Source organism: Fistularia commersonii, chromosome 1 (genome assembly GCF_037954325.1).
Source record: "Fistularia commersonii isolate RoL2024-O1a breed Wild chromosome 1, RoL_Fcom_v1.0, whole genome shotgun sequence".
Lineage (NCBI taxonomy): Eukaryota > Metazoa > Chordata > Actinopteri > Syngnathiformes > Fistulariidae > Fistularia > Fistularia commersonii.
In genome coordinates, this window is record NC_141284.1 from 19,368,896 (window position 1) to 19,437,082 (window position 68,187).

Genomic DNA, 68,187 nt, shown 5'->3' on the forward strand with positions numbered 1-68,187 from the left:
TGGTTGTGCGCGGAGAACTGGTGGCTCTCCAGGATCTTGTAGAGCTCCCGGAAGTTGCCGCGGTGGAAGGCCACTACCGCCTTGGCCTTGAGGACGCTCTCGTTCTTGTGGAGATGGTCGCAGGCGGGGAGCGACCACAGGAAGCGGCCGAGGCGCTCCAGGTTCCCGCCCTGCTGCAGCACCTCGCACACGCACGCCACTTGCTCCTGCGTGAAGCCGAAGGACGGGAGGATCGACATGGCGTCCGCCCTGGGGGTGGGGGGTAGGGGGGGGCGGGGGGGGGCGGGGGTGGAGCGGGGGGGTGGGAGGGGGAGGGGGGCGGCTCGTCCCGGGACGACGGCGCCCGCTGCCCGGCGGAAGACTCTGCGGCCGCGGGGCGCTCCGGCGCGGGGCTTCCCGGCGCTCTGCGGGGACCTTCCGGGGCTCGGCGGGGCTCCTCCGCGGGGCTTCCCGGCGCTCCTCCACGGGGCTCCTCTATGGGACTCCTCTGCGGGTCTCTCTGCGGGGCTCTCTGCGGGGCTCCGGTGCGCGCAGCCGAGCGGGACGGCGAGGCGCGGGACGTTCGGGACAATTTGTTCCTGGTGCCGGTCTGTCAGGCTTAAAGGCAGCTCGTCCGCCTCGGTGATTGGCTCCGCTCTGCGCCGCTCCTCGCGTACGGCCGTGCGGCTCCGTTTCCTCCCCAGAGGCAACGCGTCAGGGCTGAAATAGGAGCCTCCTCCTCCTCCTGCTCTTCCTCCTCCTCCTCCTCCTCCTCCTCCTCTCCTCTCCTCCCCCTCCCCGGAGCCGCACCGGCGCGCAGATCAATGATTCCGGACCTGCTCCATGGTCGCGTCCACCAACCACAACCGGGCGCTAAAAGAGGAGGGCAAGCCGGAAAGACGCGCTTCACCGGCGGCCCGAGTCTCCACGGAGGTCCCGCTCCTCTCCCTCTCCCGAGTCACAGGCCCCCGTGGGTGCGCTGATTGGACTCCGTGTCTTCCGGTCCCGCCGCCGTCCTCCTGCACTAAGAGATGAATATTTGGCTGCAGCGCAGCCTGGATGGGGCCCTGAAGGTGATCGGTGACGTCATTTCCGCCCCGAACCTTCGGCTAATACCACCTGTTTCGCCTCCTCCTCCCCTCTCTTCTCCTCCTCTGCTCGTTCTCCTCCCCCTCCTCTCCTCTCCCCGCCCTCCCGTGTCCTCAGTATTCTCTCCATCCTCCGTGGTGTCCTGTTCCCCCCCGGGGGTCCGGTGCGTCCAGCGGGTGAAACTGTAAACCGGGCCATTAGAGGATGGCTTCTCTGGTTCCGCCCAGAAGATCCTCTTGCCTCAAGTGAGGAAGAGGAGCCCCCCCCCCCTCCACACACACACTAACACACACACTCACACACAGGGTGATGTTTAGATGAGGACTGTTTCAGTAGAGAAGGTTGGAGGCCGTCCTGGATCTGACGAAGGAGGTCAGATGCCGAGCCTCCTCATCCTCATCCCCGGGCCGGGGTCGATTGGAGCTGACCTACATCCCGTAATCTGCTCTGTCTCCACAGCGCAGACCTCCTCGGCCCGGAGGCCATCGGGGAACCTGCAGCCAAACACTGCAGTTGGAAAAGCCCACCTCACTTCCTCTTCATCCTGGAGGCTTCACACCTCCCTTCTTCTCCTCCTCCTGGAGGGAGGGAGGAAGGGAGGAGGAAAGGAGGAGATTTAGGTGTTTGGAAGAAGAAATACAAATGGGCTCTGGAGCACGCGCGCGCACACACACACACACACACACATTCACTTTTACATACACACATACACATTCACTTTTACACTTTAACATACACACACTCATTCTTACACACTAACACACATTCACTTTTATCCACACACATACACATATTCACGCTTACATTCACGCACACATTCACTCTTCCACAGACACAAGCACGCACACACACTCACATGCACTCCCCCCCAACACTCACACACACTCTCACACACACACACACACACACACACTCCGTTCTCCAAGTAAATGAGCTGTCTGATGAGCTCCTCTCCGGTTTCTCTAATTTCTCCACCACATTGCGCCGCGCCTCCTTCTTCAACCCGCGCGGCCCGGGGGGCAGATTATTTCAAGATGTGGACCCCCCCTCAACCCCTCACCCCTCCTTACCCCACTTCACCCCCTCACACCCTCCTCACACCCCCCTCACACCCCTCTCACCTCCTCCTTCTCCGGACCGGAGCGGTCGAATGAAGACATCGGCCTGAAGTACGGGCGTAGCTGGAACCCCCCAACACACAGACCTGGTTTACGCTCCATCCAAATAATAATAATAATAATAATAATAATAATAATAATAATAATAATGATAATAATATACCATGATTATTACCGATAATAATAACAATAATGGTGGTGGGGATGATTGTAATATAAAATGATATAATCACAAAATAATGATGATAATGATAATAAATGTCGCATTATAAAACGACATCAATGATATAAAAAATAATACAATAATAGAAAAAAACAGTATTCTTCTTCTACTACTTCTACTACTACTACTACTTATAATAATAATAATAATAATAATAATAATAACAATAATGAGAATACTACTACTAATAGTAATAACAATGTCATTTCGGATGTTATGTTTTGCACCCCCGTTAAACCATATTAATTCCGGTGAAAGGTCCTCCTCCCGGTGTGTTGACAAGTGTGAGTTAAATGAAATTGGAGCCGCAATTATCAGCTTAACAGAGTTTCCTGTCATGTCGGAAAAAGGGAGCCGGTCCGGGAGCGCCGGGTTCGACCTCCGCCCATTACGACCCCCGCCCATTACGCGCTTCCTCCGCAAACACGCAATTACAAGCCGGCCTCCTCTGGCGGCCCGGGCCGCTCACACCGGCCGGCGGGGCGGCGGAGGCCGGGAGAGGACATACACACACACACACATTGACGCTTGTGCCACGGCCATGCGTGGGTTCCGACAGGGAGGGGGCGCCATGACAATACACTCAATCCACTGCTGCTGCTGAAGCCCGTGTGTGTGTGTGTGTGTGTGTGTGTGTGTGTGTGTGTGTGTGTGTGTGGGTGTGTGTGTTGTGTTGTTTTCTTCTCTCTGGGAGCCCCTTGGAGCTCCAAGCCACAGGCCCGGCCTCTCCGTGACCAGACCAGGACGGGACCTCTTCTTCTGCAGAGCTTGATGCTGGAAAAAAACAAAACTCAGGAAAGTCGAGCCCTGTGTGTGTGAGGAGTGTGTCCCCGCAGGCCTGCAGGAGGCAGTCCTGGAGTCCTGCGTCTCCCCCATCATTCACAGATGTGTGAATGATGGAGCAGACGTGTGGATGATGGAGTAGAGGTGTGTAGATGGTGGAGCGGACATTTAGATGATGGAGCAGATGTGTGTAAGTGATGGAGCAGAGGTGCGTACATGATGGAGCAGATGTGTAGATGATTGAACAATGTAAAGATGACGGAGCAGATGGGTGGAGACGACGGAGCAGATGGATGTGCACGCTTTGAACCGGGCGAGAGCACGGCTCGCCGAAGCCACTGCAGATATTTGTGGGTGCGCGTGTGTGTATATGTGTGTAACCGGGCCTCCTGAGAAGGTGTGTGTTTGCAGGAGGGCGGCCGGTAGCTGAGGGTGTGTGTGAGCGACCCCTGCCCCCTCATTAGTGGGCCGCAGAGCAGCAGAGCACCGCGCTGCCCGTCTCGGGTTACATATGGCCCGCAGTCTGCTTCGCCGCATTAAATGTCAGCTTTGAAAGCATCCCAAAGGTCGGAGGTGGCTGTTTTTAATAAGGACGCAGTTCTGGGGGAGTTCTCCGCCTTTTCCGTGTGTTTCCGTGTCGTCGGTTACGTTCCCAATATTTGCAATATTTCCACGGCAGAGGCTGGAGGGTTTGCTCCTCGGTGGCCGCCGTAGAACCTCCTACCTGTTGGATCCGCCGGCACAAAACTAAGGTGGAGCTCGTGTGTGTGTGCGTGTGTGTGTGTGTGTGTGTTTGTGTGTGTGTGTGTGTATTTGTGTGTGTGTGGACCCTCCCTGTGAGAGCCAGATGGGCCATTGCTCCAAATGGGATATTGTTCTCTTCAACAACCTCTTTCACCCTCTTCAATATTACAGGAGGCGTCACCCGATACCCAACAATCAGCTAATCCGCTGCCCATGGCGACGAGGTCACCTGCCCACAGGTAACCTTATCCCAGGTGCCTGTCTCTCTCTCACCAGTCTCGCCTTTTTTTCCTCTCCCCTTCCTCGCCCCCGACGGTGAGCACAGACAAACGGCCTCTGTTTATTTAGGCCGTGGGTTAGCTGATACATGGAGGAGCCCCCTCCTCCCATCCAGTACCGACATGGCGCGAATCAAATCCAAACCCCGCCGGTGCTCCATTTGTAAAAGCACGTCTTTGTCTCATCTCCGCCTCGGCTTTGGGCAGGTGCCCACCGGGTGGACCGGCACGGCTGGGAACTGGTGAAGTTCCAGAAAAACACCCTGGAACCCTATCTGTGAGTGAGCGAGAGAGTGTGTGTGTATATGTGTGTGTGTGTGTGTGTGTGTGAGTGAGAGAGTGACAACCTCTGAGATCCATTCTTCCACATGTTAGGAGCAGGAGGGGGTTGTTTGGCCTTAGTTCGGGGAAAAGGCCATGAGATTGAGCTGGCGGCGGGCAGCTGAAGACCCCCCACCCAAAGGAGCTCTACCTCTGGAAATCTCATTGCTGTTTATTTGAATTACAGGCTGTGAGAGGAGAATAGGCGGCTAATGAAGACCAGCTTGCGGGGCATGTGCGAACCATCACGGCAGGGCCGCCGAGCGAGGCGGCCGGCGCCCCGGGCTCCGAGCGGCACCGCTCCTCCTGCCGGGGGAGCCGGAGGTTTGACCCGGAGGGGCGGTGCAGCCGGTTTCTCAAGGAGATCACCGGGTTTGATGTTTTTATAAATATAAACATTTATTGCAATATGGAGGTTTAGAAAAATACATTCACATAATTTCCAGGTAACAAAGATTTCATTCAAACAAACAAAACAGGAACGGGAATAGTAACCATCGGCCCCGTACGTGGCGTGAAGCGCAGAGGCCTTCCCTGGCCCGAGCTGTCAGGGCGGAGGGGCCGTCTTTGGATCCTAGCTAAAACAACAGATTCCTGCAGGGTGAGGCTGCGTGGGGCTCCGGTGGAGGCGGGGTGGAGGCAGGGCCTGTGGGGCGGGGGTCCAACGCTCTGGTCGCGTTCGGCGGCGCCTGTCGTTAAAAAGCGCTGGACACTTGACAAATGGGCTCCACATTCTCTTGTCTTATCCTGATCTGACGCCCACAAATGTCCCGGGGTCACTGGTGGCAAATCTCCTGGGCTGAGCGGCGGTCGCCCGCACGCCTGCACGCCTGCAAGCCTGCAAGCCTGCACGCCATTTCGCGGCCCTCCTCCACGGCGGCGTCCAGAATAGTATGAAGCCATGCAAAGAGAAGGAGCTGTGACCCCCTCTCTATTTTAAAAGCGGGGCCAGAAGAAGTCAGGTGGCCTCTTCCGTCCCTTTTCCCTGACACCTTTGAGAAGAAAACACGCAGTTTCCGTCCCCCGGAGAAATACCCGAGGTGTCGCCCACATTCAGACAGACAAGACAAAACCAAAGGCGACCGCGCTGTCATACCTAGTTTGCATAGCAGGAGCCACGGTGTAATAAACAACATGTGAACCCACGGCATGACCTTCGGATCGGTATCCGGGACTCGCAGGTGACGACGGCGCTTGAAATCTGAGGCGCCGCTGAAATGTGTGCATTTGTGGAGGTATGTCCCGCTTCCCCCCCCCTCCCCCCGCATTGTCCCACAGCGTGCTGGAGCAGAGACCACAGCTGACCACTGCCGGCACGGTGAATGTGTGAGGAGCTCAAAGGCACGTGTGTTTTCTCGCTCTTGTCCAGTGTGACCCCCCCCCCCCCCCAAAACACACACATACACACACACACACACACACACACACACACACACACCGGTTTAAGGTGCGTAATGAAGGGCACTTTTTCAGAAATCAGCAGCGTTGCATGCGGTGGGGACCCATTCCTTGCACATGTGCGCAGTCCCTCAGTAAAGCCCGCCGTGTCCACAGAGACGCCCTCCCTCACCCCCCCCGCCGGTGACCTTTTTGGTTCGACCCAGATGACGCATTTAGTTTGGAGGAACATCCTGGTCACATGACCGGAGGCATTCCAGCACCTGCTTCTACAAATCAAGTCCACTCAACAGGAAGTAGCAGGTGTTGTCTATAAAACTGCAGATTTAAACGCGGTTCAAATGGACGGCCAGCGCTTTAATTAGCATCTAACAGCCAGGGACTTTTCAAAACATGTCAAAGATTATTTCCTATTTTTTTTGCCCAAATGTTCACGCCCACACACACAGAGTGCACTGTAGAAGTCAAATTAATGCGATATCTTCAAATAACTTAACAATAACAGGAAGTTAATTGTAAAAAAAGCACACACACACACACACACACACACACACACGCACGCGCACACACACACACACACACACACACATATACGCTGTCACGCAAGGGTAGAAAGTTTCACAACACCGATGCCTGGGTGGACAAATGTACCTCTGCAGGGTTAGAGGTCGGCCATGTCCTCGTCCATCTGCACTGTCTGTAGTTTGGCGAGTTCTTTCCCCTCCACGGCCTCCATCTCCCCGCACATGGCCCGCACCATCTCGCCTACTCCCCCCGGGCCAGAGCCATCCACCTTGTCGTCCGTCAGGCCCATGTAGTTGCTGTTCATGCCGGGGCCCATCAGGTGCGAGGACCCCCCTCGGACCTCGTGGGCCCCGAGGTACTCGGCGGGCTGGAGGTGGTGGGCGCTCGGGTCGGGCCGGGTCATCAGCGGCGTGCTGACGGTCAGGGTGGTGTAAACCTCTGGCTCAGGGTCGGAGGTGACCACGGGTACCTCCGCGGTGGACACCGGACCTTGGCTGGAGGTTATCTCCTCAGAGGCGGAGGTGCTGTAGCTGATGTGACCGCTGGGGTCCAGGTGGAGCCCGTGGTGGTATGAAGCGTAAACACCTCCCTCCAGAGGCTCCTTCTTGATGGACGTCTGGCCCACGTTGCTCATGCTGTAGAGGACGGTGCTGTGGTGAAGCGAGCTCAGGCTCAGCTTCTCCTGCGTCTGGAAGGAGTCGTTGCTGGAGGAGCTCACGGTGGCGTTGTTCAGAGGCATGGAACCTGCAGGCCAGAAGATAGGAGATGAGTCCTCCTGACGCAAACAGCATCATCCTTGGGTCACATCTCATCAACTTGAAGGCGGTATCACTCTCACACACACACACACACACACTGGCCTGCTGGAGCAAATAAAAACAACAAAACCTCCAAGAGCAACCAGAAGACATAATCTTCTTGGCACTCCTGAAGGTGGAGCAGGTCCTCTGTTCTCCATCAGAGTGAGGGCTATTTGCTGCTGGTGCTTTCAAGGCCTCTGACTGAGGGTGGACACGGACTCACACACACACACACACACACACGCACACGCACACGCACACGCACACGCACACACACACACACACATGCTCCAGAGATCAGCAGCACAATACTGGTGAGTGATGGTGACTTCAGAGCGTGTTTTTATTCATCTCTGGGGTTTTCAAAGGACCACCACCACCTCTGTGTGTGTGTGTGTGTGTGTTGGGAGGGGGCTCTTTCATCAGCTCTGTGTTATGTATAGCATCAGTTCGGGGGCTGCAGCAGCTCGGCTCCACTGGGCGGACGTGGCAGAGACGTGCCACACCTGCAGCCCGGCACTGCCAGGGTTAACTGGGGTAAAGGGCACTGTCAAATCTGCAGGTGTGGGATTTTCCATGTAATAGTCTGATCTCAGTCTGGAGTAAATAATGGCAGAAATCTACGTAGAGCCCGCTAACATGTTTGAATGCCACGTCCCGCTCGGGATGGAGGAGCTGTGGTTGATCTTTAGGAGGGACAGTGTCCTGATAGAAGGGACGCCGCCCGAACCCACCTGCCGTGATGGTCGTGGAGGAAGACGAAGAGGAGAGCTGTAGAGGTGAAAGGCCGACATCGCTGTTGAGCATGGCGCCGCCGTCGTCCTCTGAGCCGCCGCCGGGAACCTGAACGAGGCTGTAGCCCCCCAGCGGGAGCGCCCCTGAAGGGGAGCTGAAGGTCAGCACGGAGGAGCCCCCGTTCTGCGGCGCCATGGTGTGGACGCCCTCCAGCTTCACCTCCGCCCCGTTCACGCAGCCGGGGTAGGAGGCGTACTGCAGCGACGAGTCCTCGGCGGGGCCGCCCAGTGACTTCTCCTGTCCTGGCTGCATTTGCGGGTCCGCCCCGGAGCCGGCCAGCAGCACCCCCCCCGGGGGCCTCAGGGAGTTGAAGGACAAGGGCTGGATGCCAAGCCCCAGCCCGTTGAAAAGGATGTTCCCAGGCGAGTGCAGGTAGGACGAGCCGCCGTTTTGGAACACGGCGGAGGAGCCGTTGTTGGCAACCAGACTTCCGTTGTAGAGCCCGGCACCCCCGGATCCAGGAGGCATCTTGATGTCCCCGATCTGCTGGATGACCACCCCGCCGTCCAGGGGCCCCGTCTGGACGGGGAGGGCCCCGTGGGCGATCGCCCCGTCCGAGGAGTCGGAGAGCGGCCTGGGCGAGAGCTCCTCCTGGCCTTTGCTGGACTCGTCCTCCGTGCTGTGGTTTCCATCGGACTCGCTGTGACAGAGACAGAAGGAGAGCAGATTGGAGAAGATGAATTTGATTTCTGCGGGGGGATGGAGAGCTTGGAGCCCGACGCCTACTGAGGACTTCTGGATCCACTCCTCTGTTATGGGTGTCCTCCACTCCTGCCGAGCAAGTCGCATGTGTTGATGTGTTATTAGGTGACACAGTTCCGAGGCGCAGTATGACCTATGGACAGCTGCACTCTCAACAACCAGCAAGCTAATGGCCAAGCAGCTAACCAGCCATCCGACCAACAAGCTAACCAACCAAGCAGCTAACCAGCCAGCCAACCAACCAACCAACCAGCCAAGCGAGCAGCTCCCGTCACCATTTGGTGCAATAAATTCTGCAGTGACAAAATGCCAGAGCTGGAGGGCCGAGGAGACAAATGGTAGACCCCCCCCACACCCCTCACACAGGAACCCCCCCCAACACACACACACACACACACACACACACACACACACACGCAACAGACTCCCCCCCCAAACAGACCCCCCCACCTCTTGACAAAGTTTGAGACCGAGGAATGAATGGCATAGATATGGAGCCCCCCCACACACACACCAGGAACAGACCAAACTGGACAAACATCTTGGATTAGTCATTTTAACTTGTGTATGTTTGTGCGTGTGTACGCGTGTTCCCGGGTACGACCCAGTATTTGCTCGGGGCTTGAGGCCGAGTCGCGGCCCCGGACGGCCCAGGGTGAACCGGGACGGTCCCTTTGTTCGGACCCGATCGGTGACACGCCCACGCGTGGACGGACGCGCACGCGGACACCGTGCCGTGGGCGAACGGCCGCGTCGCGATTTGGGTTTCCGGCGGCCGGGACGCGCCGCTGGGGTGTGCGCGCGTCCGCGCGTAATCCGCTCGCTGCCGGTTTCCGTCCCCGAAGTCGGACCTCCGGGGAAACCGCCTCAGGTTTCAAAACACCGGAGCGTCCACCCGAGGCCGGACACGAGTGGGACGGGACCCGGGATCCGGGGAACGGCCGCGGGGGCGCGGGGCGGCCGGCCGGCTCACCTTTTGGACTGCGCCTCGGACGGGTTCCGGTCCCGCTGGCGCCGGTTCTTGAACCAGTTGCTGACCTGGGTCAGGGACAGCCCCGTGATCTTGGCCAGGTTCCGCTTCTCGGCCGGGGACGGGTACCGGTTCTGGTTGTACAGGTCCTTGAGCGCGTTGCGGGAGCGCTCCTTGAAGCAGTACACGGTCTCCTCGCCGTCCCAGATGGTCCTGGGCAGCGGGTACTTCCTGCGGATCCGGTACTTGTCCACGGCGCCCAGGGGCCTCCCCCGCGCCTTCTCCGCCTCGGTGTAGCGGGCCTTGTACCACAGGTCCTGCAGGAAGGTGTGGTTGGCGGCGCTGAAGCCGTGGTTCTCCAGGATGCTGTAGAGCTCCTGGTAGCGCGTCTGGTGGAAGGCCACCAGGGCCTGGGCCTTCAGGATGCTCTCGTTGCCCCGCAGCAGGTCGCTCTGGGGCAGGGACCACAGGAAGCGGGCGAGGCGCTCCACGTTGCCCCCCTGCTGCAGAGCCTCGCACACGCACGCCACTTGCTCCGGCGAGAACGCGAGCGACGAGGCGGCGCTCAGCAGCAGCTCCGCGCGCGGAGCGGCGCGCTCCATGGCCGACTCCGCCGCCTCCGGCGCCCGCAGCCGGACGCACTCCCGCCGCTCCTCCTTCACGCCGGCTCGCTTGCCGTCGGCCGCCGCCGCCGCGGGAGAGGACGCGGAAGAAGACATGTTCTCGTCGGTGCGGTCACTCCTCCCGGCTCGATCGGGTTACCTCCGGGCCATGGGAGCGCGATCGGGTGTCTGACGGCGGCTGTAAGCGGATCTCCCTGCCCCTCTCCTCCCACCGACGCTTTTCCTCTGCGCGCACTGGGGCCGCGCGGAGACGCGCCGGGGTCTATGCGCGCACGGCGCACGCCATTGGCCGCCGGGGGCCGCGGGGGGGGCGGGGCCAGCGCGCTCCGCGCTCCGGGCGCCGCGCCTCCGCGCCCCCGCGGCCGCCCGCGGCTCACCTGGCCAAGGTGAGCGCTTCACCCGGGAGACCCCCGATACTCACCCGGATCGAAATGGGTCAGACACACCTGAAATGCACGGCACACGCTACACACACGAGACACACTGGTCAGACACACCGTATACACATGGTACACACACACACACACACACACACACACACACACACACACACACACAGTATAAACAGGTTATACACACACACACACAGTATGCGCATGGTACACACACACTGTATAAACAGATTATACACATACAGTATGCGCATAGTACACACACAGTATAGACAGGCTACACACACAGTATGGACATGGTACTCTCATACTATACACTTGTTATACACAAGGTGCAAACATGGTATATGCACAATTATACGCAGGTTATACACACTGTATCCATGTTACACACATGGCATACACAGGTTATGTATGGCACACACACATACACAGGCACACACACACCCACGCACACACACACACACGCACACACACACACACACACACACACACACACACACACACACACACACACAGAGCAGAGACCTGGTATACACACAGCATACACAGGTTATACACATGGTACACACACTCAGCACAGGTGATGGACCTCTATGAGCTTGGTACAGACACAGTCTGTGGTTCCTGTCACCAGAAGTGCTGCTCGTTCATGAACAATCATCAAGTATCAGGTTTCATGTGACTGTTATAACTGAATTGTGATACACACACACATGAATGAATGGTTGCTTCTCCTCAGATTTGTGTGTGTGTGTTTGTCACAATTCAGTTATAACAGTCAAACGAAACCTGATACATGATGATCCTTCATCAGAATCAGAAACAGCAAAAATATCTATCTATCTATCTATCTATCTATCTATCTATCTATCTATCTATCTATCTATCTATCTATCTATCTATCTATCTATCTATCTACCTACCTACCTACCTACCTACCTACCTACCTACCTACCTACCGACCCTCTGACCTATATACATATGTACCCACCTGAAATGAAATAAAAGCAAATAACTACACATACACATATATTTGTGTGTGTGTCTGTGTATATTAGATTACAGTAGATTAGATTAGATTTAATTTACATATACGCGTCGAGCAGCGACTATCGCACTGTCCGGGGTCCCCGCCCTCGGCCCCCGCCCTCGGCCCCCGCCGGCGTAGCTGCGCCCCTGGCTCGGAGGCGGTCTCTGTCCGGAACCAGAAATCCGCCGGTGTTTCCCGTCGGACGGCTTTGAGAGCCAGGCCTCGCCGTAGCCGGGGAGGTGAGAGGGGAGCCTTCCGCCCGCTGCCAGAGATGGACGACCAGGGGTGTCCGCGGTGTAAGACCACCAAATACCGGAACCCGTCGCTGAAGCTGATGGTGAACGTCTGCGGACACACGCTGTGAGTGTTCCCTCTGCGCGCCGCCGGCTCCGGGCTCACACCGGCAACCCTGTCGGCTCCGGCACCGGCCGCGAGGTCTGAGACACCCCCGGCGTGCGGCGACTCTGACGGCTCGGAGTCGGAGCTGCGCTCCGGTGGGAGCCGGCAGCATGCTAGCATGCTAAGATGCTAGCTAGCTCCGCTGCCGGCGGCGGCTAAGGAGAGGCTCCAGCGGCCGGAACCCGGCTGCTTCGGCCGGGAGAGGCCGGAACCCGGCTGCTTCGGCCGTGAGAGGCTGGAGCAGATGCTTGGACTCCCTCACATTGTTGTTTCTGTAGCGGCGTTGACAATATCCAGCAACGAGACTTCACTGTTTTGGCACGTATTGATTTCAAAGGTTATGGAAGACACCGATGATCACTTTCATCAATGATGACCTATGATATGAGGAGAGAGATCTGGCCAGAAGGAGCTGCTCAGATGTTTGAGCCAGAAGTCTCCACGAGTAAATCATAATCATAACAGAAAATAAAGCACCTTCACAACCTGGAAAAGGGCTTCTCCTCTGCCTTCAGGTGACACCTCCTGAGGCGCACCCTGTGGGCCAGCAGCGGAACCCAGCAGGCCTCAGTATTTACCCTTGTCATCTTTTTTCGCAACCCAGCCTTTTTAGGGCCGGTTATCATCGGGCGGCAGCAGTCCGATGACAGACTCTCTTTGTCCCGTCTATTTATCGACGCCACCGTCAGGATGTGGCCTTGCTTTGTCATCAGGTCAGTGAACGCACAGCTCGCAGCCATGTGCGTGGATGCGGGGCTGCACAAAGAAATTGAAATAATTTTGCAAAGTAGCAGTTCGCAGAGCTGTCCCGGCCCCCGGGTCACCTTTACCGTTTCCCACACACACTCTGTATTTGCATCGGCAGCTGAGATGAGGGATAGGTAAGTGATGAGCAAGCATGAAGGGAGGGCCTAGCTTGTCTCAGCTTGTGAGAAAAGGGCCGCGTGGGTCCCAGCGGAGTCGATGCTCTGCCACCTTGCGAGGATGGTTTCCCCCTCACTGACTGCGAACCTGTTTTCACTGAATGAGGGAAGGAAATCCCACCGAGTGACACAAAGCCTTCATTTAGATTTTGTTGCAAATGTATTATGACAAATGCCAAGTAGATCCCAGGCCCCTTCACTGCTGTGAGCTGGGATCGGGTTATAAGGCCTTGCCAACTCCCGCTGTTTACGCTTGGACCAGAAGTCACCCAGGTTAAGATCCGGAAGAGGAACCTCGTGTCTGCATCAGATCAGATGGTAAGAAGCTCCGAGCTTCATTTACACCCGCTCCCTCTGAACCTCCAACATCTTCATGAGAAGGAGGTGCTGCACTGTCAGGCGCGGCGTGGCACTTGCTTATGTCCTAGTACAAAATAAAGCCACCGGCAGATTGCGTTTAACAAACAATCCCCAAATTATTCAAATATCACAAGTTTGAAAACAAGGCAGACCAACTAGTTGCTATGGTTACGACACACTGTCTGACCATTGCAAATCCCAACTTGTCCTATTACGTGTCTTTGGTGCACAATATCGCTAATATTCTTGGCATTTTACAGCAGTATGTGAGACCAGCTACAACTGCTCGGCCTGTTTTCTTAATTTGCAGGAGTCTTGACGATGCTGTACATCAACCCAAACAGCGTCCAGTCGGCTGATTGACAGAACATGTACGACACTTCAGTTATAATCTAGTTTTTTTGGTTATGCAGTTCTTCAGCCGTGAACGACAGGGAAACGAGAAACTCTACGATTTGAATCCCAGGAATAAGCGAGGGGTTCTCACTGTATTCACAATGGCTTCCCATAATAATTGATGTTCCCGATGGCCCCTTGCCAGCGTGGCTCATTTAAGCAGAATTCCCGGCCTAGCAGTGTGAAGCGGTGATCGTCCCTTCTATCGCTAGCTCGCATCTAAATTTAACCTGAAACATTTGGTGTCCCCATAGGCAAGGGAGTTGATATGTGTTATTTATTCCCGTCGTACAATGACACTGGGACTGTGGCCCTTGGGATTTGTCACCGGGCACAGAAGCAGCTTCACCTAATTAAATACAAGCTCCACACTCAATGCGATCGCCGCGTGTTTCAGGTGGATAAATACACAGCAAAGTGGCAGGAGGTGTTTTGGTTTCCCAGGTTGTTCTACCTGTGGAGTCAGTACCAATCTCTGCATGGCGTCATTTTGGCTCAGTTTGCCTGCAGTTACAATTGGCCACTAAAGAAGCTACAGTCCTCTGTTTAAGACGGGTTATTTGTTGTACTTGATAGATTGTGAATAAGGTTTTACGAGAATTCAGCATAAAGACTTGAAGCAAAGGCAAAGTATCAGCCTGGATTAATCCACCTGCTTATACCGGGGATGGCACTTGTTGCATGAACCGCAAAAACAACAGCTGAATTGCCGGAGGTGGCGTTCAAGTCCTTTTGAGTTGAGTTGGGGTCAGGCTAGCAGTATGCCAGATGAAAATAATTTCTGATACAGAGACAATCAAGTCAAGACGTTCCTCTCGGCGAGACGTCCCCTCGACGCCTGGAGGTGCTCTTCGGGTAAGAGAGCCAGTTGGACGGGTGGACGATGTCTCTGCCTTGCTGCTTGTAAAATGCGCAGCTTGCTGCGGACAGGAATGACACTGGATGAGGTTTAAAGGCGACGGGGGGGCGGTGTTCTTCTCCAGGAGTCACAACATTGCACTGCACTTTTTAACGGCAACGAAAATGTGAAACGGTTTGCTCGCAATGTACTTCTTTTGAAGTTGAGTGGTTTCTTCTGAAGTATTGATCTTTTCTCCCACTGACTGGGAGGTGAGGAGGGTCAGGTCCATCTCTTCTCCATCTCAAGCAGAGAAAGGCGCACACGTTTGTGTCGTCGTCAAAAAATACAGTCAGCGGGACGTTCAGAAGTCTATTGTGAAAATGGCTCGTCCGTGGAATCAATTTAGATTTGTTGATGTTTTACATTGTGTATTGCACGACATTTCACATTTCTTTTGTGCAACAAAGCAATTAAGCAATTAAGAATGAGACAGACAAACGATTGGTACGAATATCTCATGCTTGTCTCTGCGAGTAACCGAAGCCGGTCATTCATGAAACCCGTGACGCTGCAACAGGTTCTCGAAGCTGTCTCGTAATTCTTTCAAAACCGGCGGGTATTTGTGGAGGACAATCCCCCGGACGGTCTTCCAGTCAGTCTTGCGACGCAAGCTGCCGGCAAACCGTGCCGCAATAGTACGGGTGATGAAGAGCTCAGTCAGAGGCCCTGCGTTGGCTCAACAGTTGCCGCTTGGCCGACACACAGTGGCGGCTGGTTGCCGCGCTCTGAGTGTGTCGGATACGGTTTTGTGATTTTTAGTCGCACCGGTCACTGTAATTTCTCAGGATGACGTCGAGCCGGAGTCCTGTGTAAGCTCTCTTGCTCTCAGGCCTCAGCATTTTTCGACGGTGCCGCTGCGGGTATGGCAGGTCACAGGACAGGACGGGGCGTCATTGGCAGCTTTCCCATGACACCGATCACGGGCTGCGAGAGCCCACGGGTCTCCGGGCCTCGGGAGGGGTCTCCTTCCCCGTGGGTAAAGTGCAGTCGGTGTTTTCACTGAGGGGAAAATGAATCGGCGGTGGTGAACGGGCTTCTTTGCTGAGCCAGGAGCGGACCCTGTTTACCCTCCTCTTGCCAGCGCCTTCTCTGAGCCGCTGACAGCTGCAGATGGGAGAGATAGCAGCCCGGAGCGGTGAGCGGGGCAGGTGAGCCATGGGAAACTTGGAAGACGTGTCCGCCGAAACCAATGTCGGGCGATATGGCAATATGGCTTTAGTCGTCGGGGTCTGCCTTTTTGATTACAAATGGCAACAAGCACATCATTTTGAAGCTGTCACGGAGAACAGGCACAATTTCAAGGAAAGCTGGCAAATTGGTCTCCTCCCTCCCTTTTAGATGCTAACCTCTTTGCTCTAAAGTTACACAGGATTTCCCCTTCAGAGGATTCATTTGTGTGGTCCATTTATGGGGCAAGGGGCAAGCTGCTCCCCGCTCCTCACCCCACATTGATGAATAGGCTCTTTGTGGGCCTGTGGAAACAAGTTGAATCCCTCCATCTACCAACATATGGCCGGGCCTATACATCTCACGTAGCCTCGGGCCACAGTGAACATCTGCCTGTTGCGGGCTGCACTTGAGCGGGGGCTCCGAGTGCTCCGCAACTCCAACGGGGTGACGCAGATGGTTCTGTCCACAGCTTTCCTTTTACCTTTCACGCGCCAAGGTAAACTGACATACCTGTGAGTCACTTCCTGTAATGCTTCATGTATTTTATGTCCACAAGCACCAAGGCTGTGGAAGCTCTGTGTTGCACTTGGCAGGCCGTGCTTGTTTGACCCATATCTGAAGCACGATGCGTAAACAGCCAAACTTGATAGCTCTGCAGTTTCTGCTGTTAATGCTTTCGCGTTGTCGAATCCTGCTGATGAAGTCAAATGTCTTGCATGAAGACTCTTTCTAACAGACTCCGTCCACGGAGGGCTTTTGACAAGGGACCAATGTTTCAATACGAGTTCTTGACTTTGGAAAGAGACGACTCAACCGCGCCGCCGGTGACGTGTAGCGAAAAGTCGGTCTCGTGCTCTCGACTCGGATTCATGGTTGAAAAACATCCACGTTCCCCATCGCCAGCGACCGTTCGAGAAGAGCCGATGTCAGCGTTGAGAAGCTGGCCAAGCGGTCAAGAGCAGGAATGCGAATTCCTCTGGAAATAAAGTTCCACAGAGACACAATTACAGCAGATTGTGCAAACGTCTCCCTGGGCCCTCCTCCCTGTCAGGGGAGATTTAGAAATGTTCCCATTGTCTGCTGCGTCCACCCCTCGCTCCGGTGTGACTGATGGGTAAACGCCTACCTGCATAAAGGTGTGATTGATGGCTAAGCTCAGGGTTGTGCCCCGAGGTGGACCTGCCGGTTGCCATGGTGCCGTGTCCTAATGGTAGCGGTGGTAAACTGTCCTGTTTGAGCCTGGGCTTTATCTGACTCTCTCCAACATCTAAGGAGCTGTTTGTTCCACATCCGTCACCTTTCCTCTGAAGAGGTTTGTGGACGTCAGGAAGTGAAGGCCATCTGAAAAGGTTTTCACGACAAACCCGTGATTTCTACGTGTTTTGACAAATAATGCGATCGGCAGGGTCGTCCGCAAGGTGTTTGACCAGTGGACGGCTCGTCCGTCGGTTGTTCCTACGTTCTGATGTCCTTCATATAAAAGAAAGCTTGAAGTCGAAGTCGAGCGTAGATCCCATTTGGAATACACAGTGTCTCTGCGATGCGAGGAAGACGCAGAGCCTTCGTCTGTTTCTTCGCTTTCCCAATATTACATAAGTATTACACAGCCCTTTCTCATAATTGTAGAGTGCACCGTAAATGACTGTGCTGGATATTATCACATTATGCAACGTGGCAGAGTGACTGAGGTCTGTTGGAATAACAATAACGCAAATGTGATTCCAGTGCAGACAGACGGCTCGCTGACAGGGTGTCCCGCTCCTTTCCTCCCGTCTCGGTCGACATTCCGCTCATAATCCCGGCCCTCTCCATGCAGTCGGAGGCAATCGGCCATTGCCTGGAGCCGACCGGCGCTCGTAGAGGAGCGCAAATGAGCTTGACCGGGTGGCGGCGGGCGCCGGCACGGGGCTGCCCTTCCGCCGGCCCTCTCCGACTCATCCGCCCGGCTAAGACCCTTCACATTTGTCCGGTGCTGTGTGTTCCCTCCCCCCAGATGCGAGAACTGCGTGGAGATGCTGTTCGTCCGAGGCTCGGGCAATTGCGTCCAGTGCGACACCCCGCTCAGGAAGAGCAACTTCCGCGTTCAGCTCTTCGAAGACCCGGCGGTGGACATGGAGGTGGAGATCCGCAAGAAGGTGCTGAAGATGTGAGTGTCGGGGGGGACAGGGGGTGGGGGCCCTGGGTGTTTATGTGCCATCTCATCCCTCCTCCCACTTCTTAAGCCACCTTTGTCTTCCTCATTACACTGTTTGTTTTGTAGACAATGAGTCTCCCCTGGGGGGGCGGCTCAAACGGGAAGGCTCTTTCCCTGCCAGGTTTTTACTTCTCGGCCCCTCCCCGCTGTCTCTCTTTCCCTCTCATCGGCTCTTTAATAGCCCCTTAATTGAGATCTAATGTGTGTCTATTAGGCAGAATGCACACATGATATTATAAAACGATTGATTTGGAGGCTGTTAATGTCAGAGGGTATTTGCTTTCAGCGGCCTCCACTGTTTGTCTCTTTTTTTTTTTTTTTTTTTTGCTGCAGATACAACAAGAGAGACTTTGACTTCCCCAGCCTGAGAGAATACAACGACTACCTTGAGCAAGTGGAAGACATAGGTATGGCGGGGGCCTCGCGTCGCAGCGCAGAGCGAGAGGGTGTAATGATTTCCCCTGTTGTGACCGCGCAGAGTGATGTTTAATAGGCATTAGTGCGAGCCGGAGCCTTGGGCAGGGCTGCCAACACTAACATGCCTTAACTGATCATCTCCCGTCGGCTTTGAGCCCCGAGCTGCACTTGGGGTTAGTGGGAGAATGCAGAATATTTATATTATTGTGTACAAGAAAACCGGATTGCCCCCCGGTTTGAGTTCACCATAAGCATTTTTCTCATCGTCTTCCCGCTGCAGAATGTCCGGGAAAGTCTGCTTCTGAGATGTTGTCGGGGATCGTGGATTATCGGCTGCTCGGCTTCTGCTGCATAAAAATAAACACAACATTTTACGTGGCTTAAGCAGCACACAGGGAAGCAGATTTTTTATTTTTTTTTTTTTTGGCGGGGGGAGGGCTCTCCGCTCCGGTTTATTTGGATACAAGTGTGCCTGCACGACATGAACGATGGCTATGAAAAAGAAGGGCTGATGGTGGTTCCCATCTTCTCCGTCTCAGTGTTTAACCTGACAAACAGCATTGACGTGGAGAACACCAAGCAGAGGATGGAGCAGTACCAGAGGGAGAACCGAGATCTCATTTTGAGGAATAAAGTGAAGCTCGTAAGTTCCGTTGTGTCTCCCTTGTCCTCCCCGCTCAACTTTTCTCGCCCTTTATTTGAGATCGAAAGGCTAACGGGCGGCAAAAGCCACAGGTTCCCCCCTGATGTACACGTGGACTTGTGAGCAGATGGAAAACGGGCTTGTATCTCTTCAGACTCGAGAGCAAGAGGAGCTGGAGGAGTTGCTGCTTCTTGAGCAACAGGGAAATGAGAAGCGGAGACTGGAACTGCTGCAGGAGGAGAAGAGGCAGCTGCAGGCCAAGAAGAAGAACAAGCAGGCTCTGCTGGATGAACTGGTGAGATGCAAACATGTTGCATGTGTCAACAGAATGGCGAGTCTCTTTGAGCGCAACTACCGAGGAGCGGTCACATCCCATAATGGCAGATGTTCCATATCTGACACAAACATAAACACACAGACGTGCGCGGCCCGAGGGTCCATAGTTGTGATATCATTAAGAGCTTATTAGCAGTCATTGTGCTGCGGGCCGCATTGTTCTCATTCTGTGATGCCAAAGCCTCTCTGCCCCATTGTGTCGAGCCGCCGGCTTTGGAAGTGATTGTTCCTGCCGAGCGGCCTGCCGGAGGACCGGCGCAGATAGCAGGTTAAGCTGTGTATTTGTTTGTTTAAGGCACAGGCCCTGTCAATTGAAGGCAGATTAGATCAGCCCTCCTCCCCCCCGGGGGGACCTCCTGCAGGTCCCCGTGGTCCTGAAGGGAACACATCTTCACAAACAAACACAGCAAAACGCATCCGATGCATCTTGGCTTGTTCCTGGAGGACTGCACCATCGGAGGTCGGGTACTTCGGGACCGATCCACAATATTCGTTCCCTGCGGAAACCATTACGGACCCAAAGAAAACATTTTGGGATTGTGACCAGTGTAAGGAATTCCGATTCCCGCCAAGAGGCTGCTTAGTGAAGGTTGTGCAGGCAAACTGGTGTCCCTCCAAGACCGGCAGCGAACGGCTGAAACTGTCCAAACCTCCTCGGTGAGGAACATCTGAGGAGCAACCAATCTGTTCCCCCGCCTCAGCCCTCAGGGAGGGACCACAACAGGTTTTGAACCTGGCCTGCACCTTCCTCTCCCCGATCATCACTTGTCTTGTCAAAACAACAGTTGTGTTGTATTTTTTTTTTTTTTTTTTTTTTTTTGCATGAAGGCCTGCGATCGATGCCATTTCACGATCAGGCCGCTCTTAAACCCCGCTCTTTCTCCAGGAGCAGTCTCAGCTACCAGCCACCATCTTGCTGGCCCAGCACAAGGCCCGTGCCGCCGAACTGGAGACCCAGATCGAACAGCAGAAGCAGGCGGTCAAACCCACCAACATCTTTTCGACAGGGATCCAGATTGTGAGTATGACACTTAGTTCCCGTTCGGTCCCTCTTTCCGAGTTTGTCCGTCTTTTCACCTGGATGCACCGCTCTGACAGAACCGGCGTGTAATGAAAAGAATCAGCTCCATCCGGATGAAAACGCTGTTGTGTTCCAGTGATTGCAGATAATCAGGGTGTAAAGTCCCAGAGAGGCCCTGCTCCCCTCCAGCCTCAAGAGGATCTGTGTAAACATGCTGCTTCTTTAGGCCGCGTTCCAAACTCCCATCAGACACGGTTTTTCCTTCTCCGGCACGCCGTTTACCGACGAAGCTTAACCCTGGAACACTAACGTCGGGTGATTTTTCACCCACACAATTCCTGTCATGTGATTTTCATTGCGTTGCCATTGTCTTGAGTTTTATGGGTCCTTGGGTCCCTTCCGGCTGCTCCCTGATGTTATTAATTGCATGTTTCTTTCCCTCCTCCCATCAGCCCATCTATAAATTGATGAAAACTATATTTTATCCAGGATATTCTATTCTGGATAAAATATACTCAACGTTAGTGATGGTGTTACTTATTTTAACGTTAGTGTTCCAGGGTTAAACGTTGTCCTGGCCGTCACAGCTTACCGACGTCTTTGATGAATATTTAACTTACCAACTGTCCCTATCAGGCAACTCATCCCTCTCTTTGCCGCTGTGTTTTTCAAGAAGATGTCCCTAGTTACCGCCTTTGTTTCTCACTGACGTGAAGAAGTGTCCGGTCTCCCATGTATTATTCACAAGGTCAGCACACTGTTAGCGTAGGCTCACACCGCATGTCCAGGAAATGGTCCGCAATGAAAGGGACCATATTCGGAAGGCGGTGGAGATCCTGGGCTTTGGGCTGCGGGTCAAAACCCACCCGATTTGGCTGAGTTTTGAAAGTGCCGGCGCATCAAGTAGCACCTACCATTGCGTTGGGGTGGTCGGCGTCGGCGTGCTTCTCTGATATCGTGTGTAATATCATCTCCAATTCCACGTGGAGCTCTGACGATTACACAGATATCCCCCGCCTCCCTGCCTTTTCGCTGTATAATCAGGGTCTGACCCTCTCAGTCATTCTGTCACATTCTTCTGGACAAGAGATGAGAGCTAAAGTGAGACCATGTGGGCTCCTCTGACCTCTGCTCTGAGCTCATCGTGTCTGGAGCAACCTTCAGGTTCTATTTTATTTTTTTATTTCTTTTTTTTTTTTTTTTTTTTTGTTGCATTTCCGGTCATTTGTTTTCATTTCGCTGCGATGAGATAGGATGTGTCATCGCCGCCGCCCTCCCCTGCAACCCTCAGGGGGCGGCTTTGTCTTCCCACAGTTCAGCCGTGCGTGGGAGAGATATCTCCTGCATGCTCACCTAGCGCCCTGCTGGAGCCTGGTGTGCTAGAGGTTTTCTGAGGAATAAGTGAGAACACCATGAAAGGAGGACGCGCTATTCCAGAGATATATAATTTGTTTGCTCACAAAACCCCAAGTGACAAGTTACTCATCCCCGATGAGCACTTCTAAATGATAGTAGGCCGCGCGGGACCACGTTGCGGTGGAGTTCTCGCCCTCTTCATTTGCAGAGCTGTGCTAAACTTGCTGATGGAAAGTGAAAACGTGTGATGATCTTTCTTTTGGCGTCTGCGTGGATGTTTTCCCCCTTGCCCAGTTCTTCCCGTTTGTTTTCATCCTCCCATCCTAAGTTCCTGTCGGTGAGACGGGGGCTCTCTCTTCGCTGCGCTGGATGGGGAGCCGGGGGAATGTGTGGGTTTGAATTTTCCTTCACCTCAGAGTCTATAAGAATGACTTTTGTTTGACTTGGTGAAGTTTCAGCACAGTGCGGTGAATTCCTGCAGTTTGCTGGATTTCATTTATCGGCCAGATAATGATCCCAAGTAGAGCTGGTGAAAACACATCTGTGGAGCCGGGCCTCTGTGACATTTCTGTTTAGTGAAGCTGTTTAATGCCGGTCTCCTCGGGGACAGCGGGAGGAGCAGGAGTTATCCGGATCATTGATGGGTTATTTCTCGGGGACAATCACATTCTGATCATCACCATTTCTTATTACGCGGCTTCCGGTTTCCGACGGTCCGAACGTGACATAAAACGAACCTCTTCAGACTGTGTCCTCACACGGAGCGCTGAGGGGAGGTTCGGGCATCAAAACACACCGATGTGAAATCGGTAGATTAACAAACGGCCAGGGGCAGATTTATGGGCGCTTATTTTTCCATCTGTGGTGTTGTGCAAGCTCACCGGTCACAGAATTAGAAAGTAGAAGTTAATGCCCCCCCCCCACACACACACACACCTCCAGCAGTAACACCCCCCCATAACTTCAGCCAGCTGCTTCTCCCCAGGCCAAGGTGAGCTGTCACTGTTGGAATGACATATCTGCCTATCTTTGAGCCCACCAATCCGTGGAACGTGAGGATGCCAGGCCAGTTCTCCCCCGGTCTCCCGGTGCCTCCGTCCTTTATTTAAAGCGTGATCTAATGTCGCATCTAGCTGTGTCATGTTGTTGACTGAGAACACGCAAGGAGAGATCTCAGCGATGACTGCACCACGGCCCCGACCCCATCCGGTTTATTCCGGTCGAGCGTTAACGCTGACATACGGACGCTCGTACGGTTCCACCAAAGCTGGTACAGTTACCTTGGCGCAGGTGTGATGTGAGGAGGGATGGGCCTGGTCTTGCCTCAGGAATGGCCTGAAATCACTCACTAATCCCCTCACTTTGTCGGCGCTCATTTGAACACAGACGTGCAATGCTCCAATTGAAGGAAACGCGCACACGCACGCACACGTTCACTAACGTTACCATGTCTGGGTAAACATCCTTTGACGAATGAAGTGTCCGATCATATCGAGACTGCGTGCGTGTGTTTGTGTGTGCAAGGTTCAGTGTTCAGGACGGTTTGGCTGTTGCAGTCTGACATATAGCAGCAGCCCCTCTGCCAGGCACAATGACTCCTGTCCCCATTCTTGGCACCTTCTCGTAGAGGAGCATGTGGTATTATTCATGTATGAATTTCCCTCGGTTTAACCCTAGCGCGGGTATTAAAGTCTAATTAGTTTTCCAGATTTTATCCGTATGCACCGTCGAGCTGAAGCCTCTCGGCATTGTTTTTGCCAGGAAAGTTATGATGGTTCCCCAGTTTAAAGGGGGCGTCAGCTGCTGCCACGTCCCATTCCTGGGAGGCTTTGACCCGCAGGGAATCTCTCCACCTTGGAGCAGCTTTCAGCACCGTCTTAAATGATAGGTCCAAGGTTGCAGCTTTGCTGGGGCGCAGTCCACCGCTCGCAGGCAGCAAAGCAGCTGACGGAGCCGCCGTGGGCATGAAAGCGGGAGGGGGGAGGGCGAGGGGGGGGGGGGGGGGGGGGTCCACACACATGTAACTCACGTACACAATCGGCCAAATGTGGGTGGAAAGTTTATCCCTAAACATAGATGAGCGGCTGACTTGAATAACTCCAGGTTCTCTGGGGCTCGGTTCCACTCTACGGTGGGCAGTGGAACACAACCGCTACAGGAAACACAAACAGGAGTCCACGCTCCCACAGTCCTTCGCCGTGCTCGGCCCAGACGTCCTCTGCCGTGACCTCCACGCTCACCGGCGCAGGCCGAGCTGAGCTTGACTCGTCCCTGGCAAACTGGCCCAACCTGTTTTGCGAAGAGGGCTGTCTTTGCAGACTTCGCAACCCCCCGGTTTTTATTCTCCCGGTTGACATTGTGTGAGTAAATTGTCGTGGGACATTTTTCTCCCATTTTCTGCTCTCGTAAGTTTAGCTCACATAGCAACAAGAGGATGGGGTTTGCTCCTTTTGAACGAACATGTAAACCTTGCACAACTTTGCTCGGCGGCCGGTAGCTGCTGCCGCCGCTGCTTTGGGGGGGGGAAGAGGTCAGCTTCTGGGTAAAGACAACCGTCAGCTATGATTGGCACCGGCATATGTGGGCATTCACACCTCTTCCCCTCTCCCTGGCTTGGCCCTGTTTAGGTTGGCCCTGGCAACCCGGTGGCCACAGGCAGGCTGGCCTAGCCCAGCGCAGCGGAAAGAGGAGTTGTCAGCTTTAGGGGCTTTGCGCGAGGGCAGCTGCCACTGGTCAGGAAGTTATATTTAAACTTGTAAGGTGAGGGAAGGCCCTGTGTGGGCTGCAGCTTTTACACTTGCTACCTGCTGCTCAGCAGGCCAGTAGGGAGCTCAAAGCTCTTTATCCGTACACAAGCATCGGTGGTGCCAGGGCAGAGGGTTGAGGCGAGGCTGAGGATGCGATGGCACCAGGGAGGCCCTAAGTGGGCTTATTTGTTTTATCCCCCAGTCCACTGCTTCCCTTTCCATTGTTCTCATTAGCGCTTTGGACATGAATGAACGGGCTCTCGGAGCCTCTTGCGAGGCGTTTGAGCTCGCAGCTCCTCCAAACGTCACGACTGAGCAAGTGCACGTGGTCGTGTGTGTGTGTGTGTGTGTGTGTGTGTGTGTGTGTGTGGGTGAGTGAGTGCGTGCGTGCGGATATGTTTGGTAGTTGCTGATGGAGAGGCGACCTTGACGCGTCATGCTGAGCTGCAAAGTCAGGGGAGAGATGGGTGGTCTGTAGAGTGCTCTCTGTGTGTGTGTGTGTGTGTGTGTGTGTGTGTGTGTGTGTGTGTGTGTGTGTGTGTGTGTGTGTGTGTCATTACTAGATCTGTGCACTCATTAATTACTCAGTGCCAAGTATGTCTGTGAAAACAAACAAGTTATTCTTTCTTTTTCTGGAAGGAAATGGTCAACGTGAAGTGCTTCAAGCAAAACAAGAGTTTGCAAAAGTCTCTTAAATTGCATGGAAAAGTCAATTGATTCATACAGTGTTCTGAAATGTAGGAGGTGATTTGGAGGTATTCCTTGTTTCTGTGTGACCTCTGGGTGCAGCCGCTGCTCCGCCTCCCAACCAGAGCCCCCATACCTCTGAGTAATGGGACTTTTATGGGGCTCCTGTCCCATTAAACTCACATGAACGTCTGCCATATCACTCTGTCAGATGAATGAACCCCGTTTCCTTCCCAGATGGTACTGTCTAGATGGACAGCGGATTTGAGAACCGGTAATTTGATGGAACATCATGAGCCAAACTCAACACCCTCAGATGTATGAAGCGGTGCGTTTTTCTGGTGGTGCATAATCCGGCACCCAGCAGGAATGGCATCCGGTCTGGCTTTACCCGCGCTTTCTGAAGCGCTTCCTCTCCTAGTAAACAACTGACGCATGTGAAAGTATAATTCTTTTTTTAATTGATATAAATGTTGAAAGAGCTGAAGAATGATGACTACTCCATTTGGCTCTTTGGTAATTTCCAAATCATCCTCCCTTGCAGTTCCTTGAAGATTGATGGTTCCGGGAGTTTCATTAAAACATCACAAGGGTGTTATAACTGTCTTAAATTCCAATAATACACAAACTTAAAAGCAACACGAGGGCATAAAGTACATTATGTCCTATGGGTTGCTAGACGGGCCCCAGTAATGCAGAAAGCAGATGTTTTTGTTGGGTCTGCTCGTAGTGTTGTTGCGATGGCCCTGAGTTAACAGCCAGACAGCATTGGTGGGAATGTGTATCCACAATACTGTGAAATATGACACACACTCCGGTTTGAGTCAAAAATAACTTGTTTCTCGAATTGTGCCGTCTCTTATCTTCTCTCTGGGTGATTGCGTGGCGAGCTCGTCTGGTTCCTACAGAGTAATCCGAATGAAGGAGCACCCTCGTGTCCGTTTGCTATCCGGCCCAATCGTCGTCAACTACCAGAGCCCATCACAGGTTATGTCCGGGTGACAAACCCAAGAGTGCAGGATTCAGTCCACCGTCCCTCCGCTCGCAGGTCTTTGCAGAAACACAGCTTTCCTTCCTAATGAATGGGATGGTTGTGTTTTTTCAAGGGGTGGAGGATGGGGACAGTCTTAGTGGGTGTGTGAGACAAGGAGATCAAGTATGCAAAGAATAAATAAATTACAGGTTTTCGGTGTATGTTAGGGGACCAAAGCTCTGGAGGTGTCTGCCATGGTCACCTTGTTTGGGAACGCTAGGGTTATGTCTCCTTCCTGAAGGTTGGGTATTTACCTGTCACTTGAGAGTTAGCTGTTTTTCAGCCATCTGCATCTTACACGCCACTCATCAGACGACCGCCTCTCACACAGCTCTGAGCGAAAGACACAAACTCAGTGGAAGAAGCATTTGATTTCCCCGAGCTAACCCTTCGATTCACCCTTTCCCGCTGGAAAGACCAGCGGGTTCCATGGGAGCTATCAGTCCGCCGGAGGCAGATCTCTGATGGGATGGTCCTTTGTTAGCTATTCACTGAAGGTATGGAGATAGATAGTTTTCTCGAGTCAGAGGAGCATGTTGTTTACTTTTCTTGTGAAGCTGGAGCAGTGTGGAGAAGACCTCACGGGGCCTGCCAAAGGTAGTTACACACTTGTCAAAGAGGTATCAAGTAGATTGGGTTTAAACTGTTTTTCAGTGGCAATATCCCAAACATATGGACTCCCCCGGACAATCTCTGAGTCCAAGGGGCTTGAAATGAGATGGTTTTCGATGTATTCCAGTCCAAAGTATGTATTCACAAGCGACGTGCCGCCTCAGTGATGGCATCTATCGCCAACTACAGCTTGTATTTCTCTAAACCACAAGCTGATGTTTATCCATTTTTGGTCACATATTTAATCCAAAATAGAGAAAAAAGGACACACCCAATTAAACTATAGACAGGGGAGAACCTAGTCCATTTTTGGATATCCACATATTTATCATTTAAGGGATTTAGGACAAATTCAATCTTGGAAAACACTTTTCTTGCCTCAAACTTTAACCTCGAGGTGCCAGAGATCCCCCACCCTGGCCCATCTCCTGGTCCAACACAGAGGTGTCCCCGCCGCTGGCTAATGAAACCCAGACCACCTACGCCATCCAGGGAACTCTGCCCTTCCCTCGCACTCAGTCTTGCCATCCGCCTCTTTCGGACTTCGACATGTCTTAACGTTGCTAGTAGGCCAACCACAGACTCACCGGGGTGCGATGGGGGGAGAAAAGTCAACGGTGGTGAAGTGACAGAGAAAGTCTGGCCGACTGGTGTCATAGGAACTTGAAGTAACAGGACACATTCACCGTGCATTTATTGTCAAGACACCGGGCTGTAGTATCACAGTAAAGACCCCCTGAGGTGAAACCAACCCACAACCGAAGGCAGAAGTCACGACCACGCACCGTATGACATGGAGCACTCGGGATTAATGCGGATCATATAACCCACAGGAGGTTTGCTTCTCATCCACTGCTTTCATGCCCCGTATGGTATGGTGTTCTGGGTGCACGGGTGTCCACTGAGAATTGTCCCGATGAAATCGAAGGCCGTGGGAATCTTCCTTTGCCTTGTTTGGCAGTTTGTAGTCGAGGTGCGGTCCGTATTGTTTTAATGTGGATGGATAGCAGAGGACCTGAAATGTAGCTGTGTAGGGACAATGTTCTTTGAGGACCAGTTAAACGAGGTTTATCTCTCAGCGGAGGGCGGCTGACGCGATCCTGGGCCCAGAACCGGGGTGGCCCCCTCTTCCCTCCGGCAGTTGGCAAACAGAACACAGAAACCCCTGTGTCCATGAGTTTTATTCTTTACCCATTCGCTAACTTGCTCATTTGATGTTTTGCGGACCACCGCGGAAAGCTCGGAGATGCTCGCCGCCATGCTTAACAGTTGCTGTCACATTAAACTTTTTTATCGCCACAAATCCTAAAACAGACCAGTTTCTGCCTCTGCACATCCCATATGGACCATCGGACCTCTCTGCAGGTTCCGCAGCACGAACAACGAGCGCCGTGTTTTTAGAACCCTGTCGGTGACTCCGCGAATGTCCAATGAAGGCGCCTGTTGGCGGCAGATCCCAGGCGCAAGTTTGGCATTTGGTCCCCCGCCCTTTTCTTTTCACCATCCTTGGCTGAGTGGTGAGACCATAACCTCGTGGAGGTTATGTTTCCTGACATGATAAGTTGTGTGAGGGCCCCTTTGTACCATCGCATTTCTTCAGGCATCGGAGTTGCCCCCTGCTGGTCGGTTGAAAGAACGCAGGCTGAAAGCGCCTCCACGGCGACCTGGCTTTGGAATCAGGAGTGTGTCCTCCTCTACCATCCATGGAGGAGTGTTTGTGCTGCTTTCGCTTCGGGGTCAGAGCTGTGGCCAGCTTTGCTGACATGACTACAGATTATTGATACAGAATGTAGTAAACAATGTCTGATAAATGCACAGCGATGAGTGGCAGCTTCGGCCAGTTCGTTCAAAGGAACATCTCAACACCACCGCAACCCAGCAAGATTCTCCGTTGGGAGCTCACAGCGCATTTGGAAGAATTCCCTTCAATAACCGCTCCCAGTATTGATTGTGCAGGAAGCTCTTACTCACCATATTTAGTTGAGTTTTAAGTCAGTTATTTAGCATTTGTTTGGTGTGTGTGTGTGTGTGTGTGTGTGTGTGTGTGTGTGTGTGTGTTTGTGTGTGCGTGGGTGTGTGTGTGTGTGTGCACTACCAGGGGCCTTAGCATGTGTGAGGCCAGGCGATATGAGGCCACGGGGCACATGTTACTCGTCTAGTTTGGTTTTCATTAGCTCCCCTCTGAGTTCTGTTGTTTATACTCCCCCACTCATCCTTTTCTTGCTTTTTCTCCTTTGTCTTGAGTTCCTCTGCTGCTCTCCAAAACCCTCACTGTTTGTTTTGACTTCATCTTTCCAATTCCAGGTTTGTTTCAAGACTCTGGCTGCTCTTGCGTCTAATTACTTTAATGCCGGGGAAAAGGCAGCGGTCTGACGCTGTGAGGAAATTCCCCTCCGATGGCAGAGCACCCCGTCGAACGGTTCAGCGGTGTCCTTGAGAACTATCGGGTTTCTCACTCCCTCGCCCCGGTCAAGGGCAGCAGGAACTTGAGGAATCTGAGTGAAATCTCCAATTTGAGTCATTTTGGACACAAGTCTTTTTTTGAAAGCTGTGTGTGGACGGGGGCTGAGAACTCAGCCGGGTAATATTTGCAGCCTTGATTCCAGCGGGGCCAACTGCGACGTGATTTTCTCCTCTCCTCGGCGCAGCTCCAAACCCGACCGGCGTTGAAGTTCTGCCTCTCTGAGCCGAGCTGAGGAGTTCAGGCCACGTGATCTAGCGAACCCGCTCATTCGTTCCCATCGCCTTGACATGTAATTTCAGTCCTCCTCGCATTTGTAAAGGTCGGATCTGCGTCCTCGTTTTGGTCGTCGGGTAGAAAAGGAAAGCTCTTCCTTCTGGATCGAGAGGTTCTGAGGAGAAATAACTTCTGCTGCTTCATCCCACAAAGTGTTTCAGTAAGGTTGCTCTTATTTTGTTTTCTAGAGTCATTTTTTCCCAGCGGCCCGACCGCAATGATCCTCCGTTGATCAGATTTCCAGCCGGAATAGTTGTGCAGTTGCCATCGCCGTGACAACCACAGAAACATGCTCGGTGGTGGAATCGTTCAGGTTACTGTTAAACAACAACTCTGACTGTCGAAAGGAGGAGCTCCTCTCTGAACCAGTCCATCTAGAACCGAGGGGGTTATTGGTGTTGTTTGATTGACACGGAGGATTTTTCTTTTGAAATCCGCCTGTGTCATCATGATAGCCTCCCTGAAACGGTGAGTATTGTTCTGTGTCAGGCTGACTTGTGTTCTGCTTTTGTCTCTCCAGCAGCAGACCGTGTCTCTCAAGGCTGTGCCCCAGCTGGATGAAGCCCTCTACCAGTACAGGCCTCTCCTTGTGGAAACCTACGGACCGCCAGTGCCCGACCTGGAGCAGCTGGGCAGACTCGGGTAAACCTGTGTTTTTACACTTCCGTCATAGGAGCTCCACACTTGTAGCAACTTAAGATTCACACGGGTGCCAGCAGAGTGGCTCCGGGGTCAGGTGTCAACCGGTCGCCGGGCGGCAGAGAAAAATACTTTCAAGCTGTTCACGGTGTTGAGTTTGAAGATGTGACTGCTCCTATTCCCAGCGATTGCTAGAAAGACGGGGGGGGGCGGTGAGAATGTTCAGGATCGGATCAGGATGAAGCAACAAAACCCCATGACGAAATGGAACGATCCATAGAAGCAGACCGTGTTTGTCCAAATGTAGAAACTCTCAGCACATTTCCTTGAAGCTGGACGTTCCAGCTAGCTCAAATGGTACAGTGCACAACAACGCGAGCAGGAACCGGCAACGCTTTGGATGCGAGGCTTGTGTTGGGGTTTTTGGGTCGGGAACCGATGAGCTCTGCGGTCAATTCCACAGTCTGCTATGGCAACTAGCGGCGAGCGTGTACAATGACATTTGGCATGGATTGTGACAGGCTAAATCTGGCTATGGCTGCTATTTTCTATAGCATAGCATTTGTGTGTGGTATGGATGCTCGACTCTTTTGTCCCTGTCCTGATTTGTAGTGAGAATACAGCGTCGCTGTTACACGACCCTGTCCTTTACTAGAGTGCACACAGGGCCGGAGTGACAGGAAGCTCACAATTAGAATTAATGGTGGGGCTATTTTTTGGTTTTATGGTCGGGTCAATTTTTTTTTTTTTTGTTTGAATGCAAAGGTGGAAGCAGCCAGAGCGCAGACCGGTTTATTTCATGGGGAAAAACATTTGCTTCACCACAGCATTTGTCATTCTCTGTAGTGGCAGCATTTTCAGCGGTCCTATCTGAGAGGCTGTGAAAGTGACATTCATGCATCTATCATCCATTCCACACCGGTTTCCCGAATCCTATAATAATCCCATGGAAATATAAATGATTTCAACTCTTTTCTTCTGCTCAGGTAAGTCATGTGCCAAGATACTCCTTGTCACTCCCGATTTTTCTCTGTTCTAGTGATACATCTTCATAATCTGTATTATCGAAGCAATAGAGGAAGGGAGGGAAGCAGCCACAGTGCCGCTGCAGGAAGGTCCATTAACACACACAGGAAGTGCATTCTCCCACAAATGCTATGGGCCAATCCGGCCGTGGCGTCATTGGCTCGATGCTCACCGAACGGCGGCGAGCCCAGCCCCCTGGGCTGGTGCTGTTGCCCGCCCACGTGTGGCCTCTTTTTATTGGGTGACAGAAAGCAAAACAGGGTCATATTTTTGGGGGGGCCGGGTTTGACTTTCAGCGCCACTTGGCTCTCAGAGTGACCTTGGTCCGGCCGAGAGGTGCAGATCCGGACGGATTGTCAGCATGTTTAGGAGAAGTGCTCCCGTTGTATCGTTCTTTATTCAATGGCTCTCTTTAGGCGAAGGAGCCACTGACTCTGGTGAAACAATCCCATTTGCGTAATTCCGTGGAAAGACGCCGACTTAAGGTGAAATGTTCCTGTTAAAGGAATACAGGGGAGTTTAACCTGAATAAGTGGCGTTTATTTACATTATGTATTCAGCAAAGTGCTGAGGTTCTACTTCTTTTTGCCAGGCTGATCAATATGCAGATGCAACACATCAGACAATTTTTGCTGCATACTGGGACTTGGGATGGGGGTGGGGGTGGGGGGGCGTTCGGAGATCCGGGAGGATGGAGGCTGTAGAGGAAAAACACTGCCATGGAGATAAATGAGGCTCGATTCAGCGAGGAACTCCGGTCCCACCGGCTGAGGCCACTGGCCCCTGCACAGACGGCCTCATTCACACAAACCTCAGCTCCCAAGATGCAACATGTCGGTGAGTAAGAGCGAGGAATGGAACGGACGGCTCTGCTCGGGCTGGAAATTTTGCAATTCAGCTGAAGTGTTTTTTCCACTCCGGCCCAACAGACAGTGCCCCTTAAAGCCGCCATACATTGTGTGCGTGGCGCACACCCACACTCACCGCGCTGACTGCACGCCAAACCTTCTGGCTGAAACACGCCGCCTGTGTGATGTGGTGTGTGTGTGTGTGTGTGTGTGTGTGTGTGTGTGTGTGTGTGTGTGTGTGTGTGTGCGCGTGGGGGTGGGGGTGGGGGAGGATGCAGACAGGATTGAAAGGGTGAAAAGTGAGTCCCCTGTGCTGAGGGTTGGACTCCAGCTCCAGTCCTGTGACCTGTGAAGGGAATACGCTTAAACGTGTGAGCAGATATGGAAGTGCCTGAGTGTGGATGAGGTGAAAGGGCTGCGAGGTTGCAGGTACTTATTTTAAAACATGGTTGTTTGTCTTGGTCGAGGCCCACAGTGACAGCAGCAACACTGGTGATTTGTCTTGGACGGAGCCATCAAGGGAGGCCGGAGAGTGGAGCTCACACGCCCCCTCCCTGGTGGCTTCTGGGCCTCCAGATCCGCTCTCTCACACAGGATGTCCAGCCGACGCTGGACCGACTGGAGCCACGCTTTCGCCTCAGCTGCGCCGCTGTGCCGCACTCTCTTTGCTTCTATCCGAGTGTCTTTCTCGCCTTGTCCCTTTACCCCCCGAAAAACCACAGGAGTGCTGTACGGCTGCCAGGAAAAAGAAGGGCCACACCTCTCTCCCTCTCTGTCAGCTGTACCTGAATAAATATGGGCTGAGCTGAGCTTTTATATTAAAGACAGCTGCCTCAATACTGGAATCGAGTAGCGGCTGCAACTTGGGCTTCCTGAAGTGCCTATTCAGCTTCACCCTCCGCATCCACCCTCTCGGCACGCACGCACACACACATACGGTACATATCCAAATAGTCCTGGGTGTGCATAGGTGCTTATGATTTACCACATTAAACAGAATTCCCACTCCATTCCGATCCAGAACTGCGCTGGAGCTCCCCGTTGCAAATGCACTCCTCGCTTTCACGGTGTGGAGAAAAGCTGTCGATAAACACGATCATAGGAGAAGTAAATACACTGTCTTAGAGCCCGGACGAACATATGGTGTTTACATTGCGGCGGCCGCGAGTCCCGGCGCACACGACGGCCAAGGCCAGAAGCGGTAGCCGTTCCACCCCGGCCCTCTCCCGGCTCGCCGGCGGATCCGGCCCGGACATGTGCACGTTACGAATACACGCAGAAAGGCAGGCGGCGGCAAACACACCAATAAACCCGTGTTTGCATTCCAGTTAATTTGTTCACGAGTGTACACACATATACACAGGGTACACGCGCGTGCACCGTTCTATTTTTGTTCCTGTTTGTATGAGTAAATGAGCATCTGGGTTTGCGTTTGTTTTCGACAAGAATACTTTCAAACTGACTGCGTGGGTGATGAAAGACTGGCTGGGATCTTGGACGGGGACGAATCGCGTGGGGGCGGGGGGCGGGGGTGTCTGCCGAGCATTGAAAAATTCGACTCAAACCTCAAGTGCTGACAATGAGCGCTAGCCAGAACAGTTGTTTGAGTTGGCCCGGTTCACCTTGAAATTAGCCCATCTCTCTCTGACAGAGGTTGCTCAATGCATTCAATTCCAATTGCTAGTGTGTATAATATTTTGGAAGTTTTGCCTCCTCCCCCACTCCACATCGCTTTTCTATAATTGGTGGAAAAAGTGAGGTTTCTCTGTTGCGGGGGCTTGTCAAGCATCCATCTTTTGTCAGCGGAGTGAAGGGGAGCAGCTGAATGAGCGGAGTGTTTAGTCTGGAGCTCCTCTCCTGGGGATGCACCTCTCCGCACAAGGAAGTAGTCCCTTCTCCCATCAAAACAAACGAAGGGTTAAACATTGGCGAGTCGCTTTCAGAGCACGCCGAGCCGTCGCTCGTCGGAATCTGCCGGAAAACGGGGCGGCCGAGTGCGGGCGACGCTCCGCATCCGCCTGGGTCCGTCTGCGTGTACACATGCGAGTGAAGCATAAATCAGGTGAGCACGCAAAGCCTGGCAATCCTTCACGTGTACTCAAAGGAGGCCTGCTCACTGTTCTGGTTGGGAGCCAGGGGTTGATGGGTCTCTGAGTGATGCTCCCCCTTCCCGTGTTCTTAAGCTCTCCCAGCGTCCCTTGGCATCGGCGCGTTAATGTGACAGCGATCGTCGTGTTTTGTCTGTCTGTGTCGCCTGTACTACGCGCTAAATGTCCCCGGCGGGAAGGATCCATCCAAGCCCTCGGCTCCTGGCAGTAGGCTTCGCTCGCCTCCGGCCGCCGTGCTGGCCCGAATCCAGGTCGAAGCGCTCCATCTTGGTAGCGCTGGCTCGGCCGACCAGAAACATTACCAGTGACCGTGGATTTGGCTCCGGCAGTCAGCGGGGGCCGCTAAACACGGTCCGGAGAGGACTCCCGTCCATCTGTACCTTCACTAAATTAGAGTATATGAGATTTAAATTGCATACAAATCATGGCGTCCCTCCCCGGCTCCTCTGTTCTCTCGCTGTGATGACAGCGCAAGTCAGCCTCAGTATTATTCTTTTTCTCTCAAAAGGTGGAGGAAGCTGTCCTCCAATGGCTTTCCCATGTTTGTCGGGTCCTCTGATCTCCGCAGGGTGTGTATCCATCCGGTGGGGCCGGAAAGGGTGGCGCGGCGGCGGCGGGGTTAGAGGTCACAGGCAACGCCGGCCCGGAGAAGCGGCGTCGAGGCATCGGAGTGCCGGGAGTGACAGGAGCAGAGTGATGGGACCTCAGAGGGAGCGCTCCCGTACTCTGGGCCTCAAACGGAGCTTTGATGCAGGAATTATGAGGTGGAGACCGAGGCGCCGGTTTGCGTGACCCCGGACGAACTCCCCGAAGAACAGCCTTTCATGTGCTTTTATTGCGATCGAACACTTTCTCAAGGTACATATTTCACTCTCATCAGCGCAATTAAAACACGCGGCGATGTTGCTAAATAGGGCTACGTGTGAGGAAGCGCCGTGCTCGGATCTTGCGTAACAAAAGGGCTTTCCCTCAAATACCTCTGGGTTGCTACCACAACCAAGACCCAAAGCTGAACTCGTTTTCTCAGATATCCGATTCCCTCCGGTCCTCCGCGCTCACTCCCTCTACTCGTATCCCCCGTGAGGAACGTCAGCGCCGTGGTCAGGTCTCCGATCATCGACGGAGCTCGCGATGTTGCAATTTGCATAGCCAAAAGAGATCGGGAGCCCCCCGAGCGAAGGCACAGGAACATCGATTTGACTTGCAAACCGGCCTGTGTCGACACAACGCTCCATCTTGGCTCCCCCTCCAGAGCTGCCGCCTCTCTTCAGCCCCCCGCCCCTCCGCTCGGGGCCGGCTCTCTTCATTACTAACCAGAAACAGAATGGAGTGCGGCCACCGTCCAATTCTCCTCCAGCCCCCGCCCAAGCCATTATCCCGTCTGTCTCAGTAAACAGACCATTAACAGACAGAGCTGGTGGAGGCCACATCACTATTGTTCTCCCTCCCAGAGTTCTGTGCAAATATTGATCTTCTCTTGAAGTCCGAGTCAAAATAAGCCGGCGCTGTAGTTGACTGAAGGCTTTTGTGGATGAGTCACTCCTGACGGAGCGGGCGGATGCATCGGGGGTGATGGAGCAGGACGCGCATTTGTCCTACGTGCATTCTGGTCCTCTTGAGGAGCGTCGCTTGTCATTTTATTGTCTTTCCTCTGTGGCCCAAACAGACCGGCGGTCTCCTGCCGACACGAGAGTGGCCAGGGAGACACCGGTACGCAGGGAACTCCAGGTTTATTAGCGTGATGGCCCCGGGCGGGGGTTTCTCTGCACAATTTTAACACCCTAATCTGCATGGAGGTTTCGGGAGCAGCTGCTCGCTCCGAGACCGCGTGTTTTGATTCCCGGCTCGACGGCACTTGTACGCGCGCATGCGCAAACACCCTTGTTTGTGTTCGCGCAGATGCAGCGCGCCCTGCCTCTGTCCTGGGCGAGGGGATTAGCTGGCTCATTTGCCCTCTCGAGAGCTGGATAAGGAAAACAAGCTCCCGCCAGGAAGGGCTGCGGGGACCTGATGGAGGAACCTCTCAGGTTTGGTGGATGATTATCACCCCCCCCCCCCCCCCCCCGTACTCCCGCCTAGATTTGTTTTCCTTCCAATTGCCCCCCCACACTGCCAGAGGTAACCGATACCTGTGGAGAGAGACTTCCCCTGAGAACAGTCTTTTCTCCTACATGGTGCAGGTGCTCCATTCCCAGAATACTATGTCTTACTGTCAAGGCTGTGTGAGTGTTTGTGTGTGTGTGTATATGTGTGTGTGTGTGTGCACGCCTCAAGCTAGCCGCCATTCACTAAACAGCATATGCACATGTCCCCATTTGGGTAATGATGACACTGATGTCATGTCATTATCCTCCCTGTTCAGTTCACCCCCCCCCCCCCCCCCCCTCTTCTCCCAGGGGAATAAGTTATCAAGTGGCGGCTCAGGAGACAACAGAGAATGCTCTCTGTATCAAGTAGCTAGCTGGGTGCGTGTGACAGGCCGCTGTGGTGATATGGAGGGCCGTTTGCCGGCCTCTTCTGCCCCCCTCAGGTGACACTCGGGAGGTGCAGGGCTCCGGGTAGACGCTCGGACCAGGAAGTGGAGTTGCAGTGAGTGTTTATTAGCAGCTCTGCTGCAGTGTGGTCCCTCCCAGACAAAAGCGAAGGCACTCTCTCAGCTGCCATTGCAGATGCAGCGGGGTGCTCGCCCTGGCGGCAGCTGGGAGGCTGTCGATCAGCATCTGCAAGCACTCCAAAGCCCCCAAACACATCCGCCCCGAACTCTGTCAGTGGTCCCTTCCTGCTATCCACCTCACCCTCTCCTGGGGCTCAGGATGGAAGGCTCAGCCTGTCACAGTGGACGATAAGACACGTGATTATGGATCTTCACGAGAATATGATGTAATCCCACTGGGGCCCCACCTCTCTCTCGCTTTCTGTCTCTCACACACACACACACACACACACACATGGTAGGACCTGAGCTAATCCTCTGGACAGTGGGCAGCTAATGGGCTGAGGATCTGCCTCACACACTGGCACATCCCTGAGGTAGTTGCGTTCAGGGGGAAAGATTGTGACCTCTGACCCGCGGTGCTGAAAGGCCGCTGTTGACGGATATGGTATACCTGTGAGAGCCTCTGTGTTGTACTCGTCGGCAGGGGTTTTGTTTCTGGCCCCCGCCGTGGACTGGTCCACATCTTCTGTGGCCTGCCGGATGGACATTAGCGCGGACGGTTCTGCTCTCAGATAAACAGGAGTCGTGTTTCTGACACGTCGGCGCCGAAGCACACGTTGCACGGCTACCTCCCGCTTTCCCTGCGCCGCGAGTTTCACGGGGGTACATTTTCTCTCTGGGTGGAGGAGGGAGGGGCAGACGGGGCAGCAGTGCTGCGAGGGAAACCTGAGCTGCCTGAGGAATGCGGGGGGACCGGAGTCGGGTTTGGGGGCGAAGGAGGAGGGGCGACTTAAGGGGTAGGATGGGTGATTAGGGGGTGACAGCTGAGTGCTGACCCCTCTATAATGACAAATCATCTGGCAGGTGTGTGGCACCCCCGCCCCCGCCGCATCGTTCCCAGGCCAGGAATCCTCAGCCGCGGCCGGAGCCCTGTGTTAAAGGAAGACTTCCGGGCTTTCTGCCCCGAGCTCTCAGCACAAGAGTCTAAGCTGCTTCTTTAATAAACACTCCTAATGAGGCTGCGGTCCTTGGGCTGCGCTGGGGTTTATTGATTTGTCTTTGTAGACTGTATTTTCCCCTCTCGGTTTTGGCTCCAGCCAAAGTCCTGCCCGGGACGGCGGTGAATCATACCGACGACGGGCTGAATCCAAGGAGCTTTTGATCCTTTGTGCTGTGAAAAGAAAAGGGCTGACCCCGGAAAGGCAAGGCTGCGGCGAAAGCAGACAGGTGCGGGGCCCGAGCCCATGCCGCCGCCGGAACCTGAAAGGGAGATCTTAGGGATGTTCGGAGCGTGTTTTCGCTCGCTTGCATACACGAGGCGTGCCGTGTTCCCCGGACAGCAGCTCCGAGCAGACTGTACGCACCCGGTGCGTGACACCGGCCAAAGCAGTCGGGTTAGCCTCGTGAGGGGCCGACGGGACGTTGTCTCCGACGCCCCCTTGTGAAATCACTGACGGGTGTGGACCGGTTGTCTGATAACATCCCCAGCTCCACGGCGGCCTTGCCGGTCCAAACTCAGAGAAGGGCCACGCGTTCTCAGCCGGAAATCACGCAGAACCCGCTGGAACATTTCAGCGCTGGGCTTTTCACTTTAGATTAGAGATAGGACCGCCTGGTGTTTTCCAGGCGGGATGGCGGGGGGGGGTAGTTCTGCGGTCCCGTTTGGAAAATCCCTGGCCATTATTAGCGTTAGCGGGAGATGTTGGCCAGGTATTCAGAGTTCCAGACCCAAGTGGAAAAAAAATGGCTGTGAACAGTTTTGATCCACCCATGTGACATTTGAAATTGCAGGACGGTAACAGCCTGCTTGATGGGATTATCCTCTGTAATTGGCTCTATTATCACTTACTTTGAATTGTACATCCTATAAAGCTGACTCTTGTGCTGCTGATAGGTCCAAAAGAACATCACTATGCCTTGGAGGCCACAGATGATGGCAAAAACAAAGAAGTCGGAGGAGGAGGGAAAAAAAAAAAAAAAACGTTTTGGCCGGACGTGTTTTCTTCCTTTCGGTGAGTTTACTCATGGAAAACCCCGGTCAGATCCGCGGCTGCCTTTGCAGGCTGACACACACACCGTGGCACTGTGTCACTCAGCTGTCTTCATCACCTGCACTCATCTTTTCCCGCTACCCCGAAGCGACATAATGGGCCGGTCCAGAGTGACCCATATTTACCCAATAATACGAGGCTTTGAAAAGACCCCTATCGAGTTGCAGCTAATGCTCCGGCGGGGCCCGGAGAGTGAAAGATGTTACCGGCCGAGCGGCTTGGGTTTCAGCGCTCTGTGAACAAAAGGCACTCGGGTCTTCAGAGGGAAGAAACGGGGGGGCATCAGAGAGTCGCGGTAGCCCGCCGGGCAACCCGGTGTTGCGCCGATGCTGCGGGTGGTAGCCGCCGCACCTTTTAAAGCGGTTCGTGCCTTCGCCGTCGGCCACCTGGCCCGTTCCTACCGACCCGCAGAGGCGAGAGCGGCCCCGGGCGCCGAGTCGGCCGGCTTCTCGAACGCAACCGAGCTCGCCCGGTCGTAGGCCGCGGCCCGGTGGAAGGATGAGAAGCAAAACCATGATTTCACCTTGTATCCTCCCTCCCTTTGGCTCTCCCCACCCCTCCCCCAGCGCTCGCTCACGCTCTCCCTCCACCCCCACCTTCATGTTCCCTCTCTGCTCTCCTGCTCTCCTTAGGGGCAGGCGCGTATAAAGTTACACAGAGCTCTCAGCTTTCTTGGAAGGAATGACCACATGAGTAGCTTGGGGATTAGATTAGCAGGAAGAGCAGACTTAGCTGGGCTGTAAATAGCCCACTTTTTTCACCATTAAAAAGGCCCAGTACAATATAATCAATAGATAGCACTCATCTGATGCAGGAAGCCATATGAGAAGACCTCCCTCAAGTGCTCTGAAGGACAGGCTACAGCAGGGTGGACCTAATGAAGTTATTATTAATCACCGGGCCTCCTGTTTTGAACTTGTGCGTTGTTTGTCTAGTGGGCGCTGAGTGGCCTTTCTGAGCCCGACTCGACTAACGCCTCCGCTCGCTCCCGGAGGCTCCGGCGCCGCGCCACCGGCGTCCGAGGAGCCCCGCCGAAGGAAGTTCCCACCGGTAGGAAACGCGGCTCGTCGAATCAAAGCGACGGGGGCGAAGAACGATGCTCTCATCGTGCGGTTTCACGCACGCCTCCCGTCATTGTGTCGGCCTCCCGTTCACACGCTGGCCTCGGCTCTTTGTGTCCCCGAGCCTCCCCACAAGTGTTAGGTTACTCTGTAAAGCAGCTTGAACGGGCACAGAGACCACAGAGGGCCGTCTGTGCTCGCCACTCTTGTCCCACTTTGAAGTTGGCTCGGCCCACGGGACCAGGAGTGGGGAGGAGGGCCGGGGGGGCCGACCGGGGGGGGGAGGCCGTCACTCGTCTTCGCCGTGAACCATCCCTGCTGAGGAGGCAGCGTCTTTGCTTTTTTAGCTTCGTCAGATGCCACAAAAGTAGTAGCAATGTGTACACTGTGTGTGTGTGTGTGTGGGTGTGCGGGTGCGCGCGCACCGGGTGAGGCTCCCTCCATGACTGGCATCTGTGACTGAGGGGACAACGGCAGAAACTCACAGCTCCACTGTTTATCCTCTACTTTTCCAGAGGGAAAATAAACAGTGCCTTTGGCTTGGCCTTACAGGACACATCTGGAAATCTGGAAGCACTTAAAACATAAGAGACACCTATAATACTTTAATAGAGCCGTGTTGTAGAGGCTTTCAGGCACAAGGTGTTCCAGTGTTAGCGTACGGGTACGTCTGTCATCGCTGATCTCATCAAAGGGGCACCGAGTCCCGGAGCGCCAGGGAAAATAACTCCGAGTGTGGATTTAAATGAAGAATAAACTCGCTCTACATTTGCTACTTTACAAAGCAGCTCTGGGCTGCCAGTCACCCCAGTGTATGTTGCATCTCTGAAGGAGGATGTGTGTGTGTTTGTGTGCGCACAGGTATCTGAACCACGTGCGCGCTGCCATGCCACAAGACACCGCCGGAGGATACACCTCAGCCTTGGCGTGTCACCGGGCCATCCAGGACGCCTTCAGCGGCCTGTTCCCCTGGAGGGACTGAGGTCGTCGCTGCCACGTATGTCCACCAGGGGGGTCGGCAGTGAGTTCACGTGTACATTTGACATTTTGTTAATTTTATAAATAAATGGCGAAAAGCACCGCAGGTTTACGTCATCATTCGGGTTTATTTAATAACGCCGTCGTGGGAGCCGCCTCGGAGGAACAAAAAGAGAAAGGACGCGGCTCCGGTATGAGTAAAGGTAACAAAAGGACGATGACATTTCCATTTCAAGTGCCGAAGCTTGTTACTATGGCGACGGTTCCGCTGGTCCTTCACACCTCGGCCTCTTCGGGGCCGGTTCATCGGCAGGCTCTGAGGGGATATTAAATACGGTTAGGAGTGTATTTGTTCTGGGAGACTTCCTGTAAGAAACCCAGAATTACATTCTTTATGAAACGCGATACCGACGATGAATTTGAAAGCTGGGACTCGACTTGTCCTTCCAGAGCGCTGGCTCATGGCTTTAGGCTTTGCACAGACTACCTGGCCGTCGGCGCACAGCAGTGGCGGCCAGGTTGAAGGGCACGAGAGCAAGAATACCGACGGAGGAGTGGCTCCGGCCCGCACTGACCCACGTGCTGGGAGAAAGGACGATGCATTACCAGCCGCGCCTCCTCTATGTAATACTATCCGCTTCCTGCTCCAGCCAGCCCTCACCTTGCTTCTCGTGAGCATTATGTGGGCGAATCAAAGCCGCATTATCAATCGCATGAATAATTAAATGTATAAACGAGTAACCAGACAGGCGGCTCCGCAGAGAGGAGTGACTGTGAGACAAAGACGGCAGGAAAAGAACCATCACCATCTCCTAGTTTGTCCTTCCACACAATATTGGAAACATGTGTGGCTGGAGGAACATGTTCCCGGTATTGAGATTAAGGTCAGATGGGGGGGGGGCATTCAGTATATGCTTCTTTTTCTCAGGTAATAATTGACCCCATGTTATGCAAATAAAGACGTGGCGGCGGCTGCCGGGGCTCTCGGCTCTGCACCGGCCTCACTGTAAGGTCAGCGACGTGCACGTCACTGAAGCAGGTCCAGGTCAAGAGAGAAGAGCCTCCAGGCGGGACCGGCTCACCTGAAGGCGTTGTGATACACCGTTACAACGGGGTTCTGGAATGGGCATTTCATTGCATTGTTTTCAAACGCAGGGTAAAATGCCTTATGTGTTGGGAGAACTGAAGGACCCGCCTGCAAACAAAGAATTCACGGGCATACGGACAGACCGTTGGAAGCCCGGATGAAGGTTCCAGCATCTTCGTCCCTGTGCTCATCGAGACTCGATCAGATACTGCAAAGCGGTCTCGGCCGATAGACGCTCAGTGCGTTGTTATTTATGTTTGTGAACATCTCCGTGGACTGATTCTCACCTGTCTGCCTGAGATCCCGGGTGAAGACCACTTCCTCGGGGAGGGTGAATGTTATGCACATCATGTCTTTGTTGGGCGCCACGTTACGCACAAAGTGCAGGGAGCACCTGTCCTCCAGCGGAAAGCCGAGGCTGCCGGACGCCCGCTCCACCATGTCTTTCTGTGGGTTTTCGTCTTTGGAGAAGCAGTAGCAGTGCACGGTGGGTAGCTTCTCACCGCACGGGGGCTCATCCTGCAGGAGGCCCTTGAAGGAGTCCAAAAACTCCAGAGCCAAGGCGGGCAGGTTCATCACTACGTGGACGCTGACTTTGCCCTTCATCAGCGCGGGCAGCTCCTGCTTCAGCGGCCCCCGGATAAATGCCCTGCCGTCCAGGCTGGAGGCTTTGACTTTGCCCTCCACTTTATTGACTTTGCAGTTGTGCCGCAGCCATCGGTAGGACTCGGGGTTGAGGTCGTTGGCGAAAACGGCGGCGCCGGAGCGGGCGGCGGGAACGGCGAAAGGCCCGACGCCAGCGAACACGTCGAACAGCGTGTCGCCGCGTTTGAGGAGCTGCACGATGCGCTGATGCTCGGTGCTCAACCGAGGGTTCCAGTACACACGGGAGAAGTCGAACTCGTAGGTCACGCCGTTTTCCTTCACCTGCACAGCACCGGGAGAGACGATTGGACGGGGTTCCGTGGAGATTCGCGCATTTGAGGACAGCGGACACCGACGCTTCTAGTTCAACCTACTTTTGCCAGCATGTTCTCCTCTCCGGCGATCACCTCCATCTTGAAGTTGCGGTAGGTTGAATCGATTATGTTTGTCTTATGGACGACGCAGGTGACACCGGGGTTCTTGTCCATAATGACCTGACCTGCAGTGGGACAGCAAAGGATATTTCTAATAACCTCCGTGTTTCACGGGGAGTGAAGAATAACGGGCATAATTATCTTCTAAAAGCTCCGGCCGAATCATTGTTACTGCGAACCCGGTCAGCAGCCACAGCGAAGGAGCAAACACTTCCATTCTGTTGCTTTCTCTCCAGACAGTCGTCAGTAATCCCTGGCTGGCCTCGCCTCGCCTCAGCCTCGGGGCCCCTCAGCAGCAGCTGCAAAGGCGGGGGGGGGGGGACGACTACAGCTTTCGAACTTTTAAAAGGCAAAAGCCGACTTCAGTCAAAAAAAAAAGAAAAAATTAAAAAGAGGATGACTGGCAAATACATTATATCCTCAGTTGTGGGTTTTAAGCCAATCGTGGCTCGCGAGTTCGAGCTCTGCTCGGTGCCACGTCTCTAACTGTGGACCAGGGATGTAGAAAAGGAGGATTTGAAGCGTAAACAGCGGCCTTAGGACACAGGACAGCGGCGCCGGTGGACGCCGACGCGCGGACAATAAAACCCCGGGGCATCTGTGTGCTTTTCCTGACTGGTAGACGTCGCATCGATCTGCTTTAAGAGGAGAACGGGGCCGCTTGGCCTCCAATGCCACTTTCATTTTAACATATAAGACTACTAATTTTTCTAAAGCATCATCCAATCAAAGGAAGTTGCAACTGCAGTTTTGAACATTTAGCTTGTTTGACACTTGAATGTTAGAAGTTCAACAAGCGTGCCAGGTTATAGTCTGAAGATTAGCTGCAGGTTTCAAATGTCCGGCTTGCTATTGCGGTCGGGCTCCCATCCCTGGACAACGCACCATCATTTTCACACCTGGCCTTCTCCTGAAGAGGGCTTTCCCTCATCATCTCTACGTCTCAGCCTGGTTTAGAAGCGCTCCTGGAATGAATGCTCTCCACCCACAGCTGCGGTGCTGTCCTCTCACCTATGAGGCTCCTGTAGGGGAGCTGGTGCTCCCTCAGGTTGAGGTGCGCGATGTGCCCCACCCGGCTGAACCCGGAGGTTACGTCCTGGCCCCGGGGCAGCACCGCCTCCAGCACCTCCTCGCTCTTCAGGTTTTCGTAGGTCAAGCTCAGGTCGTGGAGCTGCAGCTCCTCCGTCGGCACCTCGTAGGACCTCAGAGCCTCCAGCTCGGCCTCGCTGAAGGAGGCCGGGGAAGACACCCGGTGGGGGTCCAGCAGCACCGCCCGGAAGTCGGGGCTGCCCCCGGTGTCGGGCACAACCCGGGGCACCCCCGGCCGCTGGATGGTGGACTTCTTCAGGCTCTTCAGCACCCGGCTGAGGACCCGGGTGGGCACCCGCAGGGCGGGCACCGATACGACCCGGGCGAAGGCATCTCTATCCAGGCGTGTCATTCCGCGGACCCCCGCGGGCGGCGTGTACAACCCGGGCTCCATGCTGCTCGTCCGCTCGGCTGCCGCTGGGCGAAGGGCCGCCGGCCGCCTCGCTCTGCTTGCGATGGACACGGGCGGTACGAACCGGCCGAGGACCCTGCGGGAGAAGAGTCGCGGTTATTCACTTCATCCGGCCGGCGGAGACGCGCCGTTCGCCGGCAGCACTTTGGGAGAAGCCCCGCTCACCTTAGCATCCTCCAGCACGCTCCGCTACGTCATCGACCAGGGACGGGACGCCATGCGATTGGACGAGGCGGCCGTAGAGCGGCGCCGATTGGTCAATGAAAGCTGTGACGTTTACTACGCGCCGGAAAGGTGTCATGTGACTAGAGGGCTCGTCAACAACAACAACAAGTGGATAAGGAGAGGGTATAAAAGAGGAGAAGGAGAAGAAACTATCGTAACTCTCCGCCCCGACACTCTAGAAGGAAGACCGTATTCGAAAGGGCTCTTGTTAATTTAAAATGAGCATTAATGGAAACATAAACAGCGACTTATTCGCCGAGTGTGAGAATCAAGAACCAGAGAAGGATGAAACTACACCCTTGCTCTCCGCTGTAAGTACAGCTGAAGCGTCTTTGCAGGGAGATCACAGACTTCACAGTCTCTGCAGAAATCGGAAAAACAAAGTAAATCGTGAATAGTTAAATTTGCCTAGTTAGTGTTTTTAAGAGAGGCAGTGAAGTCAAATGGATTTTATGCCGATTTAAACAGCAAGACAAAGCACACTGTGGCATTTCCAATCCTAATATTTACTTCATGAATATATCCTATATTGTGTCTGTTTGGATATTCACCTGGGTTATGATTACTACTGATCCAACATAGTCGTGACTCCAAAGAGAGCCTCTGTCCACCTTCTCAATATGGTGCTCCTGCAGTAACTTAAATAGGTTTCAGAAATTATAACACCTTGTTGTTTTTTTCCCTTGGCGGCTCCAACAGCTGCAATGCAAGGCTCGAATTATTGGGATGAAAAGAAGGCAATATTTCAGAGGCCCCTCATCCATTCTGCATCGACGTCATAATCCCAGGTTAAGAAATCCAGTTTACATGTTTAAACTCAAGATCATTGAACATGCCGCGTAGAACATGTGATGTAATCGATGTTGAATGTGTCCAATTTGAAAGAGAGCTTTTTACCTTTGCATTTCAATCCTTCCAATCATGTTAATGTGTCCGACCATACATTTAAACCTTCTGCATTAGATGGAAACATCATGCATCACATTTCCCTGTGTGAAAATACACTTGCTATGATGCTCTGCTGCTTATACCTATAGTAATATGTGAGGTTATTAATGAGCAGATATGGAATAGATTCAGAGAGGGCTGGATTTATTTCTTCCTTAGTCTTCTCTAAGGCTCTCAGTTGTCAAAAATTGGTCTGAAGCCCCCTCACTCAGTTTGCGCTCATTGTGGGTCCGTTTAGACGCTGCTGATGTAAACATTTGCTGATCTCATCAGTATTCAGATCTCCAGGATTCAGATCTTCAGGTCTTTAACGTTTGGGGGTCGCCAGAGAATGTTCTTCCTCAGTCTCACACTCTGACCTGTAAGTGGCAAACAGAAGGCAAGGTTTCACAGAATCCAGAGGCACAAAGTATTTGTTCTGCAAGATTGAGCAACAGTAAATGTGATGCAGGGGTCCCTCTGTGATCTTCTGGCTGAGGACCACAAGCACCTCGAACCAAGTGGCTTTATGATGACTCAGACACTGCTTTTTGTTTTGACGTTGTTTGCGAATGTATTTGAAAGATACGAGTCTCTGAGCGTCCGCTCAGGGAAGTAAAATTAAGCATAAACAGAGCAGCGGCCACTGACCACTGCGTGTTAACTTCCTGTCTAAGATGTAATGCCGGGTGACACCGGAGCTGCCGGTCGCCGCAATTCAGGATATCCCCTATTAGAGAGGTGGGTCAGTTTGGGCAGCTCCCGTCACCCTGAGCGGGGCAGCTGTTCTGCAGCCAGCAGCTCAGATCCTGTCCCCTGGTTCCCATCTCCATTCCCTGATCCGAAGGGCCTCTGCGGCGCTGCCCCATGAGGCCGCCCAGCGTTCTCCATGCGGTCCACAGCATTCCTCATAAAGCTGTTACAAAAATAATCCTGTTCTTTCCGCTCTGTCTTACGCTCATAACATGGCGCCCGTATTGTGTTTTTGTAGGGAGCGGGGGCCCGCAGAACAAGAGGAGCCTCCTTTGCCTCCTCTGTTTTCAACCTGATGAACGCCATCATGGGCAGCGGCACATTTGGGCTGGCCTATGCAATGGCTCACACCGGCATACTTGGGTTCTGGTGAGTTCCGCTCTCTTTATGTGCAGTGTTACAGGTTTCGGCACGGAGGCTGACCGTGGCTGTGTCCCCTCAGTCTCCTGTTGGTGCTCGTGTCCAGCCTGGCAACCTTCTCCATCCACATCCTTCTGAAGCTATGCGACCAAACAGGTGAGGGTTTAACAATGGCTCCTCAGTCTAACTTTAGACAGTCATTCCCTGTCAATTGGTGGCGTGCGTGCGTGCGTGCGTGCGTGCGTGCGTGCGTGCGTGCGTGTGTGTGTGTGTGGGAGGCACCCTTTACTCTAACTGATTAAATCAGTGTGAAAGAAATCTGCTTTGTGTATTCTCTCCTTTGAACCTCTTAATGGTGATTAAATCAGCTGATGTTGTTGTAAGTGTGCAGTCCACAATTAGATAAGATAAGACAAGAGCTCTTGATCAAACCTACCGCTTCCTGTGGCTTTCAATCAACACAGAGAATGTCTGAACGTTATTGGCTTGAATTCCGTAGGAATCAAATCATACGAGGATCTGGGAGGACGAGCTCTGCAGAAACCTGGAAAGGTGAGATCCTGACAGAGCGGAGATTCGCACGCATCAGCTCCTGGAGAGGAAAGAGGACTGTGTTTATGCAGACTCAGGTCACTGTCCGTTTTGGGTGTCACCCAAAGAGAAATCCTGGAAAATGTGTAGAAAAAAAAAAAAATCTACAATTCCCTGAAGGTCTGGGAGAAGTTTCCCTCTAAGTCAGAAGAAGGTGTTTTTTTTTGTAAAAAAAAAAAAAGGGGCGAGACAATTCTGTGCTGTCATACTTGGGCCTTTTAATAACCTGTAGGATATGTTCATTTCCCAAAGAAACCGAGACACTAACCACTTTCACTAAATGTCTTCAAGGTTCTGGTCGGAGTAACTATTGTCATCCAGAACATCGGAGGTAAGTCCGCTGCAGCTTGATGTTCCAATAGAAAGCCTTTCTCAGGTTCTGAGGTGGACCTGTGTGGTCTGAGGCGGCTCCTGCTGCTCAGGCCGTGCTAGTTGAATTCTGAGACTAAGAGCGCCTCCTCCTGGAGGTCAGGTCGCTCTCCAGGTGTCTTTGCAGTTATTATGCACATTCCCTGATAACCTTTGACCTCTTAGCTGCCGTCCTCTCGCCCCTCCCCTGGGCCCGAAACCCGACTTCTCGTCTTATTGATCACCGATGGTAAGCCCCCTCTCAGACTCTGAGTGTTGAGTAACTAAATGGAACCCCTCCCTTCCCGCCCCACTCCCCCGCTTTTGCCTGCAGCCCCCCCCCCCCCCCCCCCCAGGACGGCCCTCGGTCCCAAACTGCAGGCGGTGGAGGTAAAGCCTCCTCTGCAGCCATTAGTGGCACAGCTCAGTGGATTATTGCACTACGCTCTGGCATGTTTGTGGTTTTCCCAGCATGGGGCAGTGTGTGTGTGTGTTGTGTACGCCCATATGTGTGTGAGTGTCAGAGCCACTCCAGTGTGCATCTGTCTACACCTTAGGCCCCGTTTATAAGAGTGCAATTAGCTTCTCTCTGGTTAAACATTCATCTGTGCCACCAAAGGCTGATGGGCCAATTGACCTGAATTACTGTCCACGTCCAACCCTCCCAGCCGTCCCCTCCCTCACCCGAAATGAAATGGAAGTGTTCCCGTCCTGCTCTGCCCCCCCCCACCCCCCTCGCCATGCAGACAGTTCACGCTCTTCCTTTTGTTGTTTCCATGTTTTGCACGGGCTCTTCGTCAGTATTTGCTGCTCCTGATCCCAGTAACCCACTGCGTGACATTAACGCTCCGTAGGACGGCAGCGGCGGACACGCTCAGTCTACAGGCTCTGGGTTTGAACAGGCCGGCGGAAGGGTTGACCGTTCCCTGCCGTTCATCCCCCAAGGTGTCCTGGGTTCCTGCGACAGGCCTGGAATAATTTGGCCACGAATAAAGAAGCGGCGGCGTTTTGGGGCATCCCTGCTTCCCCGCGCCCGTTTACAGGAAACCTCCGAATCCCCCGCGATGGACAGATTGGTGCGGCCAGATTGGCGGGGTTAGCTGTTCTCAGAGTGAGTGTTCCTGTGTCTGTGTGGGCTGGAGGGTTATTGGAAGAATTTTCTTTCATAAACAAATACAGGATCTGGGGGATTATGGTCCGGGCTTAGAAAAAGTCCTGCCTCGGGCCAATAAGGTGCCGGCTAACGCCGACCGTGCCCCGATTCGCAGTCCCGCCCCCCCGCCCCCCTCGCCTTGCAACCCCGCGGTAGAGATTCGGCATCAGGAATGTCCTCCTCTGCGGATGGAATCTGCCCCCGGTGTTCTGGGGGCGAGCGTGACCCTCAGGAAGCGACCCCAATCTCGTCTCCCAATTGGCTGCTCGGGAGGATGCGGGAGCCTGTCAGAGGCTGATAGTATCCTGTTTCCTAGTGAGGCGGAGAAAGCCGAGAAATACCTGGATTAGCGTCAGAGATCATTATTGTTAGCATTCCTCCCCCTTAGCCTCCCGCCTCCCGGCTGCCGTTCCTTTACTCCGGCAGTCAGAAGATCTGCATAATGTCTGCTCCTTTGCACTGAGGGCTTTGCTGGTGATCCCCTGAGCTGCCCGCCCCACCCATGTGCATTAACTCAGAGCCCCAGTACCCCCGCATCCTGCTTTCCATTTCCTCGTGCTGGAACAGTGGTGTTGCTTGTGGCAGCCTACGGCCTCCTCGCCGCGTGTGTGTTTTGTCTGCTCATGTTTTTGAATACCGTGCACGCTCTGAACCCGCTTTTCCTTCTTCCGCAGCCATGTCATCGTATTTGTTCATCTTGAAGTCAGAGCTTCCCGCGGCTATCAGCAGCTTCTTGAGTCCGGACGGCCAAGGGTGGGTAACAGCCTCCTCCGCTTTGGGGAGAACCGGTCGCGAGTCGATCGCAACCGCGGTCAGAGCCGAGCCGGGCCGCTAGCTTTGCTCGGCAGATTAGCACGCCCGCGCTGTGATAACAAATGAGTCATTCCCGCTCCCCCGATGTTGTACATTATACCTTTGGCCTCCGAATAAGTCAGTCTTGACACGTCCACACTACAAGGCTACGCGGGCTGGAATTAGCCCGGCAACGAAATGCCTGAATAATGCGGTGGAGGAAGATCTCTCGCCAAGCCACATTATGCTAATACTTTGTGAGCGATTGCCGGGAAGCTCGCGCCGGGTGTTGCACAGAAAGGAGCGCGGCCAGAGGAGATGAGTCCGCGACAGCGAGACGTTCATTACCTTGTGTCTTCCAGCGGCCCACGCCGGCTGGCCTGCAACTCCCAGGCCTTCAGCGGAGTCCCCGGCCACAAGTGTCGCTTCTATCACTGGGTTATTGGCCACACTGGTTCAACTAAGAGTGGTTGCCACTTTCTGAGCGATCCGTCAACATCTGAATATTCCTCCCGCAGCTGTTTTGTGTTAGTGCTCTCCTTTCACCCCCAAATCTGTTGCACATGTTCCCTGGAATCAGACTGATACAAGGGGATATCGGTTTTGCCATTCTAATTACAGCTCACTGTTGAGGGAAACAAAACTTTTCTGTTAATGAGCGGCTTTGAGATGTTAACAGACACGTACTCGAGTCAATCACAGCTCGGACGGACCAGGGGATTCGTAGGCGAGCGCCGCACCCGCCGTCGGGCTCATTACGTCGGCACGGAAGAGACGCTCGTACGTGCGAGCTCGTGTTGTTCCATTAATGGGTACGCTGCGCAAACAAGGCTGTGTCCTGGACAGCTGTGAACGGAGATTGTGCTCCGTCGGCCAGATTTGCGCTGATCTTCGACACTTTGTGGAGATTGACTCATTGGCAGTGGCGCTCCGACCAGAACTTAGAGCTATTCTGCATCTCGTTATAGCGTGAAATGCTCCACATTTCATGGGTCTTCCAGGCCTTTACGGTAAGCCCGGGGCCTTGTGAGAAGGACTCCTAAGGCACTGAGGACTGTTTTCTACCTACCCGTATCCGCCGAATGAAGCCAGCTCCCAGCAGAGGTGGTTGGAGGGGACGGAAGGCGGGCTCACGGAGGACGTCGACTCGGCTTTTTCGGAAACAGTCCGGAATGCGCCGCGACGCGGGCCGAGAAGCAGCGGGGACCGGGGTAACACCGCGGCTGGGAAGTTGCCAGACAGGGGTTGGCCCGTTGACATGTCCCGAGCAGGTGCCGCTGACAGGCCAGGCCTCGTAAAGGGCGAGGAGACGGTTCTTCACGACCCCTCGCTGTAAGCGACGGCGCACCAGGCTGCTCGACAGAGCCCCGACCCCAGCGGAGCCGGGATGCCTTCCACATGCGTCACCCCAACCCCCCGCCCGCCTCCTCCCCAGGCTCCCCAATCCCGAATAAACCACCAAGGCTTTCCCTCAGCAAAGGAAAATATTATTCCCCCTCTCTAAAAACCCGGCAAGCGATATGTGGTCTGATCTGATGGAGCGACACAACCTTTGCATGTGAATTACATAATTGTTATGGTTTGCGAGGGCTAAAGCCCTTAACTCATACCACATGACGAATCCGTCGCTCCACATTGGAAGCACAAAATGGAGACAAATTTCCAGAGTCAGTCCTTCTTGAAGGAGCTCCACATTCATCTCCGCTGTCCCTGAAACTTCAGGGCGGTGATGTGGAGGTAGCGAATGAGCCCGTCTTATTTTAACTCCTGTCCTCTCCTTGTTTTCCAGGCCAGCCTGGTATGAGGACGGGAGGTTCCTCCTGATTCTGGTCACGCTCTCCGTCATCATTCCTCTGTCCATGCTGCCAAAGATCGGTGAGTAGACGGCCCGGAGGCTCGCCTGGCGGCTCCGCCCGCCGTCCGTGACCGCAGCTGTCCTCTCTGCCGCAGGGTTCCTGGGCTACACCAGCAGCTTTGCCATCTTCTTGATGTTGTACTTCGCAATTGTGGTGAGTCCTGCTCGCCTCGCGTGCCCGATGTGTTTCTGATGCTTCTCAGTTCTTCACACGTTGGGACCTTTGTGCCTCAGGTGGTGGTCAAGAAGTGGTCCATCCCCTGCCCCCTGCAGGACAACGTGACCACCCTCTCAGGTGCCGGCCAGGTAAAACAAAAGAAATCCGCTCCACCTTGTGCGCAAAATCCCCCCGCGGAGATCCCGGTCCGGACAGCGGACCGGCAGGGTCCTCGGAGAGCTCGGCAGACCGGGGTCGCTCAAGGGTGGGGCTCCGGGTGACGAGGAGCAGAGACAGCTTCGGAGCCGGCGTGCTGTGAAAGGCACCGGAAGGGAAGGAAGTTCAAGCGGCCCTGATTCGGCCTGGAAGCGACCTCTGACCTTTTTTAATACACAAAGCGGGGTCCAACTCCAGACATACATCTGTTAACACGAGGGCTTTTGTTTTCCTTGTCAGCCCTGCAGCCTAAGCGTTGAGCGGGCATTTTGCTTAGTCCTCTTTGCAGTAAGTCATGTCCTCTCAGAAATAACAGCGTCTCTCCTCCCTGCAGGTATCAAATTCCTCTGACTCAGAATGCACGCCCAAACTCTTTGTCCTCTCCAGCAAGGTATGTCTGAAAGCACGCTGCTCGTGCAGGATTAAGGAAAAGTCTCACCCATTCCTATGCGGGACCGACTTCATGTGACAGCGCGTTTGCAAGCGTGCACTGCACCTAAAGGCCATATGTGTGCGTAGCGTGCGGAAACACTTAAAGCAGGTGTCGGTTTCAGACGCACAAAAATAAGCGTTCCCCGCTATCGCGCCGCTACGGTGTGTGTTTGCGTCCTGTGCACGAGTACACGTAAGGACGCTCACTCCCGAGCTCTGTAGCAACGCGCTCAAAACCGAAATGGCAAACGCGGCAATACGAACCTCACCTTGACCTTGAAATCTTGCTAATAGCGCTGCTGCGGTGCTGTGTTGCAGAGCGCCTACGCCATTCCCACCATGGCCTTCTCCTTCCTGTGCCACACAGCCATCCTGCCAATCTACTGCGAACTGGACCGGTCAGCAGGGCGGCGAGTTCCGGCCGCACTCCGTCTTCCGTTCCCAGATCTTTTAATGTCGTGTGTGAAGGTCAGACTCGACTCAGCCTCCCGACCCTCTCTTTCAGTCCGACCAAGGCCAGGATGCAGAATGTTGCCAACGTCAGCATCGGCCTCAGCTTCCTGCTGTACGTGGTCTCGGCCCTGTTCGGCTACCTGACGTTCTACGGTGAGACGCGGGGACGCTCGGACGCCGGCGGGGTCGGCGTCCTGTCGGAGCCTCACTGTGCTGTCCCTTCTCAGCGCGTGTGGATTCTGAGCTGCTGCTCAGCTACGACAAGTACCTGCCACGGGACGTCATGGTGATGGTGGTGCGTCTGGCCGTCCTGGTGGCTGTGCTGCTGACCGTCCCCATCATCCATTTCCCTGTGAGTCCCAGCTCGTCGATATTCTCCTCAAAGAAAGGGGAGAGAGGAATCCGAGTGCTCCTTCCTCAGCCCCTGAAGCCTCTTTTGTTATCACTCGAGGTGATTGACTCCGTGTGTGTGTGTGTGCGTTCTCCAGGCTCGGAAGGCTGTGATCCTGATGCTGCGTGAAGACAGACCCTTCTCCTGGCCGATCCATGTCGTGACAACCCTCAGCCTAGTGGCCGTGGTCCTGATGATGGCCATCTTTGTCCCTGACATCAAGAATGTGTTTGGCCTCGTGGGTGGGTGGCGTGTCTGGACGACCTTTCAGAATCTGTTGTGTCCACCATGATCAGAAATATTGCTCCCCGATCGTTTTTTTTTTTGTTCTTTTTTTCCGGCGACATTCGAAGCCTCCTGAAGGGCTCGGAGGTCGATGTCTCTACGATCGATCCCCGCGACTTAGCTCGGCCTCATGCATCATTCATGGCGGCTCAAGGGTTCATAAAGCTGCCTTCTGTCATCAGAGACGCTCGATCAGGTCCGTCTAACCTCCCGTCCTGTTTGCTCCTCAGGATCCACGACGTCCAGCCTCCTGCTGTTTGTTTTCCCCGGCATCTTTTACCTGAAGGCCGGTCGACAGCCGCTCACATCTGCCACCTCCATCGGGGTAAGAACACGCGGCTGTGATTAACGCCGCCCGAGGACGGCGAGCTCCCCGCGTCTGCTGCCGCTTTGCAGGCGGATCGCTGTGCTGAGCTTTGTTTTGTTGTTGAAGTAACAAGATATGGAGACAATTTCCTCTTTGGTAGTGACGCTAACGTGCGTGTGCGTGTGTTGTTATGCAGGCACTGGCTTTGGTGGTCTTCGGCTTGATTATGGGAATCATCAGCTTTTCTGTCATCGTCATCACGTGGGTGCAGGGACCATAGCCCCCCCCCCCCCGCCCTGACCAGGATACATGAGAAGAGCTAAAGCTAATGAGCAGCGAGGGACCAGATAGATGGAAAGCAGCGTCCGCTCAGGCACAGTATCTGCACAAAAGCTCCAAACATGTTTCTGGAGCGTGAGCCATAAACAGGAATCAAACACGTGCGCTCCACCAGATCGGAGGTTCTCATTGTTTCTGCTCACTTTCTTCCGTCCACACTTCAAACCAAATTCGGAGGTGATTCTCTGCAAAGTGTGAAGCTCGAAGTGAGATTCTTCTGGACCTTCTCTCCGTGTGAACTTGAAGCCGGCGTGCTGACGGTGCGCCGCAGAGACGCGTGCTGCCGCGCAGTCTTAAAACATGGCCGACTGCTTTGTGTCTTATTTATGCGTGCTCGATTTTCATTCACACCTCTTGTTTTTAAATTTTAATCAAGAATGTCATTTCAGTGATCGTTGAAAAGCCGCCACCGCGGTGGGGGCTCCTCGGCCCGAGCGGGCTAACAGAAAGCTAACCCTCCCTAGCGCGGCGCGGCGCGGCGCGGCGCGGCGCGCTGCGACGGACTCAACCAAAGTGCAATAGTGTGTGATCAGTGTGTCATTAAAAGAATGCCTCCTCCCCGCCGGGGCTGTCGGCCTCATCAGTCTTAACGCGGCAAAGATGTGGCCCGCTATTTGATTGGCAGCCGCGGCTCCGATGCCGAGACCTGTTGTGCGGCGGGTTCAGCCCGGAGCTAATGAAAGCCAGATGCTCAGCACGTTTCTAATCACGTTGCTGTTTGGATTCATGCTGCCTGCAGAACCTACTGCTGCTTTTAATCGGAGGAATTAGGCAGCGCGGCCCCGCAGTCCCTGCAGAAAGCTGCAGCTGCCCGCTCTTCGCACCACCTTCAAGGAGGCTCCTCAGATAAGGGAAAGTCTGTGCCCCCCCGCCCGCATCCACAGAGGGGCACTCCCAGGGAGCCGCACCACTAAGAACACCCCGGGCTGTGTCATAATACCATTATCTGCGAGATGTAATCTGGATAGGATGACATATTCTGAGCCGTTCATAGAATTAAAAGTACCAATTCAACTTTGATTGTGCACATCTGGTGCAAGTACACCAAAATACTCCGTAGTGTGTACTTTGGAACCAGTGTAGAGCAGGAGAACCCTGCGGCATTTGGGGCAGCAGCGGTGCCGTGGAGGACGGAGCCTGAGCAGGACTCGGCAGGGTGATGCTCCATCGGAGTTCTGGAGAAGGACATTTATTCATGTGTTCACTGGCTGTTCGTGAGGAATCCGAATCATGGTTTTTATTTCAAATGAAACCATTAATTATTGATGTATTGATTTCAGGAGAATGGATAATATCATCTTTTTTGATTTTGAAAGACATTGCAAACTACATACACACACACACACATACGTACATATATACTATATATACACATGTTAGGAGTGTTTGCGGTGGTCCTGCTGTGAGGCTAATGTGGGATTATATGGAAGTCAGGAGTTTTTATTGTTCTTCTTCATTCCTTTGGGCTTTTTCCAGCTCTTCCATCCAACCCTATTCTCCGCATCTTCTCCTCTGACACCAACTAACTTCATGTCCTCTTCCCCTCCATCCATAAACCTCCGCTCTGGTCTTCCTCTGGACCTCCTGCCTGGGGGGCAGGTCCAACTTAGCATTGTATGTTTTAAAAGTCTGCCCTCTTAAAAGGTGTCATGAAGGTCACCTCTAACACAGTCAGTATGGAGGTTGCGAACCGCTGGCATCGGAGTTGGAGCCTCACATTGGACATCAAACCGCGGCGATGCTGCCGATCCAAACCCGCGGGGCTCCTGTGCAGGCGGCCTCACGCGCTTCACAATACCTCCACAATGGTGTTTGCCTCTGCGCACAGTAGCGGCCTTCGGCCTCGTCCCGCTAAAGTTCCCCGCGCAGATCAGGAAAACCAGAGGAGGTGGAGATAACCGGACCTCGACTGTTCGCTGGCTTTCGTCGCGTGTTGGAAAAGGCGCGTCTGATCGCAGAGCGGTGTTGTCTCCAGGTCCCGCACGCTCAGCCCGGCCCGGGAGTGTTTTTGTTTCGTTAAACCCGCTCACGCCCTGGGCCGGCGTCCAGCGCTATGACAACACTATCTCCGGGGTGAAGGGATGGAATGAGGCTCGGGCCGAGGTGGAGCCCCCGCCGGCAGCCTCCGCTCTCCCGTCGCTTCAGGAGGTGTCCGTTGTGTTTTGGAGGAATTATTTTCTCTTCTCGGAATTCTGATCCGGACGTCCTCGCCGTGACCTTCGATACGTGTCGATGCGGACGGGGCGGAGCCGATCGCCGCAGATGCGAGGCGATGGAATATTCGCGGTGGAATATTCACTTCCTCTTCCTGTTTGTGTTTCGGTAACAACGGCTCGTCCCGTGGATGTCGGGAAATGCACAACAGCTGCTTTGTGTTTGTCTGCGTCATTGCGTTCCGCCGGCCTTACGTCCTGGAAGGTGCTCGGGGGGTCTTCTTCCAGCAGACCTGACGGCGGCGGGCACGACCGTCGCTCCTCACGGTTCGCCGTCGGACGGCAACTTCGACAGATGCCAGCAAAGCACCGGCGTCGGTGCAGATGAAGTGCTCGCCATCAATTTTTCTTCCCCGCGGTCGTTCCTTCCTCTCCCAGGGTTCATGCACCTTCATCATTCCACGCCGCTTTTCTGGTTGGAATCCATTTCCACGCTCAATCATCAAACACGTTGTCTGGACGCTCCGCTCCTTCCTGCCTTTGTCTGCCAGAGCGAAGGCCGGGCCTCGTCCTGCTCCGCTACCGCATGGATTGGACTCTGAGATAATGAGCCGTGGATACGGGTCCAGAGTGAAACCAGGCTCGGTTACACCAATAACAGCAAGATGTTGTGTTTTTAGAAGCGTTGCAGGGCTCGCTTCAGCCGGCAGAAGAGCAGCAGAGGGTGAGAGGTTGGAGGGTGTGTGTGTGTGTGTGTGTGTGTGTCGGCGGTCAGCGGCGCAGTATGGGGGTCCAGTGTGATCTTTGTGGTGGTGAATAGGGACAAGCTTGTCTCTCGACGACCCCATCAGTCCTGGGCTGAGCTCTTAATGCGGCCCTGACGCCTCGCTGGCGCAGGGGCCACGCTGCCTCACATCTGGAGCCAATTACCCAGGAGGGGCTGTGACAGACCTCCCACCCCACCCCTGCCCCCACCAGCCTCCATACCCTGCTGGATTGTCCAACACAGATCTGACCGCTCACACACACACACACACACACACACACTCCCCCACACACTCCCCCAGCTCTCCAAACAGCCGTCGTTGCAGGCCTCCACTTCTTCCTCATCCTGAGTAAAGTTGTTGTGAGCGATGAAGATTCATTCCCCTAAAATGTCAGACCTCCACAGCGTGAGGTCGACTGCTGCAGCAGTTGTCTTGTCTTTGAGTCATGTAGTGAGCTTTATTTTTTTTTATTTTTTATTTTTTTTGAGCCAAATCCATTTTACGCCCTCAGAAGATGGTTGTTTCTATCAGACATTGAGGTCGGCCGATAGTGGAGGTGGATTTTGGGCAAGCGAACATTTCTTCGTGATTATAAACATAAACAGGGAGGTCATAAAAGGTCTTTATAATGAATATGTCGTATTTGGGGACCATCCCCCACCACACACACACACACTCCCTGCAGACGGAAAGCGTGCAGTTGTCGTAGACACTGACTGCCTGTGTGCGTTTCCTCTTGGAACACGTGCTCTGGATCGCTGCCCTCTCAACTCCCCTCTTTGGCAGTAATTAAAGCAAACATTGCACAAAGACACGTCATCCTTGCAGCTCCAGCGCCTCCCTCGGCCGTCCCCGTGCACGTCCCGTACGCCGCTCCGGTCGGGGCTCGTGCGGTTCAGAGTCAGAGCTCTCTGACCATAAACACCCGCAGCGAATAAAGGACATTTAGTACCAAATAAGCTTTCACAGGTCAGGTGTGATTTATGGAGCGCCTCCCGCGCCCGCAGATGTGGGGCCCGTACGCCGTGGCCGCCACATGGAATTTCTCCCTGGCCTTACCTGAGGCCGGCTCTGGGACTCTTGGCTGCGGCTGATGGATCTAATTGAGTTTGTGGCGGCACAGGAGGCGTGATGGGAGTGAATAGCGGCCCCGCGGGGTTTCGCTTTGGCAGAGTAAAATCTGCCGGAAACAGGCCCGGCCGTATCCGTCCCGCACTCGACTTCTTCCCCGCCGCCCCTTCTAGCTTTGCTGCGCGGGTTCACGAGCTGCTGTTCCGGGCCGGACCTGGGGAGCAGAGTCGGCCCGGCCCGGCCCCGGTGGGCACGGAGGAGGGAATAGACGGCAGTAAATGTAGGAAGAGGCCGGTTGGAAACACACCCCTCCAGTCCGGGGACGGCGAGACCCGGCCTCGTCCTCCCAAGGGTCAACCTTCCTGCAGACGTCTGCGGGCGTGCTCGGGCTTCGGGCTCGATAACACAGATCTAAGAAATCGCTACGACTTAACTCGGATTAAAAGGATGATTTTCAAGGCGGTAATTCATCAAGATATTGTGATGTTTAGTTCCCCAGCGGGCGTGAACTAGTCTGTTATGAGCCGAAGACCAGAATAGATGAGAAATCACCTGGATTTTTTCTTAAAATAAAACAAATTGCAGACGTTAAAATGAGCTAAAGGGAACATCAAATTGAGATTGGCGTTTGCAGAGCCCGGGGATAAACGCCCAGCGGTGACCCTCTGACCTTAAGGTTCCAAGGTAACAGGTTCGCACAAGGATCCGCTTTGAAAGAGAAACAGACGGGCCCTTTGTTTTGAGGGAAATGTGTTGGAAGTGCATCAAACTGGTATCGTCTCTGGAGGACCGGGCCAGGACACGGCACTGCAGGGAGGGGCCCGACTGGAATGAGGAGAGGACCGTGCAGGCCGGGGACGGACGAGGGGGGACGGACGAGGGGGGGGGCGAGGGCGTTCGTCCGCGGAACCAGACAAATCATTCCAGATCGTAAAAATGCCAACTCTGGCTCCAGGGTGAAACTCGAGAAAGAGGAAGTCAAGTATTCCAAGTTGCTTGATCATGAGAGTGAAGCGGGCCTGAGAAGAGGAGGAGGAGGAGGTGGAGGCGGCAGCTGGGAATGAGCGGTCTTCTTCTGCCCCCTGCTGGGCACACTCGTGCTCTCCGGGATGTGGACGGGGCAGCAGATGTTACCCCCACCGTTGGCCTCCATGCGAACTAGTCCGGGACAAACGAGGTGAGAGCCGAGAGTGTGCGAGCTCAGCTCCCGCTCGCTGGCGGCGGAGGAGTTATGCAGCGTGAAGCCTTTCAAGGCGTGCGGTACACGAGCGGGGCCCCTCAGCCCAGATCCTCGGAGCCCAGAGCTCCCGCCGCCGTCCGCGAGCCTTATTAGTTTGACCTTGTCCGCTCGGCAAGGTCATCTCCAAGACGCTGTTTACGAGACAGAGGCGAGTGAGATCTGGGATCCAGGCTCTTTATTTACAACAGCTGGAGATGAGTGATGTGCAGCGTTGACCTTTGGCCCAAGTCAGGCCAAAGGTCAAGTCTAACACCAATAAAATGGAGACTTTGATCATGGCATTTTCAGAGAAGGAGGGAGGGAAGGAGGGACGGGCGCCTCACAAGAGAAGTAACAGCCTGGCATTTACTGCTTGGCAATGTGGTAAACTATGACTATGTTCCGTCAGACACTGACGCAGATGTGAACGTCACGGTGGAGGAAAGGAGCACAAGCACTCTGGTGAATAGTATTAGACAACCCCGACTTCACCCTGAACCGGTCGATGGACAATGCAGGGTCACCGCTGACCCTCCTGCGTGTTTCTAGACCAGGGGTGTCAAACTCATTTTGGTCCTGGGGGCCACATATGGCCTAATGTGAGAATTGATGAAATTACACCCTAAGAGTGAAAACTTGTCACTCACTGTGGGAAAATTTGCCACTCGAATTTGTTAGAAAATTGATTGGGAGCTTGTATAAGAGGAGGTATAATGTTTGCAGGGCTGATGGTGGGTATTCTGGTTATTAAGTCAATATTTTTAATTTTGCCCATGTCACTAGATGTTTTTTCATCAAAAAATCATTTTGTTTTCAAATTTTGAACCAAAAAATACATTGCAAAGTTACTTTATCATTTTTTTCCCTTGCTTTGCTTTTTTTTTTTTAAATCCCCAAAACAAGATTTTGCATCCCTCTGCCTGAAATCAAATCTTTGTGTTCGTGCAGCCGGCGTGTTTTTTTCTAACATGCATCTGGGGGTTTCATACAGTGGGTTTCAATAAAAGCCAAGCAAGGAAAAAATCAAAAAGTAACTTTGCAATGTATTTTTTGCTTCAAAATTTGAAAACAAAATTATTTTGTGATGAACAAACGTCTAGTGATGTTGTAAAAACGATCTTTTCTCTTCTTATTTCTATAAAAACCACAAAAATGATAGCAAAAGAAAGGGCAGAATTTAAAAGATTGATTTTCAATAACCAGAAAGGCCACCATTAGCCTTGTAATATCTCCTCTTATACATGCTACCGATCAGTTTTCTAATAAATTACAGTGGCAAATTTTCCCTCAGTGACAAGATTTTCTCTTTTAACTCAACCATATTTCTAGGGTGTAATTTCATCAATTTCTTTTTAATATTAATTCTTTGTGTATTTTTTAGAGGAACAGTTCATGACCTTAAAACACTTTACAGTCTTGACTTTGAAACTTTATAGTTTTATTTGTATTTCTTATTCTCCCCCCCCCCTTCTTTTTTTTTTTTTTTTTTTTTTACTGTTTATACAATTTCCTACTATAATTTATTATTGTTATGTTTTACTTGAAACTCTGGCACAATAATTTCTTTATTGTGATGAATACAGTTGTTCTTATTCTTATTATTATTCTTATTCTTATATAAAGATTTTAATAATTTACCTCTTTACCTCCTTTACACTAAAACAAAGGAAAAATTTGGACTCAGTGTTACTTCTAGGAAATGGTTTTACTGGTCCGGCCCCCTTGATATCAAATTAGGCCGTATGTGGCCCCAAATGAATCCAAAAAGTTTGACACCCCTATTGTAAATAAAAACAAACGACAGAACCATATAGTTCGAGCGGCTGCCGCTAGATGGCACTATTTCACCGCTTGGCCAACTCAGGTGAGCCGCCACCTCTGGGCCGGTCACGTGATCAGCGATGCATCACGGTACTTGTAGTTTCCTGACAGACCGCAGGCTCAACCACGTGACAGAGGCGAGCAACAGTGACAGGTTGGAGGTCGTATGTGTGTTTGTGTGTGTGTGTGTGTGTGTGTGTGTGTGTGTATCGAGTAATGCGGAACTCACGCCTCTTCCCCGGCGTGCGTGTTCCTCCCTGACGCCTGCGAGCGGCGGAGGCGGCAGCCGTCACCCGGCGGGACTGAGCGCCTTGCTAGTTCTTTGGAGTTTGTAGTTCTTTTTCCCGCCCGCGGTTTGTTTTTTTTTTTATCTCACTTTCTTGTCAGTGTTTTTTTTTTTTTCCCCCGATGAAAATGAAGTTTAACGGTTACCTGAGACTCCGCATCGGCGAGGCGCTCGACTTGAAGCCTACCTCCTTCTCCCTCCGCCACTCCATCATCTTCAACAAGGCGGCCCCCGCCATCGACCCCTATGTCGTGGTGAAAGTGGACGACCTGAAGATCGGACAGACTCATGCCAAGCAGAAGACCAACACGCCGACCTACAACGAGGAGTTCGGCTGCAACGTGACGGACGGCGGACTCATCGAGCTGGCCGTCTTCCACGACACCCCCATCGGCTACGACGACTTCGTGGCGAACTGCACCATCCGCTTCGAGGAGCTCATCCAGGCCTCCAACGGCGGGGAGACTTTCGACAGATGGGTGAGAGTGTGTGTGTGTGTGTGTGTGTGTGTGTGTGTGTGTGTGTGTCCAGCATCCCCATTAACTCCATCAGGTGGAGGCCCCCTTGAGTGCTCAGGACCAGTGTGTGAGCTCTCGAACCCGTGACCGTCCCGCAACCGCCGCTGCCATGTTTCTGTCGAAGGTTCAGCGGTGGCCGGGCGGAGGTGGGGGTTTATCTACATTAAACCTTGTAAACCCCAGGTTGAAAAGGTCCCTCTCAGTGGCCAAGGACTGTGTTCAATGACCGTGTCTCGTGCATTCGTAAAATGCCCAAAGATGCTCCCAAAAAACGTCTGATGGAAGCGTGGTCATCAGGATCTCCTAAACAGCCGACACAGCGCCGAGTCAGGTTCGGCGCTGGGCGTAAGGTGGAACCGTCTGCAGGGACAAAAGTCACTTTCTGAGTCCTCAGCATCAGAAGAAATGGAAACTAGAATATGGCCAACCGTCAGAGAAAGGAGGAGACGAGAAGGACGCTGGAACTGAGTCGGGTTTTCACCGGTCAGTCCGTTTCCTCATCTCCCGACATCGATCTGCGTGAACCTGCAGCCTCTCAAAGTCACTTGGAGTGGTCGACAGCAGGTTGTGTCGACGTGTTCGAGCTAACGCTAAAGTCTCAGCCTGACGTGTTGTTCAATTCCATCAGGAGGCCCTCGGGAGCATCTCTACAGTGTTCATGGGCGTCTCCTTTACTTTGCAGCTCCCCCATCGCCTCCACCGCTGCTTTGGACCTCCTTCGCCGTTGCTTCGCGGCTCCTCCATCGCTGCTCTGCAGAACGTGCGAGCGAGACAAGGAACAAGAAAGCAAAATTTCCGGCTCATTCACTCCAAGTCACCGCCAGGCAGCAGGAATGCAAACCCGTTCTTCTGCTTGAGACTCGGACCTGGTTCAAGAGCAAATCTAATCTGGCCCGAGGACCTGAAAGTCAAAGCCAACACGCTCCTCTGTGCTTAAGTTCACAGAGTTTGCTTTTTGCTAGAACTTTGCATCGCTTGGTGTGTGAAAGTGAAATGGTTCACTCTGGTCTCTTAAACCACATCTATCTTATTTAAATCAGACCGTTAAGGAGGTCACGGTCCAGAAGAATCCCCGGCACCACAGCGAGCATCAGGGACATGCACCAAGATATTAGATATGTTCCTATTATCTCCTTTCTCAAACACATCTCCCAAAATATTAGTCAGTAATAATGAAAAAAGTGAAATTGTTGGCAGATTAGGGCAGAGTCCAAGGTCTGTGATCGGTGATGAACAGCAGCCTTCCTTTGCCATCGCACCTTCCCTCAGGCTCTGAAGGCCCTTTCACCAAGTTCACGCCTTCACCAGCGGACGTGGATGAAGAAGAGTAAGGACTCTGTGTGGCCGACAGCCTGAGAGCCAGTGGATGTCTGATCTTCTCACTCCCCAAGGTGCCCAAATTCCCAGCGGGTATTTAGGCCTTGAAGGCCAGCCTGCGTGTGGACGTCCTGGTGGAGCGAGTTGTTGCTGGGGGCACCTTAGGGTCTACCAGGAACCGGGAAGACGGGACGTCTTAGATTGGTAGGTGTAGGTGACGGGCTCGCCCGAATCCTTACGGCTCGGAGCGCAAAGACAACGTGATGATTTGTAGGTCAGTCAGTTCTTAACTACTCTGAGGTTACATGATAGAACGAAACTACGGAGGGTTTTTTTTTCGCCCTCCCCCATGCAGAGGGTGAGCCACAAACCTCCAGAGAGCCATGCATCTCCGTCACCACGTCCACGCCTCTAGCTGCTTGCTGAAGGGCTCAGCGATCACTGCAGCTATGTGTGTGCATGTGTGTGTGTGTGTGTGTGTGTGTGCATGTGTGTGTGTGGGTCCTCCTGCCTCTTTGCCCCTCGCCCGCCCCAAACACCACCCCTGCAAGTAGAACATAGAGGCAGTTTTTTTCCATCCTCACAGCCCGTTGGGTCAGCGAGAGCGCAACACTGCAGCTGACTCCAGCGATTCCAACAAGAGAAGAAGAAAGGAAGTTCCTCCCCCGTGATTCAACGTCACATGTTCTGCTTTCAAATGTGCCATCACACCCTCGTTCTCGGTTTCCGCTTGAGGTTCAACCTGCCGCCTTGTGGGACTTGTTTTCTGCAGCTGACTTCTCCTCGCTGAGGGAAGTGTCAGCTTCAGATGCTTGATGTTTGAAACCCTCGGTGAGAGGCGGTGACGTCGCGCTCCTGCACCAGACCTGCTCGAGCTCTCGCAGTAGAAAAGAGCTTTTACGCCTTTTGCACCTGTTTCCCCGCGTCGGCTGATCCGCTCCAGAAGCCGCCGTCGGCATCTCCAGCAGACTCCCTCAGACTGTCGACCATGTTGTCTACATAGCCTTCAGATGTTTGCTGAGCCGGTGGTTTCAAAGTCGCATTTTGTGTTTGGTATTTTCCGACCGAGGTCTAAAAATAACACACGCCGAGTTAACTTTCCACTCGTTCGCGGAGGCATTTTATACGTCTGGCTGTCGGCTTCCAGGAACTCCCCCGCCACTGTATTTATTCGTTTACCGCCCCTCAAATGCATTGTGGGACATTTGCGAAGCGTCTGAGCGCCGGGTCAGCGACACCTTGCCGACCGGCCCGACCGGCCCGACCAGGCGCTTCCTGTCTGCCGCCACATCACAACTCTCTAGGGGCGGCCTCAGCCCAGGAGACACAATACCAACCTTATCGTGGAATGAACTAGTCACCCTTTTTACAATAATGTATATGTGTGTGTTTGTGTGTCTGCACGCGTGTGTATATGTGTGTGTGTGTGTGTGTGTATATAAGGATGGTTTAGTTGAAATCGCTCCCCATTCAACCACGTATATGACGCTATGATTGTATGTGTGTCTACAGATTGACCTGGAGCCAGCAGGCAAAGTCTTTGTCCACATCTCGCTCACTGGGTCCTTCACAGATGGTGAGACCTTCTGGAACACACCCTGTTGTTCCTCCATGAAACACACACAGTATTCAAAACACCCTCTGCTTACTGTTTTGGTCCTTGATCCATCATTTACCCAGGATGCATCGGTGAAAGAAGTCAGATTTGTGTGTGTGTGTGTGTGTGTGTGTGTGTGTGTGTGTGTGTGTGTGTGTGTGTGTGTGTGTGTGTGTGTGTGTGTGTGTGTGTGTGTGTGTGTGTGTGTGTGTGTGTGTGTGTGTGTGTGTGTGTGTGTGTGTGTGTGTGTGTGTGTGTGTAGCAGGTTGCCTCCAGCCATTGACCTCAGAAGCGATGCCACAGTTTGTTGACATGCTTTTACACGCCCCAGCTGAAGGGGCGGTTCTTAAATAGAACAGAACCATGGGTGGAATATTTCCTGTTCTCCGTTCTCCTTTTACAAAGCCTGCATCTCAGCCCCCCTGAGACGCGGGGAAAACCCCATCCAATTTGTTCATTTTGAAGTGACCTCTGGGTGTCTTTTGTGAAGAGACAGACCCCCAGGGTGGGGAGAGGAGGTCCGGCCCAGACCGCAGCAGGACCTCCAGCAGATGCCGTGTGATTGTATTTGGAGCTCTTCTGGAGATTCCTCCCGTGTGTTTGATCCGTGACATTCCTCGGTCAGTTGTCAGTTCAAGCTCAGACGCTCTGGTTTGACTCTCCAGCTCCGCCTGGAGGCACCATGGAGGTTTGTGAAGGTACCGGTCATGTAAAGCGGTACTCGAGGCGCTTTGCAGGAGTGTTCCGACGCGATGTCGGGCGAATCCCACAGTGCCGTTATACCCGAGTCCGGGGTTCTGTGTCGATCCGCCTCATTCCCCTCCTGAATCCTAGACGACGCCATCGTGACGCAGAAGACCTACAAGGAGTTCACCAGGAAGCGGCAGGGGGCCGTGAGGCGGAGGGTGCACCAGGTCAACGGCCACAAGTTCATGTCCACTTTTCTCCGCCAGCCCACCTTCTGTTTCCACTGCAAAGAGTTCATTTGGTGAGACGGCCTTCGACGCCGACCGCTCTTCTTCTCCGGCGGTGGCCGTAGCCTGGATCTCACTCTGTCTCCGTCTCTGTCACAGGGGCGTCTTTGGAAAGCAGGGCTACCAGTGCCAAGGTGAGCAGCACCTCTCCTTTTCCCGCCTCTCCACAAGAGCTTGAATCCTGACTACTAGTGTGTGTTTTGTCCAGTGTGCACGTGTGTCGTCCACAAGCGCTGCCACCAGCAGGTGGTCACTGTGTGTCCACACATGAAGAAGCCAGTCAAAGAATCGGTAGGGCGAGGCAGCACCTCTTTGCTGATGGTTCACTTTATTATGAATTCTCCTCTTGATACAAGAATTGAACATTTTAATGTTTGCGGTTAATGGTGTCACACACACACACACACATATACACACCTGCTCAAGTTCCTGTTTTTGTGTTGTGTGCAGAGGGCTACATTATCAGCACACACACACACACACACACACACACATCTATTTGAGCTGTTTGAGTGTAAAGGTGAATCTTGTGTTTTCTCTAAACATGCCTCGTCCTTGGGGGAGTTTAGAGACATTAGCTGAAACCAAGTCTCTTGTTTTTTCAAGAAATAGAAACTGAAAGCTTATTCTGAATAATCTCCAAGGCACTTAAATGCTGATTAGACCGTGGAGCTGCACGGTTGAACATCCACTCATCCAGCCATCCGCGGATGGGCTGCGGAGCCGCACGGACGCGGACGACTGTGACTTTGTGTGTTTTCTCCCCGCAGCCTTTGAACCAAGGTTTCAGCATCAACGTCCCTCATAAGTTCAACATTCACAGCTACAAGTCTCCCACCTTCTGCGATCACTGCGGCTCGCTGCTCTGGGGCATCCTCAGGCAGGGGCTGCACTGCAAAAGTAAAAACCGATATCCGTATTTTCCCCCTCAGTCGGGGGTTATCGTCCCAATCCCCGCTCCCCCTGCGTAGCAAAGCTCAGCGTACCCGTCCTCGGTTTCTCTCCCCAGTCTGTAAAATGAATGTTCACATCCGCTGCCAAGCCAATGTGGCTCCCAGCTGTGGGGTCAACAGCGTGGAGCTGGCCAGCAAGCTCGCGGAGATGGGTCTCCAGGCCGGAGGGGTTTCCAAGTGCGGCTCACTGGTATGTGTGCGCCGCATCGTTCGTGGAACATCACGCCTCCTGTGCGTCTGGCGGCGGCCGGATGGCTCACGTTGTCGTCCGTCCTCGTCAGGCCAGGACTGCCAGTCAGACTAGGTCGTGGTCGGAGACGGAGGAGAGTCCGGAGTCTCGTCCGCAGGCGCCGCGGCTCGGCCTCTCAAACTTCACCTTTCTTCAAATGCTCGGGAAGGGCAGCTTCGGCAAGGTGGGAAGAACGGAGGGCATGGTTGCTCCGTCTCACCCGGGGGGGATAGTTGAGAGACACGCCGCGCTTTGTGTGTTTTCCCAGGTGATGCTGGCAAGACTCAACGGCACAGAGGACGTTTTTGCGGTGAAGGTGCTGAAGAAGGACATCATTTTGCAGGACGATGATGTGGAGTGTACCATGACCGAGAAGAGGGTTCTGTCGCTGGCCTCCTGCCACCCGTACCTCACGCAGCTGTACTGCTGCTTTCAGACGCCGGTCAGTTCACTCCTTCTCCCCCGGTTCGCACCTTTCCGATCCAGCGTACGGGACGGTGTCACTCTGACCTGCTTCCAGAGAAAGTCGACAAGTGTCAGAATCTTTGGATTCTAGTGGATGCCGAGAAGACATCTTTCATCGCGGACAGCAAACCTTAGGCCCGCGTTTACTTTAAACGTGTGCTTTTGATGCGTCAGGTTGGAAGGAAACCGAGCTCTGCAAGATCCGGCTGCACCAGCAGGTGGCGGCAGCTCCTCGGCCTCCCGTCTGCTGGCCTTGCTTGGCAGCAGCCAAAGGCTTGGAGAGGCTGCAGCCCATGGAGATCTGCTTAAGGTGTTTGGAGGTCCTCTGACCTGCTTCACCCGGGATTAGAGTAAAGCTGCACGGGGGAGGAGTTGATCCTCTTATCCGTTTACTCTTCCAGCTCTGAGAAGCGCCCACAGAACAAAGATAACTCTCTTAAGGAAGCACAGTGGCTGAATAGCAGAAGTCTGTGGCTTTTAATTGGGCGGGGCTC

At 53.6% G+C, this 68,187-nt stretch overlaps 6 protein-coding genes and 1 long non-coding RNA gene across 7 annotated transcripts in view; 3 read left to right on the top strand and 4 right to left on the bottom strand.

Annotated features, from left to right (window-relative positions):
• six1a (SIX homeobox 1a) overlaps window positions 1–689 on the bottom strand; it is a 2,701-nt gene extending 2,012 nt beyond the window's left edge. Inside the window, exon 1 of the mRNA XM_086152918.1 lies at window positions 1–689. This exon is cut by the window's left edge and continues 321 nt beyond it. Coding sequence (XP_086009044.1) covers window positions 1–239 — 239 coding nt within the window. The 5' untranslated portion in view covers window positions 240–689.
• A 5,580-nt stretch (window positions 690–6,269) lies between these two features.
• six4a (SIX homeobox 4a) lies at window positions 6,270–10,566 on the bottom strand. Its single transcript, XM_086152931.1, has 3 exons — window positions 9,729–10,566; window positions 7,993–8,693; window positions 6,270–7,202 (listed from the first exon to the last, which is right to left on the bottom strand). The coding sequence occupies exons 1-3, from the start codon at window positions 10,442–10,444 to the stop codon at window positions 6,595–6,597; spliced, it is 2,025 nt and encodes a 674-aa protein (XP_086009057.1). The 5' UTR covers window positions 10,445–10,566; the 3' UTR covers window positions 6,270–6,594.
• Window positions 10,567–11,960: 1,394 nt separating this feature from the next.
• mnat1 (MNAT1 component of CDK activating kinase) lies at window positions 11,961–41,170 on the top strand. The gene is made up of 8 exons (XM_086152943.1): window positions 11,961–12,133; window positions 17,916–18,068; window positions 18,450–18,523; window positions 19,073–19,176; window positions 19,331–19,471; window positions 20,399–20,530; window positions 30,226–30,347; window positions 40,956–41,170. The coding sequence occupies exons 1-8, from the start codon at window positions 12,045–12,047 to the stop codon at window positions 41,074–41,076; spliced, it is 936 nt and encodes a 311-aa protein (XP_086009069.1). The 5' UTR covers window positions 11,961–12,044; the 3' UTR covers window positions 41,077–41,170.
• Window positions 41,171–41,180: 10 nt separating this feature from the next.
• trmt5 (tRNA methyltransferase 5) lies at window positions 41,181–44,942 on the bottom strand. Its single transcript, XM_086152956.1, has 5 exons — window positions 44,905–44,942; window positions 44,250–44,815; window positions 43,179–43,303; window positions 42,447–43,086; window positions 41,181–41,388 (listed from the first exon to the last, which is right to left on the bottom strand). Exons 1-5 carry the CDS (start codon window positions 44,910–44,912, stop codon window positions 41,324–41,326), a joined length of 1,404 nt encoding a protein of 467 aa, XP_086009082.1. The 5' UTR covers window positions 44,913–44,942; the 3' UTR covers window positions 41,181–41,323.
• Window positions 44,943–45,045: 103 nt separating this feature from the next.
• On the top strand, window positions 45,046–54,884 carry slc38a6 (solute carrier family 38 member 6). Its single transcript, XM_086152968.1, has 16 exons — window positions 45,046–45,275; window positions 46,883–47,013; window positions 47,087–47,160; window positions 47,504–47,556; window positions 47,887–47,926; window positions 49,771–49,849; window positions 51,678–51,763; window positions 51,839–51,897; window positions 51,978–52,049; window positions 52,451–52,507; window positions 52,867–52,946; window positions 53,054–53,154; window positions 53,229–53,353; window positions 53,490–53,634; window positions 53,908–54,002; window positions 54,181–54,884. The coding sequence occupies exons 1-16, from the start codon at window positions 45,183–45,185 to the stop codon at window positions 54,262–54,264; spliced, it is 1,374 nt and encodes a 457-aa protein (XP_086009094.1). The 5' UTR covers window positions 45,046–45,182; the 3' UTR covers window positions 54,265–54,884.
• Window positions 46,069–51,548, bottom strand: LOC147237722 (uncharacterized). Its single transcript, XR_015106632.1, has 4 exons — window positions 51,499–51,548; window positions 47,441–47,596; window positions 47,068–47,144; window positions 46,069–46,271 (listed from the first exon to the last, which is right to left on the bottom strand). It is a non-coding gene; the product is annotated as an uncharacterized LOC147237722 (long non-coding RNA).
• Window positions 54,885–61,511: 6,627 nt separating the features above from the next.
• The window catches only part of prkcha (protein kinase C, eta, a), a 15,537-nt gene continuing 8,861 nt past the window's right edge, over window positions 61,512–68,187 (top strand). Inside the window, exons 1-9 of the mRNA XM_086153011.1 lie at window positions 61,512–62,119; window positions 64,988–65,051; window positions 65,907–66,060; window positions 66,146–66,180; window positions 66,255–66,337; window positions 66,817–66,946; window positions 67,056–67,189; window positions 67,281–67,412; window positions 67,497–67,670. Coding sequence (XP_086009137.1) covers window positions 61,763–62,119; window positions 64,988–65,051; window positions 65,907–66,060; window positions 66,146–66,180; window positions 66,255–66,337; window positions 66,817–66,946; window positions 67,056–67,189; window positions 67,281–67,412; window positions 67,497–67,670 — 1,263 coding nt within the window. The 5' untranslated portion in view covers window positions 61,512–61,762. The remainder of the gene's footprint in view (window positions 62,120–64,987; window positions 65,052–65,906; window positions 66,061–66,145; window positions 66,181–66,254; window positions 66,338–66,816; window positions 66,947–67,055; window positions 67,190–67,280; window positions 67,413–67,496; window positions 67,671–68,187) is intronic.

Excerpts from the sequence above, each read along its gene's own strand:
- six4a (XM_086152931.1), bottom strand. The coding sequence starts at position 10,444 with ATGTCTTCTTCCGCGTCCTCTCCCGCGGCGGCGGCGGCCGACGGCAAG. Across the intron at positions 8,694-9,728 it reads TCCGAGGCGCAGTCCAAAAG|CGAGTCCGATGGAAACCACA; the intron begins GTGAGCCGGCCG and ends TCTCTGTCACAG. Across the intron at positions 7,203-7,992 it reads CTCCACGACCATCACGGCAG|GTTCCATGCCTCTGAACAAC; the intron begins GTGGGTTCGGGC and ends TCTGGCCTGCAG.
- mnat1 (XM_086152943.1), top strand. The coding sequence starts at position 12,045 with ATGGACGACCAGGGGTGTCCGCGGTGTAAGACCACCAAATACCGGAAC. Across the intron at positions 18,069-18,449 it reads CGCAAGAAGGTGCTGAAGAT|ATACAACAAGAGAGACTTTG; the intron begins GTGAGTGTCGGG and ends TTTTTGCTGCAG. Across the intron at positions 19,177-19,330 it reads TGAGGAATAAAGTGAAGCTC|ACTCGAGAGCAAGAGGAGCT; the intron begins GTAAGTTCCGTT and ends GTATCTCTTCAG.
- trmt5 (XM_086152956.1), bottom strand. Across the intron at positions 43,087-43,178 it reads AGGAGAACATGCTGGCAAAA|GTGAAGGAAAACGGCGTGAC; the intron begins GTAGGTTGAACT and ends GGTGCTGTGCAG. Across the intron at positions 41,389-42,446 it reads CCGGGATCTCAGGCAGACAG|AGCCTGCCGATGAACCGGCC; the intron begins GTGAGAATCAGT and ends ATATCCCCTCAG.
- slc38a6 (XM_086152968.1), top strand. The coding sequence starts at position 45,183 with ATGAGCATTAATGGAAACATAAACAGCGACTTATTCGCCGAGTGTGAG. Across the intron at positions 49,850-51,677 it reads TTGAGTCCGGACGGCCAAGG|GCCAGCCTGGTATGAGGACG; the intron begins GTGGGTAACAGC and ends CTTGTTTTCCAG. Across the intron at positions 51,764-51,838 it reads GTCCATGCTGCCAAAGATCG|GGTTCCTGGGCTACACCAGC; the intron begins GTGAGTAGACGG and ends TCTCTGCCGCAG.